General features: G+C 45.4%; 2 protein-coding genes and 1 non-coding gene across 3 annotated transcripts in view; 2 read left to right on the top strand and 1 right to left on the bottom strand.

Moving 5' to 3' along the window:
* Positions 1–6,199: 6,199 nt before the first annotated feature.
* Positions 6,200–30,919, bottom strand: SPATS1 (spermatogenesis associated serine rich 1). The gene is made up of 9 exons (XM_065885967.1): positions 30,791–30,919; positions 28,424–28,632; positions 28,067–28,236; positions 20,539–20,686; positions 16,406–16,530; positions 14,688–14,849; positions 10,159–10,279; positions 8,917–8,979; positions 6,200–6,347 (listed from the first exon to the last, which is right to left on the bottom strand). Exons 1-9 carry the CDS (start codon positions 30,917–30,919, stop codon positions 6,200–6,202), a joined length of 1,275 nt encoding a protein of 424 aa, XP_065742039.1.
* A 15,715-nt stretch (positions 30,920–46,634) lies between these two features.
* LOC136130079 (U6 spliceosomal RNA) lies at positions 46,635–46,739 on the top strand. The gene has a single exon (XR_010656283.1). It is a non-coding gene; the product is annotated as a U6 spliceosomal RNA (small nuclear RNA).
* An 11,161-nt stretch (positions 46,740–57,900) lies between these two features.
* AARS2 (alanyl-tRNA synthetase 2, mitochondrial) overlaps positions 57,901–66,185 on the top strand; it is a 12,237-nt gene continuing 3,952 nt past the window's right edge. The window contains exons 1-14 of the mRNA XM_065885356.1: positions 57,901–58,149; positions 58,786–58,977; positions 59,525–59,670; positions 59,875–60,042; positions 60,585–60,729; positions 63,112–63,257; positions 63,457–63,565; positions 63,940–63,978; positions 64,055–64,166; positions 64,621–64,754; positions 65,207–65,351; positions 65,588–65,760; positions 65,884–65,997; positions 66,096–66,185. The exon at positions 66,096–66,185 is cut by the window's right edge and continues 51 nt beyond it. Coding sequence (XP_065741428.1) covers positions 57,907–58,149; positions 58,786–58,977; positions 59,525–59,670; positions 59,875–60,042; positions 60,585–60,729; positions 63,112–63,257; positions 63,457–63,565; positions 63,940–63,978; positions 64,055–64,166; positions 64,621–64,754; positions 65,207–65,351; positions 65,588–65,760; positions 65,884–65,997; positions 66,096–66,185 — 1,956 coding nt within the window. The 5' untranslated portion in view covers positions 57,901–57,906. The remainder of the gene's footprint in view (positions 58,150–58,785; positions 58,978–59,524; positions 59,671–59,874; positions 60,043–60,584; positions 60,730–63,111; positions 63,258–63,456; positions 63,566–63,939; positions 63,979–64,054; positions 64,167–64,620; positions 64,755–65,206; positions 65,352–65,587; positions 65,761–65,883; positions 65,998–66,095) is intronic.

The following is a 66,185-nucleotide window of genomic DNA, read 5'->3' as shown; positions in this document are numbered from 1 at the left end:
ATAGGAACGTGGCGCGTGCAGAGTTTAAGCCCAGTTGGTCTAAAAAGAACTTTGTTAATTTATTAATTTAGCACTTTATTAGGCATTTAAATGATAGGAATTTATTCACAGAATACTCAGGAAAACGCAATAGCTTATTTAAGCCTAAATTTCCTAACCTGGAGGTAATAATAGTACCAACTTCGTAGGGTCGTCTTAAGGATTAAATGAGATCATAAACCTAGCATAGTATCTGATACATAATAAGTGATCACAAAAGTGGCAACTGTTACTACAAGAAGCGCAACCCCAAGTGATCAGTGGTTGTCTCAGAAATCCACAGAAATGTCATGTCAGAGTTTTTCATTCATTGCTATTCAGTCTGTGTGGATTAATAGTAGAGTTACCATCGATAGGTACTGGTATTAGACTCGTTCTGGGTTGAAATCTTGGCTCTCTCATCAGCTTGGGTAATAACCTTGCTGAATCTCAGCATCCTCATCTGAAAAGTGGAGTTAACAATTCATACCTCATAAATTTGAGGGACAAATTAGTTGAAAGATACCTAAAACCCAGTGAGGTAGGGATTGCCAAACTGCCATTCCACCTCCCCATTACTCACTTGGTCTCCTTCACCATTCAAAAACATCTCTTTGGAGCCAGCCCTGGAAGGCATGAAAATGCCTTTCTCTTTATAGTTCTTCATTTCTCCATTTGCCTCTTCTGAAAGAGCTACAGAACTTTCCGGTTATATATATATATATATATATATATATATATATATATATATACTGTTTTTCCTTGAAATGGAAAATTGTAGCAATAAAATCACTAGTTTGTTGAGAGGACAGTGTTAGATTATGAAGAACACACAGATGTGTGTGTTCTGGTGACAAGCCATATTTTCTGTCTCTGGACGGAGGTCCAGAGATAATGCTTCTCTGTAGAATGTGTGACCATTACTTCCTGCCAACCCCACCCCCAACATGCACTCAGCTACAGTGGTTACAAGTGTCTCTCTCTCTGTCTCTCTGTCTCTCTGTCTCTCTCTCTCTCTCTGTCTCTCTCTCTCTCTCTCTCTCTCTCTCACACACACACACACACACACACTGGCCATTTGATTGATCTGATCAAAGTTGAACCAATTAAGTCTCCTCCCCAGGAATTTTGACACTGAAACCTAGAAGAAGCCAGTCTCTCTGCTGGCCAATGAATCTCTAACATGTGAAGCCCAGGAGTTGCCTGCCATCATGTTTTGTACAACGTAGACTAAGAAAGGAAGAAAGCAGGTCCCAGGTGCATTGAGAGGAGCAGAGAGGAGAGTACAGAAAGACAGAGGTAGGTCTTGGCTGCACCACTGTCCCTGGATCCAATATGTTCCTCTGTCCTTGGTGCATCCCTGTCCTTGAGTTGTTGTTGTTTTTTTAATATTATTTTACAATCTACTGTTTTCTTACTTTTTAAAATTTATTTATTTATTTTTGGTTGCATTGGGTCTTCGTTGCTGCGCGCAGGCTTTCTCTAGTTACGAGTGGGGGCTACTTTTTTTTTTTTTTTGGCTGCGTTGGGTCTTCATTGCCGCGCATGGGCTTTCTCTCGTTGTGGGGAGCAGGGGCTACTCTTCATCGCGGTGCACAGGCTTCTCACTGTAGTGGCTTCTCTCGTTGCAGAGCATGGGCTCTAGAGCGCAGGCTCAGTAGTTGTGGCGCACGGGCTTAGTTGCTCTGTGGCATGTGGGATCTTCCTGGACCAGGGCTCAAACCTGTGTCCCCTGCATTGGCAGGAGGATTCTTAACCACTGTACCACCAGGGAAGCCTCCTGTCCTTGAGTTCCAATGATTAGTTCCCCTTTTGGCTTCAGTCAGTTGGAATTGGGTATCTGTTATCTGTAAGCCAGATTCCTAACACATCCAGAGTTGAACCGGTCCTCTCTGAAGAGCCATTTCTTTCTTTTTTTTTTTTTTTTTTTTTTTTACGGTACACGGGCCTCTCACTGTTGTGGCCTCTCCCGTTGCAGAGCACAGGCTCCGGATGCACAGGCTCAGTGGCCATGGCTCATGGGCCCAGCCGCTCCGCGGCATGTGGGATCTTCCCGGACCGGGGCACGAACCCGTGTCCCCTGCATCGGCAGGCGGACTCTCAACCACTGCGCCACCAGGGAAGCCCTGAAGAGCCATTTCTGATCTAACATTCCAAGAGCCCATGATGATGGCTTCTCCTTCCCACTCAGCACCACCTTTACACCCCCTCCATGTCACCTTTTCACCAAATAGAAAAAGTGCCCCTTCCTCAAGACACTTTATTGACACCTGCTGGAAAATTGTCACAAAATACTGATGTTTTGAAAACAAGACACTTACTACAAGAAAATTAGCTCTCCCATGCCTATGATACAAATTGCACCCACTTAGGGGCATGCGTTTTACAACCTGCCCATTAGGACAGAGCAGCCCTGTCAAAAGTCCCCCAAGGCACCCTTGAACACGCAGACTGCATGTCTAATCGAAATTCTAGTTTCCATCTTGTCCAGTTTTTTACCAACAAGAAACTGTGCAGGGGACTTCCCTGATGGTCCAGTGGTTAAGAATCCGCCTTCCAATGCAGGGAATGCGGGTTCGATCCCTAGTTGGGGAACTAAGATCCCACACGCCATGGGGCAACTAAGACCACGCACTGCAACTACTGAGCCCGCGCACTCTAAAGCCCGTGTGCCACATCTAGAGAGAAGCCCTTGTGCTGCAACTAAGACCTGACATGAACAAATAAATAAATAAATAAAACGAAACTGTGCAAGAAAGGGCTAAAATTAGAGTCAAAAGCCTGTGACAACACCAAGGGATGGCGAGGAGCTGGGGCTAGCCACCCTCATCATCTTCATCATCTCCCCAAATAAGGATATGGAATTTAAGTAGAAATATTGCACTGCTTTGCAAATACAATTTCAAGACAGGTCCTCCAGCCCTGCCCGCATCCACCAGATTGCCACCCATAAGGCCCTCTCCCATTTAGAAACTCCTCAGCTAGTGTTAGGAAAAACTAATATCTTGGTGTCCAGTTACTACAAAATGGAATTCCATGCACCCTAAATGCTGGTAATTCATACCATAATGCTAACCATGGTTAATCATCTAAATTGGCTTGAGTCTCACCTACCGATACTCCCTTGTGGTGAGTCCAGTTGTAGCTTGTAATTTTTTTTCTCAGGTACTCATCTTCATGGTTGTTATTTCTGGGGAGTCCCCTGTGCCCTGGGGTGGGGAAGTGTTCCCAAAGAGACTATGCTTATTGTCAGGCCCCAGAGATTCAAGAGTGTTTGTGAGCTCATTTCTCAGTTTAGGATCAATATTCCAATCAAGTCATTTACAACTAACCCTGCATCCACAGGGCACAGGCTTGGGATTTACATTTCTCACAGGAGACTTTTTTTTTCCACACTCATATACCAGACCCCAGACTCATAAGCCTAGTTGCATACTGGACAGTTCCGCTTGGGTGTGTCACAGGTTTCTCAAATTCATCTTCCAAAAATTGAGCCCTCAGGAATTCCCTGGCTGTCCAGTGGTTAGGACTCCATGCTTTCACTGCCCAGGGCCCGGGTTCAATCCCTGGTTGGGGAACTAAGATTCCACAAGCCTTGCAGTGCTGCCAAAAAAAAAGAGCTGCCCCTAGAAAACCTATACTTCTCCAGCATTCCTTATTTCAAGGGATAGCACAGGACTGGCGTGTATGGTTGTGTAAAGGGTTCATTGCATAAGGGAAAAGTAGGGGCTGAAATCTAGCTTGTACATTGCTCACCAGGCAATGCGTCCACGGGACTGTGTCCACCAAGAGAGCATCTTTCTCTAGGTGTATGAAGCCACCACATGGGCTAGACACTATATGTTGCCCTGGCAACAGCACCACCATCCACCTATTGCCACTTTTCCTTCCCCCATAACTTCCTCCCACCCACATCCAAGTCATTCCAGAGTCTTGCCAATTTTATCTCCTAGGTAGCCCTCCAATCCATCTCCTTTGTCCACCTGTGCTGTAAGTTTCCAGATCGAGCAAATTAAAATACCAGTTAAATCCCAGTAAAATTTGAATTTCAAATAAACAGCAAGTGAATTTTAGTATAATTGTGACTCATGCATTCCTTTTGTCCTCCCTTTCCTAGAGAACCCTGGTTTTTCCTCCAGCCCACACTGCGCTCAGCCAATAGAACACATTTCTAGCCAGATGATAACTCCCCTGCTCACACCATCACTACTGGAAGGTGCCCTCACACCCTCTCTGTACTTGGTAGAAACATACACATTTCCTCGGAAAACAAGCCATTGGGATTTTTGACTTCTTTTTTGATATGAGGCAGGGTCCCTCCATGTGCACCAAGAAATGTTTAATTTGCATGTATTTCTTACAAAGTCCAGGTTTGGGAGCCTCAGTGTTGACTCTTCAAGTCAGTAGTGGCCGCCCCATCCCCCAGGGAGGCTCAGGCCACAACCCCTCCTGGAGTTCCCCAGTGTTGGAAGGACAGAAGGCATCCCAAATGGGCTCCCAGTCCTTCCCCAGAGTCCACTGGGAACTTGGCCAGTAGATGTGCTAAATCAGGGTCAGAGCTCCTTACTGCAAGGGATGGGGGCTGTTCAGTGCGTTTCAGGCCCAGACAGGAAGAGAAGTCGCAGGGCATAAAGATGTGAGAGGGGCCAAGGCAGGGGGCAATGTGTGGCCAAACCAGCCAAGGTCAAGGCTGGTCAAGGGAGAGGAAATGAGTCCAAAGACCCAGTGGAGGCGGCAGCCCTGGTCTCATCAGGGGCTGGGCAGGACCAAGTGGTGCCCTGCACTCAGATGGGCACTCCTAGATGTCCCAGGTGTCAGCCCCGCACAGCTATCAGGTTCTCAGTGAACCACAAGATTACCCTTGACCTTAGGAGATACCTACTGAAGTATATAGGTATGTAGGAGTAAAGGGTTATGATGTCTGCCGCTCACTCTCAAATAATTGAGGAGGGACTTCCCTGGTGGCGCAGTGGTTAAGAATCCGCCTGCCAATGCAGGGGACACGGGTTTGAGCCCTGGTCTGGGAAGATCCCACATGCCACAGAGCAACTAAGCCCGTGCGCCACAACCACTGAGCCTGCACTCTAGAGCCCATGAGCCACAACTACTGAGCCTGCGTGCCACAACTACTGAAGCCCGCGCGCCTAGAGCCCATGCTCCACAACAAAAGAAGCTGCTGCAACGAGAAGCCCGTGCACCGCAACGAGGAGTAGCCCCTGCTCGCCACAACTAGAGAAAGCCCATGCACAGCAACGAGGGCCCAACGCAGCCAAAAATAAATAAATATATTTATCAAAACTGATAGTAATAATTGAGCAAAATAATAATAGTAATAATATGAGAAAAAGAGAATGTGTACAACTCTGGACAAATGTTAATTGTAGACTCTAGGTGAAGAATATGTAGGTGTCTGTTTATTGTACGATTCTCGCAACTTTTCTATCAGTTTGAAAGTTTTCAAAATATAAACTTAAGGGAATTCCCTGGCGGTCCAGTGGTTAGGACTCTGCACTTTCACTGCCGAGGGCCCCGGTTCAATCCCTGGTCGGGGAACTAAGATCCCACAAGCCGGGCAGCGCCGCCAAAACAAAAAAGTTAAAAGAGGCAAAACACAGTGATTCTGCATCCAAGTCAAACATTTGATTTAGAACAGTCGCACCAACAGAAGCAATTAACAGGAAAAGGCTCTCCAGAGGACAGTCGGTGCCTGCTTCCTGGGCCTGTTCCTGTTCAGGATTGTCTTGGAAAGTCCAAAGAACCTGTGGATAGAGGCACGGAGTTAAAGGCTGTGCTCCATTACAAGACTAACAGTTCTCAACCACACAAGGTGACACACGGCCATGACATCTGCCCAAGGGCCATCTCGGGGCAAAGGGCACCATCCACTCTGGGAGAGGCTCTCTGTCTCTCTCGTCTCCACTGTGAAGCCTCTCAAAAGCCTGCTCTTCTGGGCTTGCCTCCAGTTTTTATGCTACATTTTTTTTTTTTTGGCAGTACATGGGCCTCTCACTGTTGTGGCCTCTCCCATTGTGGAGCACAGCCTCCAGACGCGCAGGCCCAGCGGCCATGGCTCACGGGCCCAGCCGCTCCGTGGCATGTGGGATCCTCCCGGACCGGGGCACGAACCGGTGTCCCCTGCATCGGCAGGCGGACTCTCAACCACTGCGCCACCAGGGAAGCCCTATGCTACTTTTTGAAGGTTCTTTGACCCACCAACAGGTAGCAAACTCTGTAGCAAGGGGACCGCTGGCTGCCAACTGTCAAGCTCTTCAACTTCTCTTATCTCATTCTTCAGCTTGTTGGCCTTCTCCTTCACCCAGAAAGGCAAGCTATGGGAAGAAAACAACACCCTGAGTTGAGTTTGTCTGATGCAAAATTTACAAACACCTTCAGCAGACAAAGCACTACATCCTCCAAAAGTAAGAAGGCCTCCCATGCTGCAAGGAATCAAAATCAAACACCGTGTTAGTCTTCACCATTTGCCCCTGCCCCAAACCCAGATCTCTTTTGTATCCCTCTCTACCCAAGACGTTGACCCCAGTAGCCTGCATCACCTTGACTCCTCCCTGCCCCCACCTTTGAGCTGGGCTTGGCTAATGGGAGGCACCAACAGGAGATCAGAAGGTGGAAAGACAGAGGTGTGGGTATGTCTTATTGAGCTCCCGCCCTATCTCCTGAGGTACCCCAGTTCTGGAGCCGCTGTATTCTCCTCTGCCGCAGGTCCTTTCAGACAGCCCTTCTCCTTCTCCTGCTGCTCTATGAACCATGGGCCCTCCTCCTGCTGTTCAGATCTAGGAGCAGTAAGAGCTTCCCACTGGCGGGAGCCCCTGGGTGCTCCGCCCTCCCATGTGAGTTTCCTCAACCTGCTCACACACTGGTAAACAGTCCTTTCATTAAACTGTCTTCAGAATCCCACCTGAGTGTGCCTTCTGCTTTCTGCCGGGACCTCAGCTAATACAGACACCCAGCGTCCCCCCAGGTCTGTTGAGATTTGAAAGGGCATATGCTGGGCTGCAGTGTGTGGGTTCCGAGAGGTACCAGGAAGTGAGGTTCCTGGGATGAGTCAGAGCAGAAAGACGAAGAATGTTTTCATCTTTTGGCAGCTAAAATTTTCATGTTTTTAGGGAGAAGTGCATCACGATTGAGAAAATACCCTGATAAACCTGCTGGAGTATTACCACACATAGCAATAGGTGGGAGTAATGGTTATCATTTAAAGCTGACAACCCAATAGTAGAAGCCCAAGTAAGAAAAGAAGGACGACAGACTTCCCTGGCGGTCTAGTGATTAAGACTCTGTGCGCAGTGGTTAAGAATCCGCCTGCCAATGCAGGGGACATGGGTTCGAACCCTGGTCCAGGAGGATCCCACATGCCACGGAGCATCCAAGCTCATGCGCCGCAACTGCTGAGCCGGCACTCTGGAGCCCGCGAGCCACAACTACTGAAGCCCGCGCGCCTAGAGCCCGTGCTCTGCAACAAGAAGCCTGCGCACTGCAACAAAGATTAGCCCCCGCTCTCTGCAACTAGAGAAAGCCCGCATGCATCAGCGAAGACCCAGCGCAGCCAAAAATAAATAAATAAATAAATTTATTTATTTGAAAAAAAAGAAATCTATAAAAAAAACAGTGAAGATAGAAACACACTAATATTGGGACATAATAACACAACAACTCTTGGTCCAAGTGGACAAAATGAGTGGACAAAAATGAGTAAGAAAATATAGGGACTGAACAGAATAATCAATAAGATAAATCTTCTGGGTATGTATCTAACTTCGCATACTGATGAAATAGAATGTACTTTCAAATGCATGCTGAGAGAGTCCCAAAATCGAACGTATATTAGATCACAGGGAAAATTTTGATAAGTTCCATAGAGTAAAAATAATAAAAACAATATTTTCTGATCACAAGGTGATAAAAGTAAAAATGAATTACAAAATAAAAACCAAAAAGCTCTCCTACCTGGAAATTCAAAATCTCTCTATTAAGGAATTCTTTAACCAAAAGGAAAGTACCAATGGGAACTGCAGAATTCTTCAAAAAATAAGGATAACCTGCATATCAAAATGTATAAGGTTCAGAATGGAGCTGAGCTAACATATAAGATCAGAGGAATGATACTTCCCTCAAATACAGAAATACTCCAATAGCTTGCTCTCTACCTCTTCAAACTCTAACCGTCCTCCCTGGCTGCACTCATTTAAGCATATGCCTTTCTTTTCTTCTTTTTTTTTTTAAATAAATTTATTTATTTATTTATTTTTGGCTACATTAGGTCTTCATTGCTGTGCGCAAGCTTTCTCTAATTGTGGTGAGAAGGGGCTACTCTTCGTCGCGGTGCATGGGCTTCTCATTGCGGTGGCTTCTCTTGTTGTAGAGCACGGCCTCTAGGTGCGTGGAACTTCAGTAGTTGTGGCTCTGAGGCTCTAGAGCGCAGGCTCAGTAGTTGTGGCACACGGGCTTAGTTGCTCTGTGGCATATGGGATCTTCCTGGACCAGAGCTCGAACCCGTGTCCCCTGCATGGGCAGGCGGACTCTCAACCACTGCCCCACCAGGGAAAGCCCTGTCTTTTCTAACAAACTCTTATGTTTTGGAAAGCAGCGACCCTGACTTTTTGCGCCACGTCAAACCCCTCACAGTGCACACCTAGGACTACACATGGCATCTGGTATTTGTCAATCATACCTGTTGAAGATGTGAGCAGCCCAGCTGCCAGACTCCACAGACACTTGACCTTCGAAACCAAAAACCCTCCATTCAAACTGCCTCACCCACCTGCTGGGATTCAAAAAGTCCCTACGTGTTAGGTGTCTATGAGCTCCTCCATAGGAGAAAATAAACAATTGATATTTTCATAAAGATAGGATAATATGAAACATGCTGAGAGAACTCACTTGGGAATTTGTGGAAGAGGCTCAAGTGGAATAAATGTATCAAATTTCTTTTCATAAGGCATTCTGAAAAACAGAAAAGGCAACCATAAGATTGGTATGGTTTCTATGGCAAAGAGATCAATGCATCATTGTGTTCAATAAAATGTCTTATTTTCTGGTTTTAATTGTTACATATGGGCTTCAAAACTGTTAAGGGCCATAATTCTTATTATTTTTTTACCATTTTTAGTAAACATCATTAAAACAAACATGATTAATTTTTGTTGAGGTATAGTTGATTTACAATATGTTTAAGGTGTATACATAGGGATTCACAATTTTTAAGGGTTATACTCCATTTATAGTCCTTATTAAATGTCAGTTATATTCCCTGTACTGTACAATATGTCCTTGTAGCTTATCTATTTTATACATAGTAGTTTGTACCTCTTAATCCCCACCTCTGTCTTGCCCCTCCCCCTCCCACTAGTAACTACTAGTTTTTTCCCTGTATCTGTGAGTCTGTTTCTGTTTTGTTATATTTACTAGTTTGTTTTACTTTTTAGATTCCACATATAAGTGATATCATACAGTATTTGTCTTTCTCTGTCTGACTTATTTCACTAAGCATAATACCCTCCAAGTTCATCCATGTTGTTGCAAATGGCAAAAGTTTCATTCTTTTTTACAGCCAAGTAATATTCCATTGTATACATACACCACATCTTCTTTATCCATTCATCTGCTGATGGACACTTAGGTTGCTTCCATATCTTGGCTATTGTAAATAATGCTGCTATGAACATTGGGGTGCACATATCTTTTCAAATTAGTGGTTTTGTTTTCTTTGGAACATGATTGATTTTTCAAAATATTTTTAATGTACTATACCAACTGTTTTCTCTTTTAATTTAATGACCCTCTATTTCTCCTCAATGCTTAGTTGCAAGTACAAGTCAATCCAAACAGTAGTCACTAACCAACAATCTGATTCAGTATGAAAACTGAAGTCTTCATATTTGTTGATAATAACAGGAACAAAATTAACAACGACCTTTTTGTAGTCAAGATCCTGTGTATGATTTCAATTACACATATGTACTTGTGCATACACTAAGGAACTAGGTACAGATTTTTTTAGAAATTCTCACCAAATATGTCTTGTTGAGATTCACCCCTTGTAAAATATAATTTATATGTAGTGGAAAGAAATACAATTCCTTTAAAGTTAACAAAATAACCCTAGTATTAACATACACTTACACTGAAAAATTCCCTGGTGGGAGAGTTGATCCTGCTTTGTGGAAGCCTTTACTCTGTTCTGGATACGTATATGGATTATCTCCTGGAGTTACCTTTGGGATTCCATTCCTGGGATCAATAACTGTGAATGGTGTTTGAAAACAAAATCATAAAAAGGGCTGAAGATGATCCACAGATTTGCTGTAAGAATTGACATGACAATGGAAACAGGATAATTTAGTGTTTTATTATGAGGTACATATAGGTATCTTAATGTTCTGTTTGTGATTGTCTCGCCTTGAGGAGATGAAAAGTGTGAGCCTAAAATTAAATTAAAATTAAAAATAAATTTTAATAAAAGAGATTTAAAAAAACAAATAAAGTGCGAGCTTATGTTTGAGACATTTTTTAAAAGGTACTGTTGGGCTTCCCTGGTGGCGCAATGGTTGAGAATCTGCCTGCCAAGGCAGGGGACACGGGTTCGAGCCCTGGTCTGGGAGGATCCCACATGCCGCAGAGCAACTAGGCCCGTGAGCCACAACTACTGAGCCTGCGCGTCTGGAGCCTGTGCTCCGCAACAAGAGAGGCCATGATAGTGAGAGGCCCGTGCACCGCGATGAAGAGTGGCCCCCACTTGCCACAACTAGAGAAAGCCCTCGCACAGAAACGAAGACCCAACACAGCAAAAATAAATAAATTAATCAATAAAAGGTGTTGTTATGATTACCTCACCCTGGGAAAGAAGAATAGCTTAGGTTTGGATGGGATGTTTTGGTTTAAAATGAATGGTGAATCAAAAGTATCTGAAATGATTAGCATGAACTCTGACTTGAAATCTTTTCATTCCTGAACATTAGTGCACTTTGAATCCCTGAATCCCTCCGGGATTAGCAGCTCTAATTGGGGCTCTGCCTCTCCGACTGGGTCTCAGGAGGAAATCAACTAATAAGGGCTCTGCTACTCCTGCTGACTCAAAGACTAGGGTAGTGTAGCAGTAGGAGGTGGCCTTCCTGGTGAAGAGGAGTCACGAAAAAGTCTACTGATGCTGAGCAAACACTGCTTCCTCAGCCCATGCTCTGACACCCAACCCAGCCGCTTCCAATGCCCCAGGAATAAGTAACTAACCACATGGAGTCAGCCTGGTACAGGATGGTCGTTTAAACCTGCACCTCTTACACCAGATGCATCTCCCAAGGGAATAATCCTGGACTGCAAGACTAACCACCTTGGGATCAGAAGCAAGGATGCATGGCTGGAAGCACAACCTCCTTCTCTGCTCACACACCCAATGAACAGGACCCTCTTTTCAATTTTTAAATGCTTGTTTTGATATTGTTCCATTCACGTGTACCCACAAGATACAAGCCAAAGGGAGAGCTGGGGAAGATTTTTAATAAGCTGTTTCCTACCTGCCCAGATTTCTCTAGCTAACTCAGAAAAGCCATCTGCATAATTGGTGGAAGTACTTGAGTTACTGGAGTACTTGATTTTTTTAATTTTCTATTTTTTACTCTTTCAAAACCCTTTTCAATAGCTAAGACTCTTCAGCTAAACTTTTTATTAGCTCTTAAGTGCAGGGAAATAACATCAACTACATCTGTACCTTGAGTGCTTCCTGAGGATGAAATGCTGAGGATTCAAAGCAAGGAGAGTGGAGTGACCCCTATCTTTTGAAACCCAAACCAGGGTACTGACAAGTAAAGGTCAGGTGACAACAAGAAGTGGTGAGAAGGGCTTGAACTGTGAAATCAGTCACGCCTGAGTCCAAATTCAATTCTGCAATTTCTAGTTCTATGCCCTTGAGCAGTTTAACTTCCCTAAGCCTTAAAATCCTCATTTATAAACTGTTTATTTCAAATGTCTACTTTGCATAGCTATCATGAGTACTGAATGAGAATAACCTGTATACATAATCAGCACTCAAGAAATGGTAGCACCCTGTTTGGGGAAAGTATCCTAGGAACTTGTTTGGAAAACCAGAGCTTTTTGAAGAATGCACTAACCATTCTGTCTCTAGACTGCTCTTCTAATCTACAGATCCTGGACTTGAGCTGCAGCATTTCTAGCATCCAGCCAACCCTTCAGACTGGTCCCCACAAACCAAATTAGCAAGAGCCAATTCCTTAGTATCTACCCAGTGGCTACTGTTTGTCCTGAATTCAGTGGTTTTTGTATATTGACAGACTCCTTGGTTTGTCTCAAGTCTGAAGTCAAGGGGAGATTCCGTCAGCAACCAAGGACCTCTCTGTTCAGTCCTGAACAGGTTTTTCCTTCAATTGCATGGCTTATCCCTATACTTGTGCTACTAAATGTATAAAGGTATAATCTAAGTTGTTTAATATATATTGTGCAATGTTTAGTATGTTGCACCCTTAAAGCTATCTGTCCATTTATCTTTATTTCAAAAATATGAACATAGGGCCAGCATATACTTCTGTTCCATGTTTAATGGTGAAATTTAAACGTCAATAAATAAAAATAGTATACCCATGTAATGCTTAAAAAAAAGAAATGGGGACTTCCCTGGCGGTCCAGTGGTTAGTTAAGACTCTGCGTTTCCACTGCAGGGGGCTCGGGTTCGATCCCTGGTCAGGTAACTAAGATCCCACATGCCACACGGCGTGGCCAAAAAAAAAAAAAGAAATGGTAGCAGTTGTTATTATTATTTGAAACCAGGACTAGGCTAATACCACCCGCATCCCAATTTTTTTTTTTTTTAATCTGGAAAATTCAAGGTTAGAGAATAGGGAATCTTATCTAGTTGGGGAGAAAAGACAATAAAAACAGGAAAGGGAAGGAAGGAAGGAAGGGAGGGAGGGAGGGAGGGAGGAAGGAAAAGGAATAATAAACACAAAATTCAGGACAATGTTTACTTTCGAGTTAGGAGGGAAGTGATGGGTTAGGGTTAGGATTTGGATCATCATGATAATCTCATTTACTTTTTTTTTTTTTTTTTTTTTTTTGCGGGTACGTGGGCCTCTCACTGTTGTGGCCCCTCCCGTTGCGGAGCACAGGTTCCGGACGCGCAGGCTCAGCGGCCATGGCTCACGGGCCCAGCCGCTCCGCGGCACGTGGGATCTTCCCAGACCGGGGCACAAACCCGTGTCCCCTGCATCGGCAGGTGGACTCTCAACCACTGCGCCACCAGCGAAGCCCTCTCATTTACTTTTGATACGTACTTGCAGTTGGCCCAGTTCTGGCCAGTGAGATACGAGTGGAAGGAAGTCTCCCAAGGACCCTATGGGAAAACTTTTCCTTCCTTCTAAAAGGGGAAGGCAACAAGAGATTTTCTTCTTTTTCATGTCTTGAATATAAAAATGATTCTTGGAACTGCAACAGTTATCTTGTGACCATAAGGTGACAAGCATCAAGACAAGAAAATCCAACACTACGAAGAATGGTAACACACACACAAAAAGAAACAAAACGAGCCTACATCTTTGATGACATCACTGGGCAACCAGACTATATAGGTCACCTAGATGTCAAAGCTTCTTGTTAATTACATAATAAATATCTTATGATTTAAGTCTGTGATAATTTGATTTTTCTCTTACTTATAGCCAAGAGCATGCCCATGCAATAGAAAGCTAAACACAATCCCTTCTTGATTTTTCTCAGTTGTTTTCATACATAAACCAGTTAAATAAATCCTTCCTGGGAATTCCATGGCGGTCCGGTAGTTAGGACTCCGTGCTTTCACTGCTGTGGCCCGGGTTCAATCCCTAGCTGGGGAACTACGATCCCACAAGCCACGCAGCGTGGCCAAAATTAATTAATTAATTAAAATTAAAAAATAAATCCTTCCTGTTCTACCCTATGGCTGCATCTCAATTTGGAGTGGGAAGTCAGCCCTGGTCCGGGAAGATCCCACATGCCATGGAGCAACGAAGCCCGTGTGCCACAACTACTGAGCCTGAGCTCTAAAGCCTGTGAGCCACAACTACTGAGCCCACGTGCCACAACTACTGAGCCCACGTGCCACAACTACTGAGCCCATGTGCCACAACTACTGAGCCCACGTGCTGCAACTACTGAAGCCTGGGTGCCCGGCGCTCATGCTCCGCAACAAGAGATACCACCGCAATGAGAAGCCCGCGCACCACAACGAAGACCCAACGCAGCTGAAATATAAATTAATTAATTTTTTTAAAAAAGAATGCACTTTAAAAAAAAGAGAATCTAAAGTACAATTTAAATGCATATGACAGGCAGCATTTAATTAAAACATGAATTATTTTCCTCGGACTTCAGTGGAGGTTTCTATTAATAAGTATCTGAGAGAACTTATCTGATGACTTAAATGTCACATTAGCATTTTATGAAATCCAGAGAAAAACAAAAATGTAGATCAGCATATGTTGTGAGTTCTATGCCAAAAAGTGCAATCTGCCAACCATCCCCTTCACTTTCCTATCTTCCTGGCTGCACTTGGGTGACCTGGTGACCCCGCAGGGCTGCCCCCAGCCACGTGACGCCGGGCCTGCAGAATCATGACTCAGGAGTATTTTTGAACATTGCACAGTTAAGGTCCAGGAGGAAAACATTACCATATTTCTTCCTCCCAAAGCACTTGTCCATCGTCCTCTCTGATAGAGACCTCCTGTTGCCGAGGAAGACCCCGTTAAAGAAACACTGCTTTCCAACATGGTAGGTGTGGATGTTGCTGCTAAGCCTTGGGTAAAATGTCCACTCAGGACGCTGCCCATCTTCTGCAAGACATCAGAAATCCTTCCATCAGCACTGTTCCCAGCGTCACAATGTAGTTGGATGACAAAACACTGTGAACCGCCCCCCAGGCACTATCTGGCTATAATGTGTATAACGTGTATAATTCCTTGGTTCTACATCGAGGGCAGTGTCAGACTCTGTGGAACTAGGCACAAAAGGCAGGGAAGCAGGAAGAAAGCTATCTAAGAGGGCTCTCTTTTTTTCCCTTTTTACCCTCCCCTTCAAAAATAAAGCCAGTTTTATGGTTGGAAGTGATGTATGGGTTAGGAAGCTCAGAGACAGTTTTACAACCACCTACAATCCAACCTTTCTCTAATAAGTGTTTAGGAAGAACAGAATGCCCATCAACCAGGGAAGGGCTGGAACACCCATGGCATCTTAACCGGATGATACATGGTGTTGGCAGCAACAGTGGCACATGCATGCACTACAGTGACACAGGGAAATGTGTACATATGATTTTGACCAAGGAGAAAGGCTGCTGTGAGACCTTAGGCTAATTACTGGACCTCTCAGTGTCTCTGTTTCCTCATTTGACCCTTTTCCTGTAAAATGGCTAAAGTGATTTTAAACAATAAAAGATCTCCTGACAGCTCTAGGGTTGCTTAAGAAACTCTTGTGCTCTTTGGTGGCCGAGAAGGAACACAGGCTTTGGAGGCAAGCAAGTTTGGGTTCTAATCCCATCCCTTCATTTCCTAGGTTCGTGTACTCGTATGGGTGACTGAATCTCTCCAAGCCCCAGTTTCCTTCTGTGTAAAATGGGTAGGTCTGTATTAGCCACATAGGTCTATATGTTTTTTGTTTTTTGTGGGTTTTTTTGCAGTACGCGGGCCTCTCACTGTTGTGGTCTCTCCCGTTGCGGAGCACAGCCTCCGGACGCGCAGGCCCAGTGGCCATGGCTCGTGGGCCTAGCCACTCCGCGGCCTGTGGGATCTTCCTGGACCAGGGCACGAACCCGTGTCCCCTGCATCAGCAGGCGGACTCTCAACCACTGTGCCACCAGGGAAGCCCCGGTCTATATGTATTGACAAAGAAAGAGGTCCATGATCTATTTACTTTGAGTGAAAATAATTTGTGTACTATTTTCTACTAGTGAAAATAATTTGTGTATTATTTTCTACTAGTGAAAATATGGTGGTATATTACAAGCAATAAATATATATATACAAACATACATATATATAAACGTATACATACATATATACATTTCAAAATTCTCAAAGAATATATATCAAACTCTTCACAGCTATGGGGTAGAATGGGAAGATTATTGGAGAATATTGGGGTGTGGGTTTTTATACTCTACATACTTATTTATTGTTTTAGTATTTTGCTACAGTACATTTACGGTTTTTACATAAAAGCATTTTATTTTTGCAAAACACATAAAAATAGTTGCCCAGCAGAGTTGTTGTGAGAATTAGAGATGAAGTGTTGAATGCCTGGCACCTAATGGGCCTTCAGTGAATGGCACCCAACAGTATGGCAGCCTTCTGCAAAGACCCTGGGAATGGAGGACGACCTGTGACTTACTCACTTGTCTGCAACTGAAGCAGGCTGAATTCCTGGCGATATTTATCCTTTCGGGCTTCAGGCAGTGAGGTTTCAGAGGAGTGATCAGAATGTGAGGAGGAGGATTTCAGATCCAAATCTGCAGCAGGGCTGGAAAGGAAGCAGAAGGATTAGATTCTTCAATGTGCTTAAATTGGAAGTTAGAAGCTGATCTTACACTAGAATTCCCCTTATCTATGAGAACTAAGACTACTCCTCGATAAAAGCCCATGAGCATATAATTTATATAGTCACAATTTGAGGGGACTGAAATATATTCAAAAGGTGCGTGCTTAAACAGTTTAGTGTCCAAAAGTTAAATATAGAATTATCGGGGAACTTCCCTGGTGGTCCAGTGGTTAAAAATCCACCTTCCAATGCAGAGGACGTGGGTTCGATCCCTGATGAGGGAACTAAGATCCCACATGCTGTGGGGCAACTAAGCCCGCGCGACGCAACTAGAGAAGCGCATGCGCCGCAACAAAAAGCCCATGCACTGCAACGAAGAAAAAGATCCTGCATGCTGCAACAAAGATCCCACGTGATGCAATTAAGACCCAACGCAGCCAAATAAATAAATATTTTTTAAAAATTATCATATAACCCAGCAATTCCACTCCTGGCATATACCCAAAAGAACTGAAAACAGACCCTCAAACAGATACTTATACAAGAATGTCCATGGCACCATTACTCATAATAGCCCAAAGGTGGAAATAACCCAAATGTCCATTGATAGATGAATGGATAAATAAAATGTAGCATATACATGAATGGAATATTATTCAGACATAAAAAGGAATGAAGTTCTGATATATTCTACGACATGGAAGAATCTTGAAAACATTATGCTAAGTGAAATAAGCCAAACACAAAAGGACAAATATTGTATTATTCCACTTATATGAAATACCTAGAATAGGTAAAGTCATAGAGACAGAAAGTAGATTAGATTAGAGTACCAGGAAATGGGGAGAGGGGAGAATGGAGAATCATTGCTTAATGGGCAGAGTTTTCTGTTTGGGGTGATGAAAATGTTTTGAAAGTAGTAGTGATAGTTCCACAACAGTGTGAGTATAACTTAATGCCACTGAATTGTACACTTAAAGTGGATAAAGTGGCAAACGTCCTGTTACATAATTTTTACCACAATTTTTTAAAAAATGAATGATGCGAATTCCCTGGCAGTCCAGTGGTTCGGACTCTGTGCTCTCACTGCCGAGGGCCCGGGTTCAATCTCTGGTCAGGGAACTAAGATCCCACAAGCCATGCGGTGTGGCCAAATAAATAAATATAAAAATTAAAAATGCGTGATATACTGATACATGTTACAACATGAATGAACCTTGAAAACCTGAATAAAAGAAGCCAGACACCAAAGACCAGATACCGGTGATTCCATTTATATGAAACATCCAGAACAGGTACATCCATAGAGATAAAATATAGATTAGTGGTTTCCAGGGCTGGGGGGATAGGGGACATGGGGGTGACTGCTAAACGGTACAGGATTCTTTTGGGGGGTGACAAAAAATGTTCTAAAATTGACTGCGGTAATGATTGCACAACTCTGAATACACTAAAAACCATTGACTTGTACACTTTAAACCGGTAAATTATATGGTATGTGAATTATGCTTCAAATAAAACTGTTACCAAAAAAGATACGTTTTCAATTAATTGACTGCAAAGAAAAAAATCAGTCAGTATAAAGAGAAGAGGCAGAAATAATCAAAAACAAACCTAGACTGAAATGGCTGTAATAACAGAGCATTATGTTTAGTGCCTAACTTCTTGGCAGTTAAAAAGGCATACAGCAAACTATTTTGAGTGTCAACAGAAAAAGCAATCACTTCTGGTCTAAGTGGCCTTGCATTTGATAGATGGCCTTGGACAATGCTTTCAGATGTAGTTAACTGTTATCAAGTCATAGGATCTTTTTTCATAATATTACATCACCCTGATATTTGAATCGTTTCAAACCAACTTCATACTGATAGTCTTGTTTGCTCCCTACAAACATCCTGTGATATAGGTGGGGCCAATAGAATCATTTCCATTTGCAAGGGAAGTGGGTCCTCAAGACAGCTAACGATAAAACACACCCCAGACAGAGGCAGAGCTGGATCTCCAGGTTAAGTCTAGACTATGTTGCCTAAAAGTCATAAAGAACCCGAGTTCCATAACTCACAAGTCTTGTATAGCTCGATCTCTACTTTGGTTTTTTTTAATCTATTTTATTATTCTCATTATTATTTTTAATTTATTTTTGGCTGCGTTGGGTCTTCATTGCTGTGCACGGGCTTTCTCTAGTTGCGGCGAGCAGGGGCTACTCTTCGTTGCGGTGCACGGGCTTCTCATTGCGGTAGCTTCTCTTGTTGCGAAGCACGGGCTCTAGGCACACCGGCTTCAGTAGTTGTGGCGCGCGGGCTCAGCAGTTGCAGCTTGCCGGCTCTAGAGCGCAGGCTCAGTAGTTGTGGCACACGGGCTTAGCTGCTCCGCGGCATGTGGGATCTTCCCGAACCAGGACTCGAACCTGTGTCTCCTGCATTGGCAGGCGGATTCTTTTTTTTTTTTAACATCTTTATTGGAGTATAATTGCTTTACAATGGTGTGTTAGTTTCTGCTGTATAACAAAGTGAATCAGTTACACATATACATATATCCCCATATCTCTTCCCTCTTGCGTCTCCCTCCCACCCTCCCTATCCCACCCCTCTAGGTGGTCACAAAGCCCTGAACTGATCTCCCTGTGCTATGCAGGGCTGCTTTCCACTAGCTATCTATTTTACATCTGGTAGTATATATAAGTCCGTGCAGGCGGATTCTTAACCACTGCGCCACCAGGGAAGTCCTCGATCTCTAGTTTTTAATAAACATATCTACACTAATAGCTTTGAACTTTTGAAGTGTGCAGATAGAGCAAAAGTGCGACAACTCAGAGTCCCCCTCCCAGTTCAAAGCGTATCATAATTTTGACACTGGGGTGAAATATGTCTCTTCTAAATATTTTTTATGTATTTGTGTTTGCCAAACTAACTGTGTAGAAAAGATTGCAAGGATAAAGGAAACTTTCCGAAAGAACTTTAGAAATATCCACCTACTTTGTTTTACTCAACAAACATTTATCTGAGTACATTTTGTGGCAGACATTGCTCTAGACACTGGGGATCCAAAGAGTCCCTGCTCTTGGGAGCTTAGGCTCAAGGGGAAGAGGACATGGACAGATAAACAGATGATTGTGGAAGAGTGGGTAAATGCAGAGTTGGAGAAAGCAGGTTTTGCAAAAAAGTAGTATAATATGATATTAATGTAAAAAATAAATACATATTTCTATGCATAAGAAAGAAATCAATTTTTTCTCATGCATATAAAAAAATAAAATGTTAACATTGATTCTCTAAGAGATAAGATTATTGTGACTGCTATTTTTAATACTGTTTTTTATATTTCAAAATTTCTACAACGAACTTATATTACTTTCTTTATAACAAAAATTGTTAGAAAAAGGTTTTCAAAACATTTGACCATAAAAGAAATATAAACACAGCAAAGTACAGAATACTTTTTTTCTAAATACAGTTTTACAAATAATTTTAAGGCCAACATCCACGAGAAGAAATAAAGTATGGCCAGCCCTTTCCTCCCACTCCCCAAAAACCATCTGTGTGTCCCTTTCCCCGAGAGGTAACCACTATCCTGACTCTGACTGTTATGGTAACCATTTCTTTGATTTTCTTTAAGATTTACCACCTGTGTATGTATGTACGTATTCCCAAAAAATATGTAGTTTAATTTCACCTTCATAATAGCCAGCACTTGCACAGCCTGTATTGTATGCCAGGGAGTCTTCTAATCTCTTTACAGTGTATGTATTACCTCATTTAATCCTCACAACTGTGAAGTATTACCCCCATTTTGCAGATAAGAAAGCTTCACCAGGGAGGTGAAGTAATTTACCCAAATTCACTCAGATGCCAAGTGACAGAGTAAGATTTGAACCCAGTCTGGCTCCAGAATCCATGCTCTTGCCAAATATGTCACACTACCCCTCAGACTGTTGGCCCCTGGTCAGAATTGACCCCAGCATTTACAGCTCTTTCCTGGACCCTTACTTACTCTGGGTGAACAGACCCTCTGCCGGGGCTGAAAGGCCCACTGACGCTTAGACCTGTTTCAATAGAAGATGAGAGGCTGACACTTCTGCCAGAGGACATTATGTTGGCAAAGCATCCCTTAGATTCCAGAAAATCATTGAGTTTAGTACCTGCAACACATAGACATCACCATTTGATTACATTCATGAAAAAGCTCCCACTTTATCTTGTTTCCTAGATGATAAATAATTTCTTTTTAAAAAATAACATTTGTGGGAGTTCCCTGGCAGTCCAGTGGTTAGGACTCAGCACTTTTACCACCATGGCCCACGGTCAATCCCTGGTCAGGGAACTAAGATCCCACAGGCTGCATGGCGTAGCCAAAAAAAAAAAAGTTTGAGCATTTACTGTATACTTGAGATTGTGTTAACATCTTCACACATTATCTCATTTAATTCTCATAACAACACACAGACAGAAGTATTACTTATCCTTCCATTTTACAGATGAGAAAACTGAGGCTCAGAATGTTGAGCAACCAAGACCACATAGAAAATAAACATGTTGGCCCAGGTTGGATCACAGCTCCTATAACACTAAAGTCTAAAAAGGCTAACTTCTGTGTTAGATTGCTTGCCCCCCGGCCACACAGTTCACCTACTCTAACTAAACTAAGTGGAAGAAAGAAGGTCTGAATTGAGCTATATATCACTGTACATTGTATTGAGCATCTCAAGAAAATTCTCCAAAGGATTTATTCATAGAAAGACTAGCGAGTATAGCTGGTGATCACAATCCAAAGAACTGTCTTCAGAACATCTATGGGTTCCCCTCCCACCGCAGTGTCATCATTCTTTTATATCACATCTTCCCCACCAGACTGTGTCTTATTCATCTTAGTAGCACTCAGAGCAGTGCTTGGCACAAATAGATACTCAATAAGTGTTTGAGTGAATAAATGGCAAAGCATTATAACTCCCCAACCACCCACGATTACAAGTCCTGAAACCCAAGGACAGTCAGATAGAGAAGCACACCCACTGTCTTCACTCTGCTGTACTATAACTCCTATGCGAAAGTCGATCTGTTCTCTCATCACTTTATATAGGTGTGTGCGTTGTCCAGTCACTTAAAAAAAAATCAGATGACTGGATATTGCACTTCTTTATGCACACCTTCAGAGAGCACAGATGCTCCATAGATAAAATGTAAGCTCTCGGTTACAGGAGAATTTTAAGAAACAAGAGTCGGACTTCTCTGACTCTGGAGTACATTTTTAGACTGACTGCTGTTCCACCTACACAATATCATGATTCACATGTATGTGGCATATGCCAGGCACCTGGGCAAATTCCCACCATCTGTCAGAGGAACTGACCCTTAGCCAATTCTTTATTCGTTTCCTATCAACGCCCTCTCAAATTCATCTATCAAGTGAATCATATTTTTTCCACCTTTGTCAAGTCCCAACCCTACCAACAAACCCTTTACTCTTAAGAGGACTTCGCCTGTGACTCTACAAAGTTTAATAAAGGCCAGCTGAGCTACTTCCTCCCCTCACGATACCCCCATCCTGGGGTTTCTCAGGGTAAGGACTGTTGCATACAGAGTTAACAAAAAAAAAAGACGCGGGTGGGGGAAGGAAGATAAAAACAAAAGAAAATAACAAAAAATATAATAAATAATTAAAAAATACAGATTCCCAAATCCCATTACAGACCCATCAAACTGGAATCTCGTGTGCTGAAGCCTGGGAACTCACATTTTTAATAAGTCTCCCTCTACCTCTTAGGCTCATGCTTGGCAGTGAACTTCCTCCTCTTCAAGCCCAGTTCCATCACTGCCCTGTATTCTATCCTGTCCCTCTTCCTGACTCCCTATATGTGTCCAGTCATGAAAATCACCTTGAGGCACTTGTTCAACATGCAGATTCCAGGGCTCTGACCCAGACCTACAGGGGACAACCCGAGAATCAGTATGTTTAAGAAGCACCTCAGGGGACTTCCCTGGTGGCACAGTGGATAAGACTCTGCGCTCCCAATGCAGGGGGTCCAGGTTCAATCCCTGGTCAGGGAACTAGATCCCACATGCGTCCCGCAACTAAGAGTTCACATGCCACAACTAAGGAGCCTGCGTGGCCCAACCAAGACCCGGTGCAACCAAATAAATAAATAAATATTTTAAAAAATAAAAAGAAGCACCTCAGGTGATTCTCAGAGCCAGCCAAGTGTGGGAAGAGCTGCTCTGGAACATGGCACAGAGCCTAGAGCAGCCCTCAGTACATGAGGGCCAACTGGTTGCTTGAGGGGTGAGTAGCTGGGACGCAGTGGAGCCCAGTGGAGGGCAAAGCTGTGAAGAGAGAGCACAGGTCCGCAGCAGCCCCGGACACGGAACCACAAATGTGGTGTCAACGAATACAACACAGACCACACTCTCTGACCACAATGAAATACTATTAGAAATCCATAATAAAAAGACAGCCAAAAAACATCCATAAGCTTGGAAACTCAAACCACACCTCTAAATATTTCATATGATAGAAGAAAACATAACGGAACTCATGAGGTACTTAATGATCAATGACATATGTACAATATATCAAAACTGTGGGATTCAACTAAAGCACTAATTAGAACCTAGAACCTTAAATGCATAAACTGTATTTTACTGAATGTAAGACATTGTAATAATATTACTATTCTATGTACCACAAAGAACAGAGGCTGCCAATTACATCATGACACATGCTTTATCACTTAGGACTTTTACTTAATACGTATTGAAGCACCATTTCAGACTTACTTAGATATAGATTTTAATCACATACCACTCATGTGCATATTTAAAGAAGGAAAATATAAGCAAAATCAATTGGTTAAAGGGCTTCCCTGGTGGCGCAGTGGTTGGGAGTCCGCCTGCCAATGCAGGGGACGCGGGTTCGTGCCCCGGTCCGGGAGGATCCCGCGTGCCGCGGAGCAGCTGGGCCCGTGGGCTGTGGTCACTGGGCCTGCGCATCCGGAGCCTGTGCTCCGCAGCGGGAGAGGCCACGGCAGTGAGAGGCCCGCGTACCACAAAATAAATTAATTATTTAATTAATTAATTGGTTAAGGCGTTCTTAAACCTTACATTCAAAAGTCTGATTACTGAATCACTTTTCAACTCAACCCCTAAAGGTCACATTTTCCACCTAAACTGACCTCACGCCTGCATTATTCAGTGCTCATCCAGCAAAGTTTATGACAATTACTTCACATGGGCTACTGGGCCCACAGCACTGGTAAGACCAATCCAATTTCAGAGACACAAACTGTGAAAAATATCTATCTTACAAGTAACAGGTTATAGTGTTAAAAAACAAAGATTCCAAAATTAATGACCTAAGCTTTCAATTCAAGGAATAAGGGGAAAAAAGGCAAACATCTCAAAATGATAAGGAAAGAAATCATAAAATAAAAGCAGAAATGAATGAAATAAAGAAGATTATCAGAATTATGGCTTCATGGAAAAACTAATAATGTAGATAAAGTTCAAGAAAAAAATCTTAATACAAGTAAACAGTATAAGAAATGAAAGAGAAGCCACAATTACAAATAAAATAGAAATAACTTTACCCATAAAGAAATTGAGTACGAGAAATATCAAATAACTTGCTCAAGGTTACAGAGCAATGGAGTATAATTTATAAAATGTAGTTTAGTGTTACTGACACACACCCTGACAGATAAATCAATAGAATAGCAAATGTAGATAGAATAAAATTTTATGTGATAACAGTGGCATCTTATCTCAGTGAAAAAAGGATAGATCATTCAAAAAAGATTGCTGGAACAACTAATTAATCATTTGGCATGAAAATAAAATTAAATCTCTCTTATCTCAAAATAAATTCCAAATGAATTATAAAGATATACCTGAAAAATGATAAGCGAATGTTTACATCATGTCAGAGTGGGGAGGTTATTTCTAAGAAAGATATCAAATACAGGCAAAATAAAAGAAAGATGCATAGATTAAATACATATACATTTAAAACTTCCATAGCAAACTCTAAACTGGGAGGAAATTTATAACATACACAATAAGAAAAAGAGTTAATAATCATGACAAAGTATGAGTTTTTTAACATTTGTAAGATGAAAATAAATACCCAAGAGAAAAAAATGGGCAAAAGACATTATTAGGTAATTCATTAAACACACACACCCAAATAGCCTATGTACGCTTGGAAAAAAAAGTTCATCCTTACATTAGTAAAAGAGCTGAACGTAAAATGAGATACTATTATTCACTATCATTTTGCAAATACCCACAGCTGGCACAGCTTGGAGAAACGGCATTCTTGTACATTGCTGCTGAAAATATCTCCATCTCACTGAAGAGCAATTTGGCCATTTACATCCTCCAAAGCCTATGAGAAGTGCCTTTTTCATCCAAGGTTCTACTTCTAGAAACACATCTATGAAAAAAGGTGTGAAATGTATGTATAAGGATGCAGAAGGGATCCACACATGTGGAGAAAAAATAAGATCAAGAGCAGAGATGTCTTCTAGGTTGAGACCTGTATGTCAGTTCTGAGTTACTTATCATAGCATTTACTTATGATAGTATTTGCCCAGAGGTTTTAACAGGGGCTGCCGTTTCACAGCCCGGAAACATTTTACATTGTATATCGGCCACTAGAAGACAGGAGAGCTCATCAAAGCAGGGATTGGCTGCTAGGGATGGTATCAGAGGGGGCCCCTCACAAGATTTTTGGGTTTGTTTTTTTAATTTGAGGGGCAAAATGTAAATGTATTATGCGACCTTGAGTAGCATGCATTGAAATCACATCTACAAATGTAGCCTATTTCTTTGTTTGCTTAGAAGTTTCGTGCTGGCAACACTCTAGAAAGTGGCCTGTGCTTGCTATAAGAGCAGACTTGTCTGACCCACCAGGGCGGGAAGAGCAGTGGCTCTGCTCAAATGACACATTCTCTAGACCCAGCTGACTTCCGGGTCTTCCTAGTAGTAATTCAGCCTCAAACATGACCTAGAGACACTTAAGCATGACCTCAGGCTGCCCCTCCACATCTCCTCAGGTAGGAGAAGAGGACTGGAAATGCAAGTCTGAACCCACCCATTCTGAAACTGATGTTCCCACTGTGTAGAGTAACATCGAGTTACTTTCAGCAAGTCAATGACCTGTCGTGCCCAGCTCCCATTGCGTATCCCACCTCTCTATCTAGCACTGTAGGCTGGGGTGAGCTACTGTAACCTAAGGAACGTCCTTCTCAAAAGGGTCACCATTCATCTTGATAATTGTTACTCAAATGCAATTAAAATCCAGTGAGTCATAAGATAGAAAATCCTAACAAGTCGCTAAAACTCTATGAAATACGAAAAGATGGTCCAACCTTAAGGACCAAGAGAAGGTTCTGATGACTAGAAAGGAATCAGAAAAGAAAAAGAAGTTTAGAAGAAAGTCTGTTTCTGGGACTTCCCTGGTGGTGCAGTGGTTAAGAATCCGCCTGCCAATGCAGGGGACACAGGTTCAAGCCCCGCTCCGGGGAGATCCCACATGCCGTGGAGCAACTAAGCCTGTGTGCCATATCTACTGAAGCCCGCGTGCCTAGAGCCTGTGCTCCGCAACAAGGGAAGCCACTGCAATGAGAAGCCCGCACATCGCAACAAAGAGTAGCCCCCGCTCACGGCAACTAGAGAAAGCCCACGCGCAGCAAGGAAGACCAAACACAGCCAAAAATTAATTAATTAATTTTTTAGAAAAAGATAGAAAGTCTGTTTCTTCGGTAACATCTGTGGAATTCACGATAATTATTTCCATTTCTTTAGGCAGGAATAACACCTTACATAACCAAGGCTCTTTCACACAATTGTCATCTCAGTAGATTTACACCATAGCACTGTCTGGTGGGGAGAAAATAATACAGCAAGCCAAGTTAGCTTAATGTGGGTACTCTTTAACCAAACACTCAGTTTCCCATCCCTGCTTATCTGCTCAACAAACAAACTAAAGATCTAGGATGATGGTTTTTAACCCTTTTTTGGATCACAGACTCCCCCAAGAATTAATGAAAGCAGTGGGCCCTCTCTGCTGGAAAAATGCATATATCCCCACAGTTATGCATTCATCCTTAGCTGGTTCATGGAGCCCCTTTCCTTCCTGAAGCCCGTGGGCTCCATGTGAAGCTGAGCTCAGATGTGGTCTCCTAAGTAGACACACCTACCCAGCAGAAAAAGAAGCCATGGATCTTTGGTTAATGTGGTCTGGAGATCTCAGACGCTGGTGCTCTTCCAGTACCCCTAACTCAGAAACCTGAAGCCCCTCCACCCACCCTTAAAACAGCAGGTCCCTCCTTTATCCCCCTGGTCAACCCGAAAACTGCAGGAAGGTCTGGAGCTTAAAGCTAGAATCCCAGAACCTTTTTCTCCTTGCTGAACTAGCCACGTTGGGCAATGAATGGCTCAAACTCCTACCGCTCTACTGGCGCCCGCTTGTAGGTGGGTAGTAAATCATACCTCCATCCTCTCCCAGCACTTACAAATTAAGAGATTACAGACCTGGAATACAGGAGACCAGAGACCAAGCTCAGATCTGATGGGGCAGACACAGAGCATTCTACAATCCCTTTTTGCAGCATGAAGGCCACCCACCTATCTGTACTCACTCAGAGGTTTTCTGAGAGACTGTGGCTGCTCTGCTCCATGGCACTGTTCTCTGAAGGCAGATGCGCTCCCAAACATCCTCCTCAGCCTTAAGAACCAATCATGCCATCCATTATTTAATTTAAACCTTTCATTAAAGTGTTCATAATTTCCACCTGAGTTGTCCCATCCAATACACAATGCCACAAATCTAATATATGAGCAAAGAAAAAAAAAAGAAGAAGAAGAAGAAGAAAGGGCCTGGGCTTTGAAGACCGTAAGACTCATGTCAAATCCCAGTTTCACCGTTTATTGACTGAAGCACTGGGCAGGTCAAACCTCTGGCCCCCATTACTCTTTGTAATATACCTCTTGGCTGTTAGGAGATCCGGGGAGGTCATTTATGAAAGCTCTCCTTTGATGCTGCTCTCTGCCTTATCAGATCTTCAGTTAATACAGACAGTATTAATACAAGAAGTTCTTTCTACATGCTCCCAAACTAGCCTCCTTTTAAACTTCAACAATGCCTTCTTGGGCTTCCCTGGCGGCGCAGTGGTTAAGAATCCACCTGCCAATGCAGGGGACATGGGTTCAAGCCCTGGTCCGGGAAGATCCCACATGCCGTGGAGCAACTAAGCCTGTGTGCCACAACTACTGAAGCCCGCGGGCCTAGAGCCTGTGCTCCGCAACAAGAGATACCACCGCAATGAGAAGCCCGCGCACTGCAATGAAGAGGAGGCCCCACCCACCACAACTAGAGAAAGCCCACGCAGCAACGGAGACCCAATGCAGCCAAAAATCAATAAGTAAAATAAATTAATTAATTTTTTAAAAATGCCTTCTCACTCTAGTGTACTTGGATAGAGCAACCAAATCCCACCCAGCCCTCCTGATTTCTTAAACTCAACTGTATCTCCACTCTCCTGTGGTCATGCCAGAGTCTCCTTTCTCTTGAACCTTCTCCAGCTCACTGCTGCAGATCGCTGTGTAGATGGGGGGGAGTTGACAGCCCCGTGGACAGTTTCCAGTGTCCATGGACGGAGCTATGCATGTGTTGGTTTTAAATATTAAAAGCAACCTGGAGACAACGAAAAGACCTTTGTAAGAAAGGCATCAGTCAAAACAAACAGAAACTCCACGGGCCATTGAAAGTCAGGCGGGCAGGGTTGGCCTCTTAATAAGAGCTTCCCTCCCTCAGATTCCCTGATTGGGCGCTTCCCGGTTTGGATGCCCGCCGAGCTCCCCTGGGCTCTCGCCCCGCCCACCGAGATGGGCCTTCCACCCCTTTCCCCAGGGGAGGCCTGGCTCTACGCTCGGAGACCTCCAAGGAGGATGCAGCCGACATCAACGCACCAACCCCAACCGGCAGCCGAACTGTCGAACGCCAGGCCGAGGAACCAAGAGCCAAGGGCAAGAGGGACGCCGCCGCCACCTGCTCCTCCAGCGGCGGCGCGTTCTGGAGTTGCCAGGACACCTGCCCAGAAACGCGAGGCCGCCGCCTCCGGCCAGGCTGGGCTTCCCGGTCCTCCTCCCTCTGTATCCCGGGGCTCTTTGGGCCTCCGCACGTGATGGAGTCATTTGAAGGGGTTAGAACTAGAGTCTCCAGCCTTGGTGGGGCGTCGTGGGCAAGGACCGCTGGAAAAGCGGCTTGGTGTTTCTGGATTTTTTTTCTTTTCTTTTTAAGAGTTGTGGTTCTTCTCCAGGCAATTTTCATTATCGGGACTGTAGCCCCTGGTGGCAGTGAAGGATAAGCCCTCCACAGAGCTTGCAGATGCCCGCTTATAATTGGCTTGGATTAGACAAGATCACCTGCCACTTCAGAGCGCCTTTTCTGGGCCAGGCTCCCTGGTGGATGTTATCTTCCTTAAGCAGCCAGCTGCATTTTTCAAAATAGAAAGCTGAATTTGAGCAAGGGCTTGCTCAAGGTCACCCAGAAAGCTGAGATTCATTTCCAAGTTTTCTTATTCCAAATCTACCACTCTCTCCATCATACCAATTTAAACTTATCTTACTAATACTTACCAGCATGTAATCAATCGTGCAGGGAAAGCTTTTCTCCAAGTCTGGTTTAAGTCCCTCAATTCAAATTCTGGCCTAATTCCTCCCCTGGTGGAGTGAAAAAAAAAAAAAAATCAGACTGTGTTTTTATTTTTAATAATCTTTTTAGTGACTATAAGAAAATTATTTACTGATTATTACAAAAAAGTGGTCATTGTAGAAATCTTGAAAAATATTAAAAAATATTGTTAATACTCATAATCCCACAATCTAGATAAAACACTTTTTTCTGGATATCTATTTCTGTATAAGAAATTGCCCCGAAATTGCTTTAAACAACAACAATCATTATTATCTCCTGATTCTGGGGGTTGGCTAGGCTAAGCTAGGCTATTTCCATTTGGGGTCATGTGGTTGCAGTCAGAAGGTGGCTGGACCTTTCTCACTCATATGTCTGGTGACTTGTGTTGACCATAAACTGGGACCTCAGCTGGGGCTTTAGCCATATCACCTACGCATGGCTTTTCCATGTACTTCTTCACAGCATGGCATCTGGGTCCCAAATAGGAGCATCCCAGGAGAATCAGGCAGAAGCATCCATAGCCATGGATGTAAGGAGAGGGAACTTTGACTACACCTCTCACTGGGAGAATCCAGGTCACATTGTATGAAGAGCCTAGGGGGTGGGGGACCTTGTTGTAACCATCTTAGAAAATACAACTTACCACACCACTACTGATATTTAGGAGTTATTTTCTCCCTGTCCTTTTTTCTATGCACATAAGTGTTTCTGTTTTTGGTTTTGTTTTTGTTGGGGTTTTTTGTTTGCTTGTTTGTTTTTGGCTACGACACGCGGCTTTTAGGATCTTAGTCCCCCAACCTGGGTTGGAACCCGGGCTGGGGCAGTGAAAGCTCAGAGTCCTACTGGACCGCCAGGGAATTCCCAACATATATGTTAACATAAGTGGAATTTAACTACATATACAACTTTCTAGAATGCTTTTTAAAATATCACATTATATCCTGATGATTTCCTCTTGTTAAAGTTTTTTTTAAAACCACATTTTATCTGTTTAATTATCCCATGGTAGAAGAGGTAACATTTCTAATAGAAGTGTTAGCTGGGCAACAGCGTAGTTATTAAAATGCTGTAATGCCAAGAAGGCAGAGATTTTTGTCTGTTTTGTTCCCTGCTACATACCAAGCACCTAGCACAGTGCCTAGCACATATAGACACTCAATAACCATTTGTTTAATGAATGTATAAATGGGTGGATGGATTGTTGATTTAAATGGCCTGAGCTGAGCCCCTCTCCTATTTGCATCCTCCTGGAAAGAAAGAGACCAGGCCTCTAACCTGCATCACCAGGTTTCAAAACATCAAGACCTGTTGGTCCGGGGATTGTGGGGCAGCCGGGTAGATTGCAGGGCCGAAACTCTCTCTCATCCTAAGTGTCCTGCGTACTGCGGGCTCGTAAACCTTCCGTTACTCTGCAGATTTAAAGCCTCCCGGGACACTATGCATTCATCCCTTGGGCAAGTTTTAGATGCTTCCTGCGCCTGGTCGAGGTCTGGCAGGGCACGGGAGTCACCTAAGGGGTTCTCCGGGCGGCGGAGCCCCGGAAGCCTCCCACGTGCGCAGCTGGACTGCCCGGGTTCGGCAGCAGAGGTGAGGGTTTGGGGTGCTCGATGCGTCCAGAAGCCTGAGACCTCCTGAAGCTCCCGGAAAGGCCTGCTGGTACAGCCTGGAGGGCGAGCGCCATCCGGCAAGACGGGCTTCTCCAGGGTCCCCCACTGGCGTCTCCTCTTTTGGCTGCGCCCCCCAAACCAAGCACGGCGTGGAGGTCACCACGGGACCCGCGTGGGTACAGAGGGTTGACGCAGTAAGTGGGGCCGATCCCGGGCCCCCGAAATCAACTTGACCTTCTTTCGGGCTGTAGGGCCCTCCTTGCTGCTCTGCAATCTGGGATACTTCCGTGCCGTGAGCTGGGTCTGAATGAGCCGGGGGAACTTGGGACTCTGCGGCCACCACTAGCACAAGTAGGGTTTACGTGTCTAAGTACGATGTTTTTCTGTTCTTGTTTTTGTTTTGAAATTGCTGTTTTTGAGGGTCACACGTGGTTGCATATCGGCAGTTTCAGGATCCAACCTAATCGTAAAAGGCAAACACTTCTAGCAGGTTCCATGGCAAGGTGAGAGCAAGGTGAGCTGGACCTTAGCCCCACTGACCCCTCTGCCCTGCGGAACCCCCCTTCTTGTTTACTGATTGGGGGCTCAGCTCTGAGAAGGGACAGCAGAGTGAGGCAGGTGGTGGAAGCCGGTGGACCCCCGCGGGTGTTGCAGGCACCGAATCGGGAGGGTCCGGACGTTGTCGTTCTTGCTTGGCCTGCTGCGATTCCAGACCCTTTAGAGCACAGAGTGAGGTAGCTGTAAGAACTAGGTGTCCGGGGATTAGAGAAAACCAGGCAGCAGAGGGGGAGTGATATCAAATAAACTCTACTCCTGTTCCTTTCGGGTCTTAGCAGAACAGCGGCGAGAAACTTTGAGCCTAGAAGGATGGCATTGTTTGATAGCCGGCAGTCAGGGACACCGGTAAAAAGCCTCTTGTGTCTGGTAAACCTCAAGAGTTTCAAGCTAAATTGGGGGGGGTCTTAAAACATTATCTCTCCCCCCAGCTGCACTGCAAACAGCTCAAGTATGGGAGCCTCTCTTCCCCAAGGTGAAGAGTCACCACAAACCCTCATTTGACATGCTGTCCCATAAACACACACCAGAGGGCAGTGTAATCCAGGACATGGGAAATAAAATGTGATGGGAGATTCTCTACTGATGCCTTCAGGCGGAGGCATCACAAGCCTCCTACAAAGCGGGCGCTGGGGAAATGGGTGTTCAGTGGATTACTGATGCACCATCGTCTTTGAAAACCTTCCGTGGTAAGCAGAGGGGGCCTGGCAAAGATGGACGAGAGGGAGCATTAGTACCTCAGAACCTGTTACCACCACCAGCTCCCAAATGCTCAAAGGGCCGCACCACCAGTTCAGGTCAGGAAACAGTTACCAAGCACCTCCTATGTGCCAGGCACTGTGCTAAGGGCAGGGATTCAAAGGTGAGTAAAACCCAGTCCCTTCCGCAGTTGAGCGCCTATGATGTGCTAATCTCTTTACATTCATTATCCCATTTAACTCTTACAATGGTAAAGTGTTGTAAGAATCATCCCCATTTTACAGATGATGAAAAACAGACTCAGAGGGGTAAAGTACTAGTCCCATTAGTAACTGGCAAAGATGGAGTTTAAACCAGCTCTCTCTAGATTCAGAGGCAGGGCCCTCACTACTGTGAGCATTCTTTTTTTTTTTTGCAGTACGCGGGCCTCTCACTGCTGTGGCCTCTCCCGTTGCGGAGCACAGGCTCCGGACGCGCAGGCTCAGCGGCCACGGCTCACGGGCCCAGCCGCTCCGCGGCATGTGGGATCTTCCCGGACCGGGGCACGAACCCGTGTCCCCTGCCTCGGCAGGCGGACTCTCAACCACTGCGCCACCAGGGAAGCCCTGTGAGCATTCTTAGTATGTGCTCTTATAAGGTTATTGAGAGGATTAATGAATAAACACAACATAAAGCGCTTAGCATGACACGCACACGTTAAGAAGCCAGTAAGTATGCCAGTAAGTATGCACTTTTGTTAGCCTTCTATATGTTAGCCTTTGTTTCCTTCTATAACTGATTTCTCTAACTATGAAGTACCAGCTCAAATCTGATGCAAGAGGAGCTGAACAGCATCCGGCCTGTTCTGTTGGGGAAGGGGTGAGGAGAGAAAACAGTAGATGCAATTTTCACTTCTGCAAGTTGTTTTAGAGCCAGAGGCCTTTGGGAAGGGGTCAGGTCATCCCCCCTACCCTGCTCACACTGCACTCTGTGAGGAGGGCTGCTTAACCCCCTCATGTCCCACTCCCACTCAGGTGTTGAACCAGGACCAGGGACAAAGAGCCTTCTGAAGCACCAGCTTTAGGAAGCAAATGGGGAAGACTTCCTCCTGGGGTGGATGGGCTCCACCACACAAACTCAAAGAAAAATGTAAAAACGTCTGGGTTAGGGAAGCCAGGCAAATCTAGGAAATTCTCCCCAGGAAAAGGAGGGTGCAAGCCAGAAATGGAGCAAATGTACACAGTAAACTCAGAAAATAAATTCGAGTTAGTGTTCAGAGGGACTTCCCTGGTGGTCCAGTGGTAAAGAATCCACCTTCCAAGGCAGGGGACGCAGGTTCGATCCCTGGTTGGGGAACTACGATCCCACATGCTGCGGGGCAACTAAGCCCGCGTACCACAACTACTGAGCTTGCACACCTCAACGAGACAGCCCGCGTGCCGCAAACTACAGAGCCCACGTGCCACAAGTAGAGAGAGAAAACCTGCACGCCACAACTAGAGAGAAGCCCGCGCGCGCCAACAAAGAGACCGCGTGCTGCAACTAAGACCCGACACAGCCAAAAACAAAATAAAGATGAAAATAAAGAAAATAAATATTTTTTAAAAAGAATTTAGAAGAGAAAAATCTTAAAAAAAAAAAAAAAGTTAGTGCCAGAGACCAGTGTGAGGAAAAATACCCCAGCTGATGTTGTGATAAAGGTCATGTGATCCATTTTATAAAACATTAGGTGTGACAGAGAGGTCACCTAGCTCATGGTGGAAAAGCCAACTAGAAAATGGTACGGCCACAGCCCAAGCTGGTGGTGAGATGGGGTGTCCTGCTCAGCTTTGCCCTCTTCCCCTTCAGGTCCACCTCCATGCTTTTTTTCCCTACAAGAGTAAGAATAAACAGACTTCCCCAAGAAAAAGAGAAAAAATGAAAACAAAAGCTGGGAGATGGGCTGACGTGGTATGAGGACCAAGGTAACCAAAGGTGGGAGGGTTGCTTTCTGCTTAGAGGATTGCCAGGGAGAGTCCAGGGCTTGGTCAGGTATCATAGTCCATTTGGTGGGACTCCTACCTTTACTAAATATCTGGGCTCAAGGAAAATAACATATGTCCATTTCTTACTCAACACCAGATATCCGTTCTCCTTTCAAAATGGCAGTACGGTTACTGGTATTGATTTATGGAGGGCTTACCCTGCGCCAGGCATTGTGTCAGATTTTCACTCTCGCTTACTCACATGACAGCCCTGTGGGATGGGTAATATTCTTCTTTCCATTATCTCCAAATCTCAGCCCAGAGAAGTTAATTAACTTCCTCAAGGTCAAAAGACCTTACAGAACCCAGCTCACACCAGGCATCTGCGTTTTAGAGGGCTGGTTCCCTGTGTTAATAACTGGTTAGAGTTAGGGAACATCCCAGCAAATGGAGCCAAGACACACTCAGCAGTGTTCTGTCCTTAGAGCACTCATTTTTTTCTTATTCTTTTTTTTTTTTGCTGGTTTTACTTTTTATACAATTTTTAAAGGTTACACTCCATTTACAGTTATTACAAAATATTGGTTATATTCCCCGTGTTGTATATTATGTCCTTGTAGCCTATCTACACCCAATAGTTTGTACCTCTCACTCCCCATCCCTATATTGCCCCCGCACACTGAAAACCACTAGTTTGTTCTCTGTATCTGTGAGTCTGCTTTTTTGTTGTATTCACTATTGTCATATTTTTTAGATTCTTTTATTGCTCCATTGACACAATGTGACCATAAGCCCAGGTAGACCCCAAAACTGGACATCTAGACCCTGTTAGGAATCAAACTTATACTCCCTGGAAACCTCTCAGACATTGGCAACACTGAACAAAGACAGCAGAAAGGCCCAGCGCTCACCAGAGGCATAGGGTGTGTGTGTGTGTGTGAGCGCACGTGCACGCACTGCTCCTTTCCCACCACCCGTCTGAGGGAGCTGCAGCTGCAGTATTCCTTTCCTCTCGTCCACCTCATTCTTCTTCTTGGAGGCCTTTCCCCACTTGCTCTATCCTCAGATCCCACCACCACTTCCTTCCTTACTCATACGTCAGCCACCTACTTCACTTACCCTTTTTCTCTCTGCTTCTGCATTTTGGTCTTTGTATGAGTCAGCTATTGCCCCAATAATGCTCCGTAACAAACTTCCCCCAAACTCAGTGACCTACAACAAGCATACATTCTTATCACCCATGGATCTAGAAGTCAGCTAAGATCAATCTACTTCAGGTTCAGGTCAGCCTGGCTCCAGGGTGTCCCTTAGATTCAGCTTCACTCCACAAGGATTTGTCTCATTCTCCTGAAATCAGCAGGAGGCATCCTGCTGAACATCCCCAAGGCATGTTCTTCTCATGTCAAATGGCATAAGCACAAGAGGGGTTGAGTGAATTGGCACACCATCCCTTCCACCCATATTCTGTTGGCCAAAGCAAATTATAATACATGAGAAAACTCAAAACCATTGAAGTGGGGACATGTACTCCATCCACACCAGCGGGGGATAATACAAAGTCCCATGGTACAGGGTGTGGATGTGTAATTCAAGCACAGGGAGGGTCTGATGAATTGAGAATGGTCATTTCATCCAGTGAATTTCACGTCCATCCTCGAGAGTTCCACCAAAACAGCCATGGGGTTAGGAGGCTGCTGGTCCTTGTTACCGCACAAGTGAAGGGAAAAACATCTTCCTCTCCAGTCATCTCCAACGCCTATAACAAACTGTGGTCCACTTTTCTGACACCTGTATCGCTCACTGGTTCACTCTATGGGGCTTTGGAAAGAGCAAGGCCTTGGCTGCAGGACTGCCCACTTCCTCCAAAGCAACATGCTCGTGATGTTCGTGCTCTGAAGTAAGGAATGGACATGTCCTCTCATCACACTTCCATCTTTTCAAATTCCTATCCTGCTTTTTTGTTTTCCAGAAATGTTCTAAACCAGATGTGCCTTTCTCCCGGATGCAACAGGCCTTGAAGAGTTCCAGATGTTCCTTCCTCAGCTAAACAGGATTCGGATTTAGGGAAGGGGTCAGGGCAGGAAAGAGGTAGAGCTGCATACTTAACACATTTTTCTTTTAAACAGACACTCTTGGATACAAAGCCCTCAGATTCAGAACGCAAGTCTTTCAGAGCAGAGGAAGAAACATTCAGAAATCATCATTATTGGAAGGCAGCATCCTTCAAACGTGACTTAGATTTATTCTAAAAGACGGCGTTCGTATCACTGACGAGCACGTAACGAAATCCACTTATTACTGAGGCGGGCAAGGGAAATTAACTGTGAAGTTGGCAGCTCCTATTACACGGAGGCCGTGATCTGACACTGAGACATCAGCTGCATAGCAGTTTCTCATGGTGACGACAGAAAATCAGAGAAAAATCCATGAGAACAGTCTTCGAGGCACCATTGCTGGCTGGGGACTGTCATCACACAGGTGGACATTAACAAACTTACACCAAATGAAAAGAAATGGGAGACAGATGGTGTCTGGTCTCAAGGCCACAGCCAGTCCACTTCATATTGAAAGTCCACGGACATATAGGAGGTCCCTGGAGTGGTCAAATTTATAGAGAAAGAAAGTAGAATGGTGGTAATGGGGGCTGGGGGTCGGGGGATGGGGTGCTGTTCTTTAATGGGTATAGAGTTTCAGCATGGGATGGTGACAAAGTTCTGGAGACAGATGGTGGTGATGGTTGCACAACAATGTAACTGTACTTGAGAATGGTTAAAATGGTAGATGTTATGTAATGTATATTTTACAATAAAAATAAATGTTTTTAAAGTCCATGACCACTGGAAAATCCATCTAGCAGTTCACCTAAGTGCACCTTTCTGCACCTATGTTATACTTCAGTGACTTTTAAATTTTTTTTAATTTTTTACACAATTTTTAAAGATTACTTTATAGTTACTACAAAATACTGGCTATATTCTCTGTGCTGTATAGTGCATCCTTGAGCCTATCTTATACCCAAGAGTTTGTACCTTCCACTGCCCCACCCCTATATTGCCTCCCCACCTCCCCACTGCTAACCACTAGTTTATGGTCTGTATCGTCAATGACCTTTATATATATGTATGTATGTGTTTGTGCGTGTGTGTGTGTGTATATGTCTATATATATTATATATATACGTATTTTTTGTTGTTGGTTTGTTTGTTTGTTTTTAAATTTTGGCCGCACCGCCTGGCTTGTGGGATCTTAGTTCCCTGACCACGGCAGTGAAAACGCCAAGTCCTAACCACCGGACCACCAGGGAATTCCCTCCCATGACTGTTTTAAACAGCAGAACGATACGAGAATGAGAGAGAGAAATAAGTGCAGTGAAGACAATGAAATCAGGTAAAACAACAGAGAATGAAGCAGAGAGAGGCAGGGCTCAGGACACAGGGCTTGCTAAGGCTATACAATGGATTTCATTCTCTCTCCTAAGAACATCAGGAAGCAATTTTATCCTTTTTTTTTTTTTTTTTCTGGGAGAAATTAGATTGAAATTCAAGTACTTAGTGCAGCATGCTAAACAGTTACCGCTCCGTATATTTATCTATTATATCAAAGAGGACAATATTAACTCATCCAGGATAAATCAAAGCCTTCTCATTTATAATTGAAATTCCATTTCAGCAAAATTCAAGGGCTTTTTGCTTAGGTATTTTATTTATTCCATTTTTAGTAGCTTTTTAAAAAATCTGGTCTTGTTTGTTTTTTGCGGGGAACGGTTTGGCCACACCACTTGGCTTGCGGGATCCTAGTTCCCCGACCAGGGATCAAATCCAGGCCCTTGGCAGTGAAAGTGCTGAGTCCTAACCACTGGTCTGCCAGGGAGGGAATTCCCTAAAAAATCTGGTCACAAAGTTTTGCATGAAAAACAAATGTGATCAATCTTTGTTAAAAGTTAAATTAAAATACTGACATATATATATGTGTCTACAGATGTGTGTATATACATTTATACATGTCTGTATGTGTATGTACATGTGTGTGTGAAAGAAAACAATTTTCCTTAAAATAAAATTATAGGCAATTTTTTTTCAGTTCATGAGCGTAAACTGCTGGATTTTGGCTTTGACTTAGGGCTCAGCTAAAATCAGGCCCAGGTCTTAACTTTGGGGACTGGAAAGGTCAGCAAAAAGTTTGGAGTGAGACCCCAAGGAAGCCAGCCTTGAACCACCATTCAGGGAAAGACAGTTCTCATGACCGCCCTACTCCAAGTTTCCTTGCTTCTCCGCTGTGTTCTGCAACTCACCCCTCTGCCCTATCATAATCTGGACTCTTTTCCGGAGTTAATACTGTCTGGGGAAAAGAAAACATCAAGCGTCTCTCAGGCATCAATATTTCTGCAAGACTGCTCTGAAGTCATTAATTACTGACTTTCAGTCTGCCAAGTGCCTTCCAATACCTTTAATTTATCATCCCCAAAGTCCCCTGCTCGGGGAGGGGTAATATCATCACCCACAGAACTGACAGCCAGACTGAGATAATTGGTCCATCGTCTATCAGCCTATCAGCCTGTCATTGAGGACAAGAAGGAGAGAGAGAGAGAGAAAGAGAAAGAGAACGAGCGCTGACCATGCTTCCGTGGACACTGTTTTAATTCCTCAGGCTCCTGGCTGCTCCTTCCACTTTTACCACTATTTAAAGATGAAAGAAAAGATACTCAGCTGAAGACCCTTCTGATTCCTGGAAGGTATATCCTAGGGAGTATCTTTTAACCCACATCCCAAGAGGGCACCATAACACCCTAAAGTTTGCTAGAATCTGGGAGGGATAAATTAGGAATTTGGGATTAACAGATACACACTACTATATATAAAATAAACAAGGACCTACCGTATAGCACAGGGAACTATATTCAATATCTTGTGATAACCTATAATGGAAAAGAATCTGAAAAAGGATAGATATATGTACATATATAACTGAATCACTCTTGCACACCTGAAACACTGTAAATCAACTATACTTTAATAAATAATAATAAAGTAGAATTAAAAGTTTGCTGGAATCTGTCCCATGGATGAGGGGAGCTTGGAAGAAGGAAAGAAGAAAGGGGGAAACTCAAGGTGTCAGTTTCATGGGTCACATTTCTCAAGGCCTCTGGATGAGCTTTTCCGCCCTAACTTCCATAAAACACAAGTACTTGTCTCTTTAAGGAAAACCTAACCCTGCCAAGAGGTGGAACAGCGGCCAGCAAAGCTTCCGAATAAGAGTCTTCTTTGATGTCCCAACTCAGGACGGGGTGTGTGCCCACCAGTGTTGATCGCTTTTTATATCCATGTGCTCATCTGTCTGTGTTCCTGCACCCCCCAACCCCCAACCCTGACTGTCAGCTCCCTGAAGACAAGGACTCTATTGGCCTTGCCTGGCACGAAGTAGCTGTTCCATAAATATCTGTGGAACTGAACTGAATTTACATATTCTGCTTATCACATCAACCAAGTAGAGTATGCTCTTTTTTTGCCAGCATTTCGAAAGTTTCTGGGGATGTTTCCAAATAATTAAAGTTGCTCCCATTAGGCCTCAAAACTTGTTATCGTAACACTTTCTAAAATGCTTTGAATATTTCCTTGATTGTTAACAAAATACAGCAAACGTTAACGTAACCTTTCCCTGATGCCCTGGGTGTATCCATCGGCTTGTGAGTTTGGCTGCTCTAAGAGAGATTTAAAACAGCTTCAACAAGAGAGCTAGTTTCTCTCGCATGTAACAATGCAGCAATGAACAGTCCAGGGTACCCGTGGTGACTCCACAGAGTTGGAGACCCAAGCTCTTTACATCTTTTGCTATAATCCCTGGGTGTTTCCCTGTCCCCTGAGACCGCATCCCAGCCCACGGAGAGGAAAGGCAGAAGTGCAGAGCTTCTATGACCTGGTACATCTCACTTCTGCTCCTGGCCCAAGGGCTACACGGCCACACCTAGCAGTATAAGACCCAGCAGCATGGTCCATGGAAAAGCTGAGGGTTCTATTACTAAGACAGAGAAGGGGAAGTTGAATAGCAGGGACAGCTTAGAGTGTCTGCCACAGTCATCTTTATAAATTGAATCATGCTACTCTATTGTGTCTGGTGGTTCCTGCAAGGACAGCTGAAATGTGCAGGACTGACTGCTAGTAAGGACCAGACCGCTTGAGGTTACTGGTTCTCTGTTCCTCAGTCACCACCAGCCCACGAGTCTGCCTCCTGAGGTTATGCATGTGCTTGCTTCTAGTGGCCCCACTCCCTAGTCTGCAGAGAATTAGAAAACCAAATCCAAATATCAGAGCTTTGTAGAATTATATGTGCTAAACACACACACACACTCAGATGGGAGGTGAGTAGAGGTGGTTAATAAGCTAGGCCCGGGAGCCTGGTTGCGTGGGTTCAAATTCCTGCTCTACCACTCACTGTCTGTGTGACCTTAACCAAGTCACTTAACCTCTCTCAGTTTCTTCATCTGTAAAATGGGAATACTAATAGTTACTTATTTTGCTGGGTTGTTATGAGGATTAAATAAGTTACTACACAGAAAGCATGTTACCTGGCATACAGTAAATGCCCAGTAAGGGAGAGCTACCATTGTTAATATAAAATAAGTTACTGATTCCACAGACCAAGGGAGTGTGGCAAAGACCCTCCTTTGAATTGAGCCTTTTGAGCTTTATGGCAGCACCTTCACTGCTCAGAGGCTCTCTTCCCTCACTCTCAGGCTCCGGCCTGTGTCCCAGATGGCTAAAGCCGCTGGAAGCCAGAGGACCAGAGAAATGGAGTGTCAGTGTGAATTGGAATCAGCTTGAATTTTGATATGTTTTATCTCACTCACATCCTGCATACATTTTTAATGGCATCTCAAAGACGAGGGCAGTAAGCTGACAGCAAGTGCAAATTGCATTAATGTTGGGATTCCTAATTCTGTGTTTACTTTTCCACTCTCCAGACATCCTTACAGACAGACAGTGGCCCCATTTCAGGAAGGGATAATGGTAATCTGTGTTAATTTATTAAATACTTATTGCGGAAAGGGCTTCTCATATGTCTCTAGACCAAAGCCAGAGTGACTATCTCCATCCCTAAAAGCCCAAACGACAAGAAAGAAGGAAGCCGCAGGGAATTCTGATGCTCTCGCGAGTGAGCTGATTTGATTCCCAGGAGGCACAGCCATCAGACGATGCCGGCCTTTGCAGCATGTGTTCTAGAAGCCAACACACTTCTGCATCTCCAAATCGCACATATAGGCAGGGGTCTGCCCATATACCTTTGCGAAAGGGTAAGGGGGTGATGACAAACTTACCTGTAGAATACACGCACAAAATACAAAACAAAGCAAAGAGGGGAGTTTCCTGGTGATCTAGTGTCTAGGACTCAGTGCTTTCACTGCCAAGGCCTCTGTTCAATCCCTGGTCGGGGAACTGAGATGCTGCAAGCCATGTGGCGTGGCCAAAATATAAAAATAAATAAAAAAGCAAAGAGAAGTAAAACCAATATCAAAATAATGCACCTTGATGGCAGAGCCATGTGCACAATACTTCGTAAGACACAGAGTCCCTGATGCTCACGGTGTAGCTCACGGTGTAGCGCTGGTCTTTGTAACTGAAATTCTGATTAATCAGGGAATGCCAAAGCCTTAACATTTCCCATTTTGATGTGTTCCAAGGCACTGGAGAGCATTGTCTCATGTTATCCTATATCCTCTCTTTTTACATTTTATTTACTCATTTTTCAATAGGAAATGCATTTATATAGCTTGCAAAATCAAAAACTCTAAAAAAGTATACAAGGAAAGCCTCCCTCCCACTGCATCCCTGGTTGGGACAGACCCCACCTCCATCCACTCCTGGCAGAAACCACTGTTCTTCCTTACGTATATCCCTTCCAGAGCACTACAAGCAAATATGGATGTGTGGGTTTTTTCCATCCTTTGTACACAGCAGTAGCATACAATCACACTATTCTTTTCACTTTTGGAGATGTTTTCATAGCATTACATACAGAATTTCTTTAGTCCAGACACTCTCAAGGAAGGAAAAAACACTCCACAGGAACCACTGCCCTTGGTCAACTCTGATAGGAGAATGGATTCTTTCTCTTTTTAATTGAAGTATAATTGACTTACAATATTGTGTTAGTTTCAGGTATACAGCAAAGTGCTTCAGTTATACATATATTTTTTCAGATTATTTTCCATTATAGATTATTATAAGATATTGAATAGAGTTCCCTGTGCTATACAGTAAATCCTTGTTGCTTTTAGATATTTTAGGTATAAGTTTGTTAATCCCATACTCCTAATTTATCCCTCCCCCCCTTTACCCTTTGGTAACCATAAGTTTGTTTTCTATATCTGTGAATCTGTTTCTGTTTTGTATATAGACTAATTTGTATTATTTTTTTGGATTCCACGTATAAGTGGTATCATATAATACTTGTCTTTCTCTATCTGACTTACTTCACCAAGTATATTCTCTAGGTCCACCCATGTTGCTGCAAATGGCAATGTTTCATTCTTTTTTATGGCTGAGTAATAAATATTCCATTGTCTACATACCACATCTTCTAAAAGACAAAAACTCTAATTCAAAAAGATACATGCACCCCAATGTTCATAGCAGCAGTATTTACAATAGCCAAGACATGGAAGCAACCCAAGTGCCCATCAACAGATGATTGGCTTGAGAATGTATTCTTAATTGTGCAGCCCCTGGGAAAGCTACCCAGACACTTCCCCCAGGGAGCACTGTTGGCTAGTCAAGCGCACTGCCGAGCCACAGGGCTGGGCTCCTTGACACACTCTCCATATGTCTTACCTGCCTTTCCCTCCCCTCACAGCACCAAATCATCTCAGGCCCATGACACAACCCTATCACTCACAACCACGCTTAAATGAAACTACTTAATCTTCAGCCTTTTTACAATACACATGCTCTTCTTCTGAAATTAGAAAAATGTTAATAAATACTACTTTTTTTTTTTTCTTTTTTTTTTTGCAGTACGGGGGCCTTTCACTGTTGTGGCCTCTCCCGTTGCGGAGCACAGGCTCCAGACGCGCAGGCTCAGTGGCCATGGCTCACGGGCCTAGCCGCTCTGTGGCATGTGGGATCTTCCCGGACCGGGGCACGAACCCGTGTCCCCTGCATCGGCAGGCAGACTCTCAACTACTGCGCCACCAGGGAAGCCCAATAAATACTACTTTTTAAAAAAAATCAGTATCTAAATGATGGTGCTCTGTTATACATGGCCTGCAAGTTTTGAGTCCTCTTCCCCACTGTCTAAAATGAATACCTCTCAATTCATCCTATTTCTGATGCATTTCACAGCCAGTTGCAAATATCAGAACGCTTTAGCCCTAACCAGTTCAGCATGCGTATCATCAACTAGATTCAATATTGCTTTAGTTTTTTTAAAAATTATACACCATAAAATGTTTTTAATTGAAGTATAGTTGATTTACAATGTTGTGTTAATTTCTGCTATACAGCAAGGTGATTCAATTATACATATATATACGCTTTTTCATATTCTTTTCCATTATGGTTTATTACAGGATACTGAATATAGTTCCCTGTGCTATACAATAGGACCTTGTTGTTTATCCATTCTACGTATACTAGTTTGCATCTGCTAATCCCAAACTCCCAATCTATCCCTCCCCCACTCCTCTCCCCCTTGGCAACCACAAGTCTGTTTTCTACGTCTGTGAGTCTGTTTCTGTTCACCATGAAATGTTTTGACATGAGTTTTGACAAACACCTACAATACCTCGGTTAGCCAAGGTAGTGATGTTGTACACTTTTCTACCTGCCAATCAGGTAAAGAATGCTCTGCTAGGGGCTGCAGCTGAGATGATGAGAGAAGATCCCATCAGATTCAACATTAGTGGTAAGTAGAGTCTTGCTTTAGCTGAAACCAAAAATGCATTTGTAGGAACAGAGTGCACAGAAAAATGCCACTCTCCAAGGTATCAAAAATGGTTCCAGGACTTCCCTGGTGGCACAGTGGTTAAGAATCTGCCTGCCAATGCAGGAGACACTGGTTCGAGCCCTGGTCCGGGAAGATCCCACATGCCGCAGAGCAACTAAGCCCGTGCACCACAACTACTGAGCCTGCGCTCTAGAGCCCGTGAGTCACAACTGTTGAGCCCACGTGCCACAACTCCTGAAACCCATATGCCTGCAAGAAGAGAAGCCACCGCAATGAGAAGCACGCGCACCGCAACAAAGAGTAGCCCCCGCTTGACGCAACTAGAGAAAAGCCTGCACGCAGCAACAAAGACCCAATGCAGCCAAATCAATAAATAAATTTATTTTAAAAATTAAAAAATAAAATGAAGGGGAAGGAGGAGGAATCATTCTTTAAAAAGAAAACGGTTCCATGTATCAGCTGGGAAGGGTAAGTGAGAGGCATGAAAAACTCATAGGATTAAAATCCAAACAGAACCCATAGAGATCAGAAACCCTGAAAAGGGTCTGACTTAAATAGTCTGGGGTACTTAACAGGTTATTTATCTCTACCATCACCTTTTCTACTTTCTTAGCACCTCCTGCCCCCCAACCACAGGTTATTTTATGTACCTCTGACTATTGCTACAGGTGGCATGCAAAGGTGTGGTTAAGAAGTCATGGAAAGACTTCCCTGGTGGCGCAGTGGTTAAGAATCCGCCTGCCAATGCAGGGGACACGGGTTCGAGCCCTGGTCTGGGAAGATCCCACATGCCACGGAGCAACTAAGCCTGTGCACCACAACTACTGAGCCCATGTGCCACAACTACTGAAGCCCGCATGCCTAGAGCCTGTGCTCCGCAACAAGAAAAGCCATCACAATGAGAAGCCTGCGCACCGCAACGAAGAGTAGTCCCAGCTTGCTGCAACTAGAGAAAGCCTGCACGCAGCAACAAAGACCCAACGCAGCCAAAAATAAATAAATAAATAAATATAAATTTTTTAAATAGTCATGGGATAATTGACTTGAGATGTCACAACCTAATCCATTGTGTCATATGAAGAAAAGATCTGTTAATAGAAGATGCATGACGTCTAGAAGCATAAGGTCTAGAAAGGAGAAGACCAAGGGTCAAGAACACAAGAGTTGGGACCTCCCTGGTGGTCCAGTGGTTAAAACTTCACCTTCCAATGCAGAGAGTGTGGGTTTGACCTCTGGTCAGGGAGCTAAGATCCCACATGCCTCGCAGCCAAAAAACCAAAAACATAAAAAAGATGCAGTATTGTAACAAATTCAATAAAGACTTTAAATATGGTCCACATTAAAAAAAAAAAAAAAAACTAATGAAAAAAAGAATGCAAGAGCGTGTCTCCAGCTCTGTCCAGGGGATGGTATATGCTAAGTTTGGCCCAGGTGAACATTCCAGTTGGATTTGCAGGCATGCATCTGGCCACCCGAGGTCAGTGATGTCAGCCACTAAGCCATCATCCTACTTACTCCCCTGGCTACCTTGTTCTGCTCACCAAGGACGCTTCTAAGACACTTGTTCTCATTCCCATGGGAGACAGAATGCAATGGCCATCTGCCTCAAGTGTCTGATCCACTTGGCAGTTCCATGTCTCCTCGTTCTGGCTTGTGTAGTAATCGCCTGTGAAGTGGGCCAGCATGATCCGGGCACACTCAGTTGTTTTTTTTTTTTTTTGGCCGTGCCACATGCCTTGCAGAATCTCAGTTCCCCAACCAGGGATTGAACCCGGGCCTCCACAGTGAAAGCCTGGAATCCTAACCACTAGGCCACCAGGGAACTACCCAGATATTTTAGCTTCTGGATTTGCAATCCTGAGAACCAAACTGTAAGCCCTGGTGCTATCATGTCATTTGGAAATCCTGCCCAATCGGCCAGCGGACTTCCGCTAGCTCACATTGCTATCGTGACTCTCTATAGCTTTAAGTGCCTAAAACAATAGGAAAACCAGTAATATTTGTAATCTCCTTGTCCATATGGAAATTCAAAGGTGGATTCTAATTACCTTCCCTCTTTCCCACTCTTCATACCTGGTCCCCTTGATCCTTTTACTCTCTCCCCCTCCCACCCCAAAACACATATATACCTGAAGGATCCGAATTCCACGCCAGTTGGTTCTACACGGTTTCCCCTTGAGGGCTCGGCATTACTGAAGGGGGTCCTTTCAGCCCTTCGCGTCCCACATTCACTAAAGGAATCTCAGTCCTTCAGAGCAAAACTTCTCCAAGACAAAGAAAATTTCATCCCCCAAAAAAGATTTATCACAAAAATTTCAAACATAAAGGAAAGTTGAAAGCATTTTACAGTAAGCACTCATATACACACCACTTAGATTCTACAATTGTTAACATTTTCCTATATTTGCCTTATCACCTTATCACACATCCATCCCATCCATCAATCCAATCCATCCAATTTTTGGTGCATTTCTAAGTAAGGTACAAATACCAGGACATTTCACTCCTAAATATTTCAGTATGCATATCATCAACTAGACTCTATTTGTTTAGGGTTTGGTTTTTTTTTCCTAGCATTTTCCACCCTTACTCTTGTTAACAAAAATAGTTCAACTCTTCTTGCATGTTTAGAAGTTGTTGTTGTTTGTAAAATATATCTTTGGCAGCACATATACTAAAACTGGGATGAAACAGAGAAAATTAGCACAGCCACTGCACAAGGACAACATGCAAATTCTGTGAAATGCTCCATGTTAAAAAAAATACTGTGATAACACCTCACACCCACTAGGATGGCTACTATCAGAAAAACAGAAAATAACAAGTATTGACAAGGATATGGGGACCCTTGGTGGGAATGTAAAATGGTACAGCCATACTGTGGAGAACAGTATGGTCATTCCTCAAAAAATTAAAAATAGAACTACCTTATGATTCAGCAATTCCACTTCTGGGTATATACCCAAAAGAAGTGAAAACAGGGTCACAAAGAGATATTTGTATGCCCGTGTTCATAGCAGCATTATTCACAATAATTAAAATGTGGAAGCAACCCAAGCATCCATCAACAGATGAATGGAGAAGCAAAATGTGGTCTATACGTACAACGTAATATTACTCAGCCCTTAAAAGGAAGGAAATTCTGACATATGCTACAACGTGGGTGAACCTTGAGGACATTATGTTACAGTGTGGATGAATCTTGAGGACGTTATGTTAAGTGAAATCAACCAATCACAAAAAGACAAATACTGTATGATTCTACTTACATGTGCTACTTAGAGTAGCCAAAATCATAGAGATGGAAAATAGAATGGTGGTTGCCAGGGGCTGGAGAAAATGGGGGAACAGGGAATTATTGTTTAACAGGTACAGAGTTTCAGTTTTGTAAGAGGAGGAGTTTTGAATATGGATGGTGGTGATGGTTGCACAACATGAATGTACTTAATACCACTGAACCATACATGTAAAAATGGTTGAGATGGTAATTTTTATGTGTTTTTTAACCACATTAAAAAAAACTGGAAAAATTACATACTGGGAAATGTTTTGACATGAATTCTGACAAATGCATACAATAGCGTAAACCATCTCCTATGAGGAAAGAACATTTCCAGCATGCCAGAAAGTTCCCTCAAGTCCTTCCTAAGTCTATGTCTGCCCTACCCTCAGAGGCAACCACTTTTTTAAAAATCAGATTAGGGAATTCCCTGGTGGCCCAGTGGTCAGGACTCCGCGCGTTCACTGCCAGGGGCCGGGTTCCAACCCTGGTCAGGAAACTAAGATCCCACAAGCCTCATAGCACCACCAAAAAAAAAAAAAAAAATCAGGTTAAAAAATTATTTTCCCTGTTCTAAAACTTTGTAGAAATGGAATCATGAAGTACGTATTCTGTGGAAGTCGTCTTTTTTTTTTCTCTTTTTTAAATATCTTGATCTAATTTAGTTTATTTTTATTTATTTTATTTATTTTTGGCTGCTTTGGGTCTTCATTGCTGCACGCGGGCTTTCTCTAGTTGCAGCGAGCAGGGGCTACTCTTCGTTGTGGTGCACGGGCTTCTCATTGCGGTGGCTTCTCTTGTTGCGGAGCATGGGCTCTAGGCACGCAGGCTTCAGTAGTTGTGGCACGAGGGCTCAGTACTTGTGGCTCACGGGCTCTAGAGCACAGGCTCAGGAGTTATGGCGCACGGGCTTAGTTGCTCCGCAGCATGTGGGATCTTCCCGGACCAGGGCTCGAACCCGTGTCCCCCGCCTTAGCAGGCGGATTCTTTATTTATTTATTTATTTATTTTTTGCGGTATGCGGGCCTCTCACCGTTGTGGCCTCTCACCGTTGTGGCCTCTCCCGCTGCGGAGCACAGGCTCCGGACGCACAGGCTCAGTGGCCATGGCTCACGGACCCAGCCGCTCCACGGCATGTGGGATCTTCCCGGACCAGGGCACAAACCCATGTCCCCTGCATCGGCAGGCAGACTCTCAACCACTGCGCCACCAGGGAAGCCCAAGCAGGCGGATTCTTAACCACCGCTCCACCAGGGAAGCCCTGTGGAAGGCTTCTTTCCTTCAGCATGTTTTTGAGATTTATCCATGTTGCATATATCAGTAGTTTGTTCTTTTACTGTGCTAAGTTGTATTTCATCACGTGACCATACCACAATTCTCCTGTTGATGGACACCTGGACGGTTTCAAGTTCTTGGCTAATCCAAGTAAAGTTGTTATGAACATCCATGTACAAGTCTTTTTGAAAATGCATGTTTTCATTTCGTTTGGTTAAATATCTAGAAGAGGAATTGCTAGGTCATGGGATGATGTGATTTTTTTTTTTTGGTTGCACTGGGTCTTAGTTGTGGCAGGCAGCCTCATTAGTTGTGGCATGCAAACTCTTAGTTGCAGCACGCATGTGGGATCTAGTTCCCTGACCAGGGATCAAAACTGGGCCCCCTGCATTGGGAGCGCAGAGTCTTAACCACTGTGCCACCAGAGAAGTCTCGATGATATAATGCTTGATAAGGTTGGATTTAGGTCTACCATTCTATTTGTTTTCTCTCTGTCTCTATTCCTCTATTTGTTCCTCTATTCCTCCTTTCCTATCTTCTTTTTCCATTTTAACTTCTCTATTGGCTTTTTAACTATACTTTGTCCTTTTTTTTTAGGTAAAATTTACATAACAAAATTAACTGTTTTTTAAAATGTTCAATTTGGGGCTTCCCTGGTGGCGCAGTGGTTGAGAGTCCGCCTGCCGATGCAGGGGACGCGGGTTTGTGCCCCGGTCCGGGAAGATCCCACATGCCGTGGAGCGGCTGGGCCCGTGAGCCATGGCCGCTGAGCCTGCGCGTCCGGAGCCTGTGCTCCTCAACGGGATAGGCCACAACAGTGAGAGGCCCGCGTACCACAAAAATTTAAAATAAAATAAAATAAAATAAAATGTTCAATTTGGTGGCATTTAGTACATTCACAATGGTGTGCAACCATCACCTCTGTCTACTTCTAAAACATTTCCATCATCCCAAAATAAAACTCCATACTCATTAAGCAGTCACTACCTATTCCCCCCTCTCTCAGTGCCTGGCTACTGCCAATCTATACTACCTCTATGGATGTACCTATTCTGGACATTGTATATAAATGGAATCACACAACATGTGGCCTTTTGGTTTAGCTTCTTTCAGTTTAACATTTAACAGAATGTTTTAGAGGTTCATCCACATTGTCGCATGTATCAGTACTTCATTCATTTTTAAGCCTGAGTAATATTCCACTGGATGTATATACCACGTTTTGTTTATCCATTCTTCTGTTGATGGACATTTGCGTTGTTTTCACTCTTTGGCTATTGTGAATAGTGCTTCTCATTGCATTATTTTTGAGTGTTTGTTCTACAGCAGCTATTTTCAAGTGTTTTGGTTTCAGGCCCCCTTTACACTCCTAAAAAGTATTGAAGACCCCCCCAGAGAGGGGTCTTTTATGTGGGAGATATAGATAAAATTAAACTAAAAATTTTATTTATTTTTAAGTAAAATAAACATGAAAACCATTACATGTTTGCATAAACAACATGTTTTTATGAAAAATTTATTTTCAAAAATATACTGAGAAGAGAGGCAATGTTTTACATTTTTGCAACTCTTTAACGGCTGGCTTAATAAAAGACAGATGAATGCTCAAATCTACTTCTGTATTCAATCTGCTGGGATATGTTGTTTGGGTTGGCATATATGAAGAAAATACACCTTACAAACATACGTAGTTGGGAAAAGGAGGACCTTGAAGACCTCCTGAATGTGTTTGGGGACCCCCAAAGTCTTTGTACCACACTTTAAGAACCACTACTCTAGGCATTATGACATATATCCTTAACTTTCCAGAGTCTACCTAGAGTAAATATTATACCACCTCATGTAAAATATAAGAACTTTGCAACTGTATAATTCTTAGTCATATATATTACATAACATAAAGGACAGGAGCAATTAAAAAAAACTATACAATTGCAAAATTCCTTTGCTTCAAACAGTTAAATGTGTTTTAAAGAAACTGAGGGAAAAAGATAGCCTTTTATATTTATTCACAGTCACCATCCCCAGTGTTCTCCATTCACCTAAAGACTCGACTTTCTGTCTGGTAGTACTGCCCTTCAGCCTGAAGAATTTCCTTGTGGTGCAGTTGGCTGACAATAAACTCTCTTAGTTTTTTGTTTTTGTTTTTGTTTGGTTTGGGTTTTTTTTGGCCCCGACGCACAGCCTGCAGGATTTTAGTTCTCCGACCAAGGATCAAACCCAAGCCCAGCAGTGAAATCGTCAAGTCCTAACAACTGGACATCCAGGGAATTCCCACACGCTCATTTTTGTCTTTAGCCTTAAAAGATATTCATCTGAAGTAAAGCATTGTTCCATCAAAAAAACCCCAAAAAACAAAAACAAAAGGGCCTCCCTGGTGGCACAGTGGTTAATAATCCACCTGCCAATGCAGGGGACACAGGTTCGAGCCCTGGTCCGGGAAGATCCCACATGCCGCAGAGCAACTAAGCCCGTGTACCACAACTACTGAGCCTGTGCTCTACAGCCCGTGAGCCACAACTACTGAGCCTGCATGCCACAACTACTGAAGCCTGCGTGCCTAGAGCCCGTGCTCCACAACAAGAGAAGCCACCGCAATGAGATGCCTGCACATCACAATGAAGAGTATCCCCCGCTCGCTGCAACTAGAGAAAGCCCGCGCGCAGCAACAAAGACCCAGCACAGTCAAAAATAAAATAAATTTTTTTAAAAAAGTAAACACAACAGGAAAACAAAAAGATATTTATGCTGCATATGGCATTCTGGGTTGATAGTTCTTTTCTTTCAGCACTTTAAAGATGACTTTCCAATGTCTTCCGGCCTCTATCGTGACTATCTCTTTAACATAATTTTAAAATGTTACAGGCTAACACTCTCTTATCTCTTTCTCCACCTTAAACAACAAAGCTTCCGAAGGAGGGAGGGTGGGAGGAGCCATATATACATACATATATTTTTCATTATGCTTTTGTTTAAGGTTTGAGTTTTAAGATTTGAGCCATGATACTAACTAAGGCTGTTAGATGAGATGAGGGCCTGTATGGATAGTGTTTAGCACTCAAATACGGGCCAAGGTTCAGGGCTTCAAACACTTCCCTGCAAACACCCTTACTCATGCCTGCCCCCCTCCCTCCATCACACTCAGATGGCAGAACTGCAGCCCTAATTACACCCAATAATCCATCTGCTCTGTGCTTGCTCCTGAGCAGCTAAGCATGGATGGAGAAAATCCCATTGTGCTGATCAGTTTCAGTGTAAATCGAAACCTCAAATCTTAAATGAGCAGCCAATGCTACCAGCTAATCCTACCGTACTTCCCTAGTAAATCTTCTCTCTTTCAAGACAGCAATTTCACCTCTTCACCTCACTGCATATTCATTAAGGAAACAGATGCTTGAAGGTGAGTCCTCCCTCGCCTTCCCAGCCCTAGATCCACTGACCTATTGCATTTGTATCCAGATCTCCACCTCTTATTGTAATGGAAGGAGTGTCCTTGCTTGTGGCTGCAGACTATCCCTCCACTTTGTACTGAATTTTTCAATCCCTTCAAGTACTTAAAAACTTGGCTACTGAAATGATCCTCTCATTCTCTTGCTTTGTCAGTTTCTTCTCCATACTGGATCATACCCATCTGCATACAAATAAGACTTAATGTTGCAGTTCTTAAAAATAAATATGCTGGGGACTTCCCTGGTGGTCCAGTGGGTAAGACTCTGTGCTGCCAATGCAGGGGGCCCGGGTTCGTTCCCTCGTTGGGAAACTAGATCTCACATGCATGCTGCAACTAAGAGTTCACAGCTAAGAGCCCGCATGCCGCAACTAAGAAGTCCTCATGCCGCAACTAAGAAGCTTGCATGCTGCAACTAAGACCCGGTACAGCCTAAAAAAATAAACATGCTCCCTAGAGCCCACAGCCTCTTCCAGACTCTACTTTTTTTTTTTCTGCTTCTCTTTTTCTGCAAAATCCCTCCAAAGTTGTTTCTATTTCCTGTCTCTACCTTCTCACCCCCGCTTCTCACTCCAGTTGGGCTTTCCATCCAACCATCTCACTGAAACTTCTCCCACTTTGCCCAATCCATTCATTAGGTCTCTGCTCTTATCTTGTTCAGCCCTCAGCAGCACTTGATACAGCTACTCCCTCCTACCTGAACATCATCTTCTCTTCCAGTTTTCCTCCTAACCCCCATGGCTTTCTCAGGCTTCCCTGCAGGGGTCTCCTCTTCCAGCTCCCCAGAATACAGGCCAGGACATGACTCTCCTCTCTTCTCCTCCATCCTGCTCTTCCACTAGGTGCTCTCATCCAGGACCACCAATGTACCAGTGACTCCCAGATCTATAGCTATAACCCTGATCTTGCTTCTGCACTCCTGACTTTTATATCCAACATTGAGTGACATCTCCACTTGGATGTCTAAACTTAATGTGTCCAAAACAAACTCTTGATTTCCCTTCCACGGACCTGCTTCCCCAGGCTTTCTGAGGTCAGTGAATGGAAACACCACCTACCTAGTTTCAGGTCAGAACTTAGAAATTGGTCTTTTCTCTTTCCCTACATCCTATCCATCAGCTACATACATATATATATGCATATATGTGTGTATGTATGTATGTATATATATATATATATATATATATATATATATATAGTAGCTCTATCTCCACATATAGCCTGAATCCAACCACTTCTTGTCTCCACTGCTGCAGTCCTATCACTTCTTTCTTGGAAAACAACATCCTAATGTGCGTTCCTGCTTCCCCTCTTGTCCCCATAGTTCATTCTCTCCCAGGGGAAAGATCTTTCAAAGGCGTAAATCAGATCATGTTGCTCCCTTACTTAAAACCCTCTAATGGAACATTTTATCTGTAACTATATATTCTCCCTGTCTGTGTCCTCTATAAAAACCTAGAAACAATGATTAAACCAGTAGCAATGAGCATCCCCAGCACCCAGTTTGTAGTTCTGAACTATGGTTTCCCACTAAAAGTAACCAGGATTTTTGGAAATGGCTGATTCCAAGTCTGGGGTAAGAAATGTCTGGGGTTGGCAAACTTTTTTCAAAGGACCAGACAGTATCTTAGATTTTGCAGGCCAAGAAGCAAAATCAAGGATATTATGTAGGTACTTATATAACCATTTAAATGTAACCATTTAAAAATGCATAAGGACAAACCCGAGCACTGCGACCCTCGAAGGTCCACTAATCCTTGAATTTCCGATCCCAGGAGGCTCCGACCCTTCCACCCCACCATCTGCTCTCCCAGCTCTAGCTGGGTTCCCGAGAGCGCCGGGCGCCGCTGCCGCTACCCTCCCCCGCCGCTGGTCCTTACCACCTTCGCGTCTCTTAGCAACAGGCCGACGCAACCTCCACCCTCCCTAGACTCCGGGTGGGGAGAAGGGGAGCGAGCACGCATGCGCCCAAGGAGCTCCCGGCTCCACCCACCCTCTCCGGGAGAAAAAGGAGATCACTGGAGCACCCAAGCCCAAGGGCCTGGTCCCAAGCCAAAGTCTGTGTCCACACTCTTCCCACAAGTCCTCTACCACACCCTTGGCCTGGTAGAGGAGAGGCAGCAACAGCACCACCATGGAGCCTGGTAGAAATACAGAATTTCAACATCACCCCAGACCTACTGAATCAGTGTCTGCATTTTTAACAAGATCCCGGGAGATTCCTATGCATATTAACGTTTGCGTTGCTTTCACAATAAAGCGTTGCTTTATTTAAGGCAAAGCCATAAATAAATACATCGGGGGCTTCCCTGGTGGCACAGTGGTTAAGAACCTGCCTGCCAATTCAGGGGACATCCCTGAAGCCGATCCCTGGTCTGGGAAGATCCCACACGCCGTGGGGCAACTAAGCCCGTGTGCCACAACTACTGAGCCCGTGTGCCACAACTACTGAGCCCGTGTGCCACAACTACCGAAACCTGCGCGCCTAGAGCCCGTGCAACACAACAAAGAGTACCCCCCGCTCCCCACAACTAGGGAGAAGCCCACACACAGCAATGAAGACCCAAAGTAGCCAAAAATAAATTTATTAAAAAATTAATAATAGGGGTTTCCCTGGTGGCACAGTGGTTGAGAGTCTGCCTGCCGATGCAGGAGACGCGGGTTTGTGGCCCTGTTCGGGAAGATCCCACATGCCGCAGAGCGGCTGGGGCCATAAGCCATGGCCGCTGAGCCTGTGTGTCCGGAGCCTGTGCTCCGCAACGGGAGAGGCCACAACAGTGAGAGGCCCACGTACCACAAAAAACAAAAATTAATAATAAATACATAAAAATAGGAACACTTCTTGTAGGTTGAACTTTTAACCTAGACCCTAAAAAACAGCCTTTATGATTTACAAGCAGAAGTTCCCACAGCCGAGTTCCTTATGCTTAGCAAGGGTGAAAATCCCCTCGTGTCTCCTCTGACCATCCGTCCAGGACGAATGCATCACTGACCTCAGGTTCCTGCTCTCAAAGTCAGTGGGGAAATCAGGAAGGCCAATTTCCATTCCCAGTGTAAAGGCATTACTTCTTATGAATAATGTGGAAAGAGAAGGCTCAAAGAATGGGCTCCTTGGGCTTGCCAAAATAAGTAAGTCAGACAGCAACATAAGGGCAATTCCAGCCCAAGGGAAGGCAATACCCAAACCTTGCTGTACAGCAGCTCCCAGGAGACAGACCCCATTTCCATTTTAAACCCCCAAACGAAATTTCTATTATTATTAAGACATACGAGAACTCCTAAGAGAAGTTCTGAGGTCAGTAACTTCCCACTCTGGTGAGTTGTCTCCATATTCATCTGTCTTGGGAAACTGCAGAACTTAAATTTAACTTCCTCATCAGATGACAGTGGCAAATCAGAATAAGCACATCCCAATCCTAGAAGAACCACTTTGCTTCACTGGGGAATATCAAAAAGAAGAGACTGACTCACCAGAGGACACCACATTCCAAAAAAAAAAAATCATTTTTAATGGCAAGGACAAAATAACAAGATGGGGGGGAAAAAACGTTCTTCAAACAGAAAACAACCCAAAATACCCATTTCTAAAAATCCATGATACATACTACAACATGGATAAGCCTTGAAAACATTATGCTAAGTGAAAGGAGCCAGTCACATAGGACCATATATTGTATGATTCAATTTATATGAAATGTTCAGAATAGGTAAATCTTTAGATAGAAAGTAATTAGTGATTGCCTAGGGCTGGGAGGCATGCAGGAATTGGGGGTTAATAGCTAAAGGGTATGGGGTTTCTTTTGGAGGTGATGAAAATGATCTCAATATTCTAAAAGTTAGATAACAACTCTGTGAATGTACTAAAAGCCATTTGAATTGTGCACTTTAAGTGGGTGAATTGTATGGTATGTGAATCATATTTCATTAAAGCTGTTTGGAAAAAAAAATCCATGGCTCCACTCTAGATCCACAATAGTCTAAAAACATGGAGTTCCTACTATGATGCAAAGACTTTCTGGGCAAAATCTGAAGGAGAAAAAAAGGTGACGTCAGTACTGGGTAGAGGACCTTACTAGATTTCTCTAGCAAAACGCTCCCATCTCAATTTGGGGAAGAATTCCACAGTCTTGTCTCGAGATCATGAATCTCACAGAAATCCCCATCTGGCTTTAGGTTCCTGTTCCAAAAATACTGGAAAAACCAACAGGCAAAACACTTTCAAAACAACACCTTTAATCTACGTGGGCAAGGGAAGAAACAGAGGATCACAGGATAGATGCCATGGGTTCTGTCAGAATACAAAGTCGAGAATTCATTATCACTATAGAAACTCAAGTCCAAAAAAAGAGTACACATTTCCCAAGGAAACTGTCTTCGAAGTCCCTGAAAAACATAACTCACAAAGAATGGTGGCCAAAAGAGCTCAGCTGGATGGCTGAAGCCTTAGAGGTGATCACACTGACCTCAGCTCTGCTGCCCCTATTGGGCTTTAACTTTATCAAATTCTCTTCTCTACCTGCTTAATTTCCCACACCAAGAGCAGAGGGTATCAAGAGAAGCCCGTGAAGAATCTGGCTCCACCCACAAATGCTTGTGTTGGCCTCATGGTCACAGCTGTTACCATGGAGAGTAGGACAGAAAGGGAGGTGGAAAAGGTGTCTCTCTTACCCTAAAGCAAAACACACAAAACCCTAGGGCATTGGGAGGGAGGGAGGGAGGGGGAGGGAGAGAGAGAGAGAGAGAGAGAGAGAGAGAGAGAGAGAGAGAGAGAGAGAAATCTCTTCAGCAATCATCCAAGAGCTTCGACCTGCCCTGATGGCCTGGAGTCTCTCTAATCCCCAGGCACATTAAAAGACCAAATGTTATTAAGCAGTTAATAATGGAACAGATGCTGCTTGGCTTCTGTCTTCGCTAAACTCCTGCTCCAAAGGGCCTGCTTCACTCCGTAAGAACAAAATGGCCATTTCCAATGCCAAGGGCAAAAATAACCAGGAAGTACACAGCACACTGTCTGACACATAGTAGTTATCAATAAATATTAGTTGAATGACTCTTGAATGAATGCTGATATCACCTCCCTTGGCCATCTCTGCCTTCTTCCCTCAGCCTGGAAACACACACACACACACACACACACACACACACACACACGTATACATACACCACACAGAGTTGAATCCACACCTTTTCACTGCAACTGTATTTGTAACCTTGCAAAATTAATAAACATAACTGTATAAACAACAAGGTCCTACTGTATAGCACAGGGAACTATATTCAGTATCCTGTGATAAACCATAATGGAAAAGAATATGAAAAAGAATGTATATATGTATAACTGAGTCACTTTGCTGTACAGCAGTAATTAACACAACACTGTAAATCAACGATACTTCAATAAAAAATAAAGAAAAATAAAAGTAACATGGAAATGAAAAAATTAAACATAATTATCATTGCTATAATATATATTTCTGGAGAGCAGGGATTTTTGTCAGTTTTTTTTTTTTTTTTTTGCTCTGTGCCTTGTGGCTTGCGGGATCTTAGTTTCCCCACCAGGGATCCAACCCCGCCCCAGCAGTGAAAGCTCCAGAATCCTAACCACTGGACCACCAGGGAATTCCCTGTCAGTTTTGTTACTAATGTACCTTAAGCGCCTAAAATAATGCCTGGCACACAGTTACCTCTCAATGAATATTTGTTGAATGCCAAATGAGTTAAGGGCCTACTGTGTTCCAGGCCGCTTGTGTTAGATGGACTCTGGCAGGCGCCTCCTTCCCAATCACCTCCACCCGGAGGCAGAAGCTGCTTTGACTCTTTCTGTAGCCAGGGGTCGCTGTAGGAAACGCCTGGTCTCCTTCTCAAGTTACCTTCTATCCCGCACTGCCCTTTGACCCCGTGAAGTCATTGCCCCGAGTTAAGATGGCGGCGTCGGTGGCAGCTGCAGCCGGGCGACTTCGGCGGGCCATTCGAAGGACGCCGCAATGGCGGGGCCCCAGCCGTCGGGCGCTCTCATCCGAGGCCCCTCCAACCCAGGCCGCGGCCGTGCGGGACGCCTTCCTGAGCTTCTTTCGGGACCGGCATGGCCACCAAGTGGTGCCGTCCGCTTCCGTGAGGCCCCGCGGCGACCCCAGCTTGCTTTTCGTCAACGCGGGCATGAACCAGGTAGGGACTGAGCCACGCTGATCCGGGCGGAGTTTGTGACTTGTTCCTGAGAGAAAGGCGTTGCGGGATTGGACAAAAGAAGCGAAGGGCGGAGCTCCTAGCTTTCGGGGGAAAGAGGGCTGTGTGTGGTTAGGCTTCGAGATTGGGGCGCAAATTAGGGCTTGGAGAGGGCTCCACCGGGCAACTTCTGAGTTGAGGTTGAGTTTTAGGTCCAGGAATGGCGGGTGTGGAGTCCCGTGGGGGAAGTCTGGCTTCATTTATTAGTTCTTTAAATAAAGATAAGTCATTCATTAAAATAGATGTTGAGCACATGCTACGTGCTAGACTGGGTTCTCTAAGCTTTTGACTTTGAGCACCACTAACCTTCTCTAGACTTGCTCTATTTCCAGCCACCAACACATTCCTCCTTCTTTTACCTTGCTTATTTTACTAGCAGAGTCTCTGTTTCATGATTTATTTACCCCTTGTCTGCCCAGACACACCAGAGATGGGTGCCCCCACGCTCCCAATGTGCCCCCCTGGCCTCTCAGGGGCACGGTGAGCCTTCACTCTGAACTACCATCTCTCTCCACACCCTCCACGTTTCCCTTCTGCTGAGGGTCTGGGCTATCTCTCTCGCCCTTCATCTGTTTCCAGTTCAAGCCAATCTTCCTGGGCACTGTGGATCCACGAAGCGAGATGGCAGGCTTCCGACGTGTGGCCAACAGCCAGAAATGTGTGAGGGCTGGAGGACGCCACAGCGACCTGGAGGATGTGGGCCGAGACCTTTCCCATCATACCTTCTTTGAGATGCTTGGCAATTGGGCCTTTCGGGGGGTATATTTTAAGGTGAGTCTCCAGGAAGCCCTGGAGTTAGGAAAGGGTCAGTGGTCAGCCAAGAAGGGGGTCAAGGTTAGTCCTGTCTCCACTCTTAGAGTCTGCTTAGGGAGGGCTTCAGACCAGACACAGAGGCAAAGTGCTAGATGAACACTTATAATAGGAATGTGTCTCGTTTCCCTGATTGGGTTGTAAACTCCTTGAGGGCCAGGACTATGCCTCCCGCCTAATGGCTGGTCAGTAATTATTGTATGAACAAATGGTGAGACACCAATACTAAAGTGCAGGAGTTAAAAATCATCCCAGGCTAGGGTGGAGAGAGGATTTCATGGAGAAGGTGGGACTTGAAAGAATGTAGGATTCAGAAGAGGGAGGAAGCTTTCTATGCAGGAAAAACTCAGAATGAGAAATAGTCATGGCTTGTTCTGGAAACAACGTGGGCAGTGGAAATAGTTTTGTCTTAAGCTGAGGGCTGAACTCATGTGGCTTGATTGGAACTTCAGTGGGGCCTTCTTCTCACCCATTTTCCTCTTCCCAATGGGTTTGCACTGCACTGCAGGAGGAGGCTTGCAGCATGGCCTGGGAACTGCTGACTCAGGTCTATGGGATCCCTGAGGACAGGCTCTGGGTCTCCTACTTTGGTGGTGACCCCAAGGCTGGGCTGGGCCCGGACCTGGAGAGCAGGGACATCTGGCTCAAGTTAGGGTGAGTCCACCCCCACTTATGTCCACTCCTGGAGCACAAGAGGACTGGAAAATAGAGACTACCAGCGAGTCTCGGCATATCCCGGGACGGTGTAGGGTCAGCCCTGTTCCGCCTCCTGCTGAGCTTAATGGAAGGGTTCTCCTGGCAGAGGGGGTCCCAGGTGCTGCCTTTGTCTGCCCACCACCCGTCTGGCTTCCTTCCCAGGGTGCCTGCCAGCCGCATGCTCTCCTTTGGACCACAGGAGAACTTCTGGGAGATGGGGGATACTGGCCCTTGTGGGCCCTGTACTGAGATCCACTATGACCTGGCTGCTGGGGTGGGAGCCCCCCAACTGGTGGAGCTTTGGAATCTGGTCTTCATGCAACACAACAGGTAATGGGGTGCGAGAGCAGGAGGGAATTCCCTGACTGGAAGTGAAAAAGTCGGCAGTCAGGACACTTTCATCCATTTTTTATAAAAACAAACACTTAAACGGCATTTACAACGTGCCAGGCATATTTCTAAACACTTTTCAGATCCTCGTCTTTGCCCATAACAGTTGAAACTAGTCACTGCTGCTCTCCAGACTCTGCTCTCTTATATGATGGAGTTGAACTTGATCTCTTAAGATTTTCTACCAGCCTTGACATGTCTCTTTCTAAAGCAAAGAATTGTGTCCCAGAAAGGGGAGGCCTGGGTCCAGCCAAGGGCCCAAGCAGAGGGTGAAGGTGGAGATCACTCTTTATGAGAAAGGACGGGACCCAAGGCCATCGTCATCTGCTTTTGGGGGTGGGGGTGGGGGGATGATACTGCCCTCTGGTTCCTCCCATTGTCAGCGCCCCAGGACCCTCCCCCATCCCTTTATGCCACTTGAGCATCTGCCTCATACCTGTAATCCTGTGGGGGGCCTCACCTTGCATACCCTTCCTGGCCAGAGAGGCAGATGGAAGCCTGCAGCCCCTGCCCCAGCGGCACGTGGACACGGGAATGGGCCTGGAAAGGCTGCTGGCCGTGTTGCAAGGCAGACGCTCCACCTATGACACCGACCTCTTTTCCCCGCTGCTCAGTGCCATACACCAGGTGAGCCCACCTCTTCCCTTCCAGAAGCCCCTCTGACCTGCTCTCACCAGTGCTCACTGCCATTGCTTTCCATCTTTGTTGAGAACTCAGAATATTTTCTTGCCTGTGGGGACAGTGACCAGCCAAGGATACAAAGGTGTCAGATGTGAGGCTCCGATTCATATTTACTACCTGATGTTCCTCCTGACTCCTTCCTTCCTTCATTTGTTCAAAAAATATGTGTTGGGGCTTCCCTGGTGGCGCAGTGGTTGGGAGTCCGCCTGCCGATGCAGGGGACACGGGTTCGTGCCCCGGTCTGGGAGGATCCCACATGCCGCGGAGCGGCTGGGCCCGTGGGCCATGGCCGCTGAGCCTGCGCGTCCGGAGCCTGTCCTCCGCAACGGGAGAGGCCACAGCGGTGAGAGGCCCGCGTAACGCATAAAAAAAAAAAAAAAAAAAAAAAAAAAAATATGTGTTGAGTGCCTACTTTGTGTTAAATCTTTGTGCTTGGTTCAGGAGATACAGCAGTAAAGAGAAAAGAGATCATGGAGATTACATTCTAGCCTAAGAAATAGGTAATAAATAAATGTATTAAAGAACAAGATAGCAGTTTACAGATTGTGAATAGGCAGTAAACCTGGGTGATAGTAATTGGCAGGGGACAGGGGGTAGAGAAGAATCTTAGATGACATGTTTGGGGAAGGCTCACCAAGGAGATATCTCTGAGCTGAAACCTGAAAGAAGAATCAGCCACAGGAAACTCATTCCAGGCAGAGGCAACAGCAAATACCAAGGCCCTGGTGCAGGAAAGGAACAAAAAGTGGCCAGCCAGCTAAAGTAGAATCACGTGGGATACAGTTGGAGTGTGTGTGGGTTCGCTCTTGCTGTATAATAAACCACCTAACATTTTGTGGCTGAAAGCAGCGACCATTTATATAGCGTACGAGACTGTGGACAAGCAATGTAGGCTGGGCCCAGCTGGGTCACTCTTGGTCCTGTATGAGCTCACTCATACATCTGTGGTCAGCTGCTAGGCAGCTCTACTTCTGGGAGTTGGCTGGCTGTCAGTTTAGGGCTGTGGCAATGACCGGGTTGTATGTCTGTCATCCAGCAGGGTAGCTCGGGCCTGTTCACATGACAGGTTGGCAAGGTTCCAAGAAGGAGAGTGGAAGCACATGAGGCCTCTTGAGGCCTGGGCTCAGAACAGTGTCATTTCCACCACATTCTGTTGGCCAAAGCAAGTCACAAGTCTAGCCCAGATCCAAGGGATGGAGAAATAAATTCTATTCCTTGATAGGAAGCACCTGTAAAGTCACGCTGCAAAGTGGCATGCACACAGGAAAGGGAAGGACTGTGGCCAATTTTGCAAACAGTCTACCACAGAGAGGAAGGCAGGAGTCAGATCTTGTGGGGCCTTGAAGTCCAAAGTGAGTCTTTGATTCTAAATGTGGTGAGATGGGCTCCAAGGTGGGAGGGGCACGGTCTGACTGACACTTTTAAAAGGCCACTCCTGTTGCCGTGTGAAGGATAGGCTGGAAGGAGACCAGAACAGAAGCTGAGAAGCCAATTGGGAGCCTATTTCATAGTTGAGGAAAGATAATAGGGTGTGTGTGGCTTAGGTTGGTAGCAGTGGAAGTGGAGAAAAGTAGATTGATTTGAGAGATCTCATGGAGGTAGACACAAAAGGCCCCACTGATGGATTGGATGGGGAGAGGAAAGAAAGGCAAGCCTGGCTCCCGAGTTTTTGACTTGAGTAATGTGGTGAATGGCAGGACTGTTTATTGAGAGGGGGAAGCTTGGGGAAGAGACAGGTTTGGAGCTGGATGAATCAAGCACTCTGCTTTGGGGCACAGCTTAATGTATTCACAGCTCACACACTCCTTCCCTGCGCCCATAGAGGCTGTAGAGGCAGGTGTGGGGAATGAAGAACACCTGGGTGGGACGGTCCTGGTTCAGATCTCGGATCTGCTCTTGAATTGCGTGCCCTTGTAGAACTTAGCTTCTCTGAGTCTCACTTTCCTCTTTTTTTGTTTGTTTTTATTTTTTTCCACTTTTTTTTGGTCTAGTCTTTGTTTTGTTTTGTTTTTCTTCTCCACTTTCCACTTTAACACCTTCCAGAACAGGAAGTTTTAGGGATTAGACACCGTATCATTCAAGTACCCACCCGGTTCTGATAATAGAAATTCAGTAAATGATCACAGCTGTGCTCTTTGCCTGTGCTGAATGTGGGCCCCAGGAGGCAGGGACTGGCTCTCTTTCACCTTTGAAGCTTCTCTGGCCCACGCCATTCCAGATGCGGTCAGCTTTAGGGGTGAGGGCAGATGCTCCAGGAGTGATGGAGAGTGTCCCTCCTGGGCCAGGGCAGGCAGGGCCGGCAGCCATGTCTCCTCTCCTGCTTCCCAGGGTTGCGGGGCACCCCCTTACTCGGGCCGGGTCGGGGCAGCAGACGAGGGGCACACAGACACAGCGTACCGTGTGGTGGCTGACCACATCCGCACGCTCAGTGTCTGCATCGCCGATGGCGTCTCTCCTGGGATGTCTGGTGCACCGTGAGTCTGGAAGGGCTACCGCAGGGGCAGGGGCTGCTGGGGGTTGCAGGGGAGAGGAGGGAGGAGATGGAGAGGTGGGTCGGGTTGAGATGGCAGGAGGAGGGGGAAGCGAGCACACACTCTGGACCTTGCCCTCCCCTCGCCGCTCCCTGCTGACCAGGGTCTGCTGGGGGCTCATCTGGGCTCTGAATCCTTCTAGGCTGGTACTTCGTCGGATCCTCCGTCGAGCCGTGCGGTTCTCTACAGAGTTGTTGCGGGCACCACCTGGCTTCCTGGGCAGCCTGGTGCCTGTAGTGGTGGAGACACTGGTAAGGGCAGAGCTTCCTCACTTCCCTGGGCCTCCCTGGGGTCTCAGGGAGCCTGTCGCTGAGCCCATACAGTGCCCCGGCCTGGGTTCCCCACCCTAAATGTCCAGCCCAGCGTCCTGTCAGTGGGCTTACAAACAGCAGGGAGCCTTCAGGAGGCCTTCCGGCCCAGGCTGCTGAGCCTCTGACCTCGGGACCCCCTTCTGCCCGTATCAGTGCCCCTCCCCCCAGAGAAACTTGTTCCCCATTTGGATCCCTCCCCCGTCCATCAGCCTCTCTGAGTCTCCATGGCAGGTGTCCCCAGGGAGGCCCAGGGTGGAGGTGCAGAGTGGGCTGGCTGCTTTTGACACCTCCTCAGCCCTGTCTGCCGCCCCCAGGGAGGTGCTTATCCGGAACTGCAGAGGAACTCAGCCCAGGTACTAGACTTGGATGGGGGACGGAGGGGCTCCCCCTCAGGAGACCCGGCTCCAGCCCTGCCCTGCCCCCATTCAGATAGCCAGCCTGGTGACAGCGGATGAGGAGGCCTTCCTGGCCTCCCTGCAGCAGGGTCGGCGGGTCATCGAGCGGACCCTGAGGCGCCTGGGGCCTTCCGATGCGTTCCCTGGTGAGCAGGGCACCTGGCCGAGGTGTGAGGGACCCACTTAGGCGAGCCAGGCCCAGGCCTCACATCCCGCCTCCTCCCCCACGTCCCTCTCCCCGTACTCTCTCTCCAGCACCCCCTTGCTTCTCCTCACTTACGTGCTGCCCAGCTGGCCCTGCCTCTGGTCTCTGCTTTCCAAGGCTGGCTTCATGCCGAGAATGAGCTTCTCACCTCCTTTGAAATCCCATATGCCAAGGGAGGACCCTGGGCTACCCCCAGCTCTGGCTTTGGGGCCTGAAGGTGACCCCTCTCCCGGGCCTGCCCAGTGTGGGGAGGGGGCACTTGTGCTTGGCACCCAGTGGCTTCTGTGTGGTCAGAAAAGCCCTGGCCCTTACTACTCCCTCACTTCTTCTCCCTCCCTCCATCCTGCCCCTCCTCCCTCAACACCCATTCTGTCCCTCGTCTTCCTTTCTCATAGCCGAAGTGGCCTGGTCCTTGTCACTGTCTGGGAACCTGGGGCTCCCCCTGGACCTGGTGAAACTGATGCTGGAGGAGAAAGGGGTGCAGCTGGACTCTGCTGGACTGGAGCGGCTGGCTCAGGAGGAGGCCCAGGTACAGGCTGGGGCACTTCCACACAGGGCTCTGCTGGGACAGGTTGGCCCCTTCCCCAGCCCTGAGTTCTTGTGGGAGGAGCTGCAGCTATTGAGGAAAACAGGAGTCTGAGGTAGGGTCTGTCCCCTCACTCAGGCCCCGCCCACAGTCCATGGAGGGGAACGCTAGTTCAGTGGGCCACACAGAGTAGCAGAAGGGGAGAGGTCAGCACAAGGTCCTAGAGAGGGGCCGTCAGGGGCAGCAGTGGGTGAGGGAGGCCTGGTCCTGAGAACCCCACACGAGGGTGGTTCACGAGCCAGCCCGGGGTCTCTAGCAGCCAGCCCAGCCTGAGGGCTTATTCCAGAGGGGTGCAGTGTTCACACAACTGTGTGGCAGGGACAGGGCTCTCCGGAGACTCAAGTCCCATTGCACTCTCCGTGCACCCCTTCCGTGCACACACGCCTGTCCCGCAGCACCGGGCACAGCAGGCCGAGCCAGTTCAGGAGCAGGGACTGCGGCTGGACGTCCACGCGCTGGGGGAGCTACAGCGCCGAGGGGTGCCCCCAACCGATGACAGCCCCAAATACAACTACTCCCTGCGACCCAGTGGCGGTTATGGTGAGAGCCTAGACTGAAGTGGGTGGCCACAGGCTTGCCTGACCGTGATTGGGAAGGACATCAGAGACCAGCTACCAGGCCTGTGCCTTCCCCGGGGTAGCCACTGGGGTTCTCTGGGGGCCCCAGCTGGAAGTGCCCCCCCAGCCTTGTGCCTGTTGACTTCAGGGAAGGCACAGACCCACATCCTGCATCCCAAGCCCCTGCCTGGCACTGATAACCATCCTTGGCCCTGGCAGAGTTCGGCACCTGTGAGGCCCAGGTGCTCCAGCTGTATACAGAGGACGGAACAGCCGTGGCCTCTGTGGGGGAAGGCCAGCGCTGTGGCCTCCTCCTGGACAAAACCAACTTCTACGCCGAACAGGGAGGTCAGGCTTCCGACCGAGGCTACCTGGTGCGGGTGGGACTGCAGGTGAGCCCCCCCAACCCCCCCTCACACACAAAGCCTCCTGCAGGAGGCAGACCTGAGCCAGAAGGGAACCAAGGGGAGGGAGAGGCTGCAAGCACTCAGTGCCTTGGCCCTGCCCTCCCCTAGGACGTGCTGTTCCCAGTGGCTCGGGCGCAGGTCTGCGGAGGCTTCATCCTGCATGAGGTGGCAGCCCCTGAGTGCCTAAAGGTGGGGGACCAGGTACAGCTGCACGTGGATGAGGTGAGGACCCCACCCCTGCTGTTCGTGATGTCCTGCAGCCCCTTTTCTCTCCCCATCCCCACCTACACCCAGGACCCTGGGTGACAAAAGTGTTTCAGGCCTGGCGTCTGAGCTGCATGGAGAAGCACACAGCCGTCCACCTACTAAACTGGGCGCTGCGGCAGGCCCTGGGCCCTGGCACAGAGCAG

Source organism: Phocoena phocoena, chromosome 10 (assembly GCF_963924675.1).
Source record: "Phocoena phocoena chromosome 10, mPhoPho1.1, whole genome shotgun sequence".
NCBI classification, from domain to species: Eukaryota; Metazoa; Chordata; class Mammalia; order Artiodactyla; family Phocoenidae; genus Phocoena; species Phocoena phocoena.
Note: the sequence above shows the minus strand (reverse complement) of the source record. Positions and strands in the feature narration are given on the sequence as shown.

Coding starts and splice junctions, on each gene's coding strand:
- SPATS1 (XM_065885967.1), bottom strand. CDS start 30,919: ATGGCGCTCGCCCTCCAGGCTGTACCAGCAGGCCTTTCCGGGAGCTTC. Junction 14,850..16,405: donor CCTGCTTCAGTTGCAGACAA/GTGAGTAAGTCA, acceptor GATGTCTTGCAG/AAGATGGGCAGCGTCCTGAG. Junction 10,280..14,687: donor CTTTGGGAGGAAGAAATATG/GTAATGTTTTCC, acceptor CACCATTCACAG/TTATTGATCCCAGGAATGGA.